Source organism: Dipodomys spectabilis, unplaced genomic scaffold (assembly GCF_019054845.1).
Source record: "Dipodomys spectabilis isolate Male_0828 unplaced genomic scaffold, ASM1905484v1 ptg000054l, whole genome shotgun sequence".
NCBI classification, from domain to species: domain Eukaryota; kingdom Metazoa; phylum Chordata; class Mammalia; order Rodentia; family Heteromyidae; genus Dipodomys; species Dipodomys spectabilis.
In genome coordinates, this window is record NW_024870731.1 from 8,086,522 (window position 1) to 8,158,610 (window position 72,089).

The 72,089-nt window shown below is 40.6% G+C and overlaps 1 long non-coding RNA gene across 4 annotated transcripts; it reads left to right on the plus strand.

The window, feature by feature from the left end:
• Positions 1-12,390: 12,390 nt before the first annotated feature.
• On the plus strand, positions 12,391-52,566 carry LOC122107946. Of its 4 annotated transcripts, XR_006147441.1 has the most exons (5): positions 12,391-12,517; positions 18,620-18,911; positions 41,139-41,191; positions 43,189-43,316; positions 46,923-47,015. It is a non-coding gene; the product is annotated as an uncharacterized LOC122107946 (long non-coding RNA). The 4 variants fall into 4 exon arrangements; XR_006147443.1 differs by lacking the exon at positions 18,620-18,911; XR_006147442.1 differs by lacking the exons at positions 12,391-12,517; positions 46,923-47,015 and adding an exon at positions 52,406-52,566 and having other exon boundaries at positions 18,073-18,911.
• The last annotated feature ends 19,523 nt before the right edge of the window (positions 52,567-72,089 follow it).

A 72,089-nucleotide genomic window follows, 5' to 3' on the forward strand; every position in this document is an offset into this window, starting at 1 on the left:
CTACCCTGACATTGTAAAGCTGTTTTTGACATGACATTTTGTACTTCACATTGTTGCAACAGGTCCACCTGAATCCTTAAACGACTTGTTTGTCCCCATCTCCTCCACATGTTGTACTGACATCAAATATAGTGAAAGCGGGGGGTTACACTGTTGGGGAGGGACATACAAAGCAACAAAGAAATAATCTTATAAATGCGTTAGAAACACATGCATGAAAGAAACAAAAACATTAAAATACATATTTAAGGGTTCGTTTTCCTAACATCACATTATCTGACCTTTTCCGCTTGACTCATACCTATACTAGATGTTGCAAATAAGGGAAACCATGGGACCTATGTTTCTTTGGGCCTGGCTTACTTCACTTAATATAATTTTTTCCAAGCCTTTCCATTTCCTAACAAATGGGGAAATGTCATTCTTTCTGATGTAGGCATAGAATTCCATTGTGTATATATACCACATTTTCTTGATCCATTCATCTACTGAGGGGCATCTGGGTTGGTTCCATATCTTAGCTATGGTAAATAATGCTGCAATAAACATAGTTGTGCTGGTAGCTTTAGTGTGGTCTTTTTTGTAAACATTAGGGTAAATGCCCAAAAGTGGGATTGCTGGGTCATCGGGGAGTTCTATGTGAAGTCTTTTGAGGAACCTCCATACTGCTTTCCAAAGTGGTTGAACAAGTTTACATTCCCACCAACAATGAAGTAAGGTTCCTTTCTGTCCACATCCCCTCCAGCATCTGTTGTTAGAGTTCTTGATTTTTGCTGTTCTAACTGGAGTGAGGTGATATCTCAATGTTGTTTTGATTTGCATTTCTTTTATGGCTAGGGATGTTGAACATTTCTTCATGTGTCTATTGGCCATCCTTCTTTCTTCTTCAGAGAAGTTTCTCTTTAAGTCTTTCGCCCACTTACTTATTGGGCAGTTGTTTCTTTGAGGATTTGTTGTTGGGGGGTTTAATTTTTTGAGTTCCAAGTATATTTTAGATATGAGACCCTTGTCCGTTGTATGGCTAGTAAAGATCTTCTCCCAATCCGTGGGCTTTCTATTGATCTTGCTAGCTATGTCATTTGCCCTGCAGAAGCTCTGCAACCTTATGCAATCCCATTTGTCCAACCTTTCTTTGATTTGTTGTGTTTCTGGGTCTCTATTCAGAAGATTTCGGCCTGAGCCAAGGAGACCTAGGGTTTCTCCTATTCCATCCTGTAATGTTTTCAGAGTGTCTGCTTTGAGTTCAAGGTCTTTGATCCATTTGGAGTTGATTCTGGTGCAGGGTGATATATAAGGATCTAGCTTTAGTTTTCTACATGTAGTTAACCAATTTTGCCAGCACCATTTACTGAAGAGGCTGTCTTTCTTCCATTCTATTGTTTTAGCGCCCTTATCGAAGATTAGATGGGTATAGGTCTGTAGGTTCATTTCTGGGTTTTCAATTGTATTCCATTGGTCCTGAGGTCTGTTCTTATGCCAATACCAAGCTGTTTTGATTACTATAGCTTTATACTAGAGTTTGAAATTTGGTATTGATATTCCTCCAGCAGTGTTCTTTTTGTTGAGAAGCGGTTTTGCTATTCGGGGTCTTTTATTGTTCCATATGAATTTTTGGATTGCCTCTTCTATTTCCTTGAAGAATGAGGGTGGAATTTTGATAGGTATTGCGTTGAATTTGTAGATAGCCTTGGGAAGTATTGCCATTTTCACGATGTTAATCTTTCCAATCCAGGAGCATGGGAGGTTTTGCCATTTTTTAAGTTCTGTGTTGATTTCCTTTTTCAAGGTTTTAAAGTTTTCATCATAGAGGTCCTTCGCTTCTTTAGTTAAGTTAATTCCTAGGTATTTTATTTTTTGTGGGGCTATTACAAATGGAGTTGTTTTCCTAATTTCAGCCACACTTTTCTCATTGTTGGCATACAGAAAAGTCATTGATTTTGGGGGGTTAATTTTATAACCTGCTACTTTGCCAAAGTTTTGAATCAGCTTGAGTAATTTGGGAGTGGAGTCTATGGGATTCTTTAAATACAAGATCATGTCATCTGCAAAGAGGGAGAGTTTTATTTCTTCTTTCCCTATTATATCCCCTTTATGTCTGCATCTTGTCTTATTGCTGTAGCTAGGCATTCTAATACTAGATTGAAGAGAAGTGGAGAGAGTGGGCATCCTTGTCTTGTTCCTGAGTTAAGAGCAAATGGCTTTAGTTTTTCACCATTGAGTATAATGCTGGCTGTAGGTTTGTCATATACAGCCTTTATTGTATTGAGGAATGTTCCATGGATTCCTAATTTTTCCAAAACCTTCATCATAAAGGGGTGTTGGATCTTGTCGAATGCTTTTTCTGCGTCTATTGAGATAACCATGTGGTTCTTATTCTTGCTCCTGTTGATGTGATGAATAATATTAATTGATTTGCGTATATTGAACCAGCTTTGCATCCCTGAAATGAATCCTGTTTGATCGTGGTGTATGATTTTTTGGATGAATTGTTGAAGTCGATTGGCCAAAATTTTGTTGAGAAGTTTTGCATCAATGTTCATCAAAGAAATGGGTCGATAGTTCTCTTTCTTTGATGAGTCCCTGCCTGGTTTTGGGATGAGGGTTATGATGGCTTCATAGAATGTGTTCGGTAGTGAGCTTTCTCTTTCAATTTCATTGAAGAGTTGGAGGAGAATTGGTGTGATCTGTGCTTTGAAGGCCTTGTAAAATTCCGCTGTAAAACCATCTGCTCCTGGACTTTTCTTAGCTGGGAGGTCTCTTATTGCTGTTTCTATTTCAATGCTTAATATGGGCCTTTTAAGATAGTTTAACTCATCTTGGTTTAGTTTTGGCATGTCAATATTTGCTAGGAAGTGGTCCATTTCTGTCAAGTTCTCAAACTTGTTAGCATAAAGTTTTGAGAAGTATTCCCTTATAATGTTCTGAATCTTGGTTATTTCCGTGGTGATGTTTCCATTCTCATCTCTGAGTTTATTAATTTGGGTGTGTTCTCTTCTTTTTCTGATAAGATTTGCTAAGGGTCTGTCAATTTTGTTAAGTTTTTCGAAGAACCAACTCTTTGTTTTGTTGATTCTTTCTATAGTTTTTTTGGATTCTAATTCATTTAATTCTGATTTAATTTTGATTATTTCTTTCCGTCTACTGGATTGGGGTTTATCTTGCCACTCTTTTTCAAGGAGGTTTAGATGTGTCATTAAATTGTTAGATTCAGATCTCTCCAATTTGTTGATGTAGGAGCTCAGAGCTATAAACTTGCCTCTGAGTACTGCCTTTGCTGTGTCCCAGAGGAGCTGGTAATTTGTGTGTTCATTTTTGTTGAATAGCATGAACATTTGAATTTCCTTTCTAATCTCTTCCATGACCCACTCATGATTAAGCAGTGTGTTGTTCAGCCTCCATGTGATACCGGACTTTCTTTGGTGGCTTTTGGTGTTGAGTTCTAATTTTATTCCCTTGTGGTCAGAGAGAATGCAAGGTATAACTTCAATGTTTCTGAATTTAGACAAGTTTGCTTTGTGGCCTAAAATGTGGTCTATTTTAGAAAAGGTTCCATGTGCTGCTGAGAAAAACGTGTATTCTGATGCTGCTGGGTGAAATGTTCGGTAGATGTCTGTTAAGTCTAGTTGATCGATGCAGCTGTTTAGATCTGCGGTTTCTCTGTTGAGTTTTGGCCGAGTTGATCTATCTAGTGGGGAGAGTGGTGTGTTAAAATCCCCAACAATTAATGTCTTTGCATCTATATGGGATTTGAGGGATAGTAGTGTTCCTTGGATAAATTTGGGTGCTCCATTGTTTGGCGAATAGATATTTAGAATTGTAATATCCTCCTGAAGGAGATATCCTTTAATTAGTATGTAGTGACCTTCTTTATCTCTTCTCACGAATTTTAATTTGAAGTCTATTTTATCTGATATTAGGATTGCAACTCCCGCCTGTTTATGGGGGCCGTTTGCTTGGTAGATTTTGTTCCAGCCTTTAACATTGAAAATGTGTTTGTTTTTACGGGCAAGATGTGACTCCTGCAGGCAGCAGATAGAAGGGTCTTGTTTTTTAATCCAACTAGACAGTCTATGTCGCTTAATTGGAGAGTTCGGTCCGTTAACGTTAAGAGATAGGACTGAGAGGTATTTGGGAGTTCCTGCCATGTTATCCATCTTCTTGGGGGCTGCGAGAACTGGGTTCTTCCTATGGTTCTTGGATTCTCAGTTTGGGTGCAGTTTCTTGGCCTTTATTGCGGTCTTGTTGGTTTTCTATGTGTAGGACATCTTTAAGAATCATTTGTAGGGCTGGTTTGGTGGAGATGTATTGTTTCAATTTTTCTTTGCTATGGAAGGTTTTTATTTGGCCTTCAGTTATGAAGGAGAGTTTAGCTGGATACAGTATTCTTGGTTGATAGTTGTTTGTTTTTAGGGCATGGCATACATCATTCCAGGCTCTTCTTGCTTTGATTGTCTCTGCTGAGAAATCTGAGGTGATTCTAATTGGTTTCCCTTTATAGGTGATTACCCTTTTCTCCTTGACAGCTTTAAGGATCTTTTCCTTGTTCTGAGTTGATCCTGTGTGGATTATAATGTGACGGTGGGATGTCCTATTCTGGTCTGGTCTATTTGGGGTTCTAAAGGCTTCTTGTATCTGAACAGGCCTATCTTTTTGCATGTTTGGCAAGTTCTCTGCTAGGATCCTGTTAAACAAATTTCCTAGACCATTAACTTCTGTTTCTAGGTGCTCCTCTACACCCATTATCCTTAGATTAGGCCTTCTGATGGTGTCTTCCAGGTGTTGGATAGATCTATCATATTTCTTGGACTTGTCTTGGATGGTTGTATGTTCTTTTTCTATAATATCTAGGCTGTCTTCAATCCCTGAGATTCGATCTTCTGCATGGTCTAACCTGCTGTCAAGACTCTCTACTTTGTTTTTTATCTCTTTTCCTTCTAATTGGTTAGCTTTGATGGCTTCAAGTTCTTTGTTGAAGCTCTGTTTTAGGTCTTATATGACTTTCTTTACTTCCTTAATTTGGTGTTCAGTGTTTGTTCTCAAATCACTTAGTTGATTGGTTATGGTTTCTTTGGACTCCCATTCCTTCTGTTGGGTTCCATTCAGCATTCCCTTTGTGGTCTCCCTGACTTCCTTCAGCTCTTTGTTAATGGATTCCATGAATGCCTTTAGTGATCTTTGTGTGTTCTCTACCTGGTCTCTAAATTCCTGTATTACTCTTTGATTAGCTTCCTCCCGTTCATGGGATTCCTGCAGTTTTCTTTCCTCCCGTTCGTGGGATTCCTGCAGTTCTGCCTGCTCACGCCATTCCTCCCTTTCTCTTTGAGTAATCTCAAGTTGTTCATGCAAATCCTGTATCAGTTTTTGAGTAGCTTCCTCACGCTTATGATATTCCTGTATAAACTTCTGGGATGCCTCCTCTCTCTCCCATCACGCTCATACAGAGTCCTTTGTAAGTTGTCAAACTTCTCATTTATCATGTTTGCCAGTAATGTTTGTAGAGCTATTTGGGAACTCTCCTCTGGATTATTCATTATCTGCTCTGACCCCTGATTATCAAGATTGGGAATTGAGATACCCGAATTTGCCATTTTTCTTGTGTTTTTCCGGCTTACTCTGCCCATTTGAGATGAAGATAGCACCCGTTTTGTGCTAGAACACCATCTTAAGGCAACCATCATCCTACGTTTGCATTTGTACAGTCAATAGTCTACAGCTACAATATAGTTCAACAGATACATCTATTCAACATCAAACAACTATATGTTAATGGACTTCGAACTGCAGAGAAGAATTTGGAAAACCAGAAATTATTAGGGTTAGGGAGAGATGTGGGTAAAAAATAGGGATAGATTGGTGTGGGGAGGCACAGGGAGAATTAACTATGTCCTAATCACAATGCAGGAAATAGGTTGGGTAGGATGCAAGTAGAGAGATAGAGGAAAAGAAGAAAGGGAAAGGGGAATGAAAAGAGACCAGAAAAAAAAATAGAAACGTAAAAATTAATGTTATTATAGAGAATAAAAGACCATCTATTTAGAGAGGAATGTGAATATATTGAGAGAAAGGGAGGGACATAGAGGAGATGTGAAAAACTTAAAAAAATGCTTAAATATTATATAGGTATAAAGAGGTAGTACCGCTATTAAGGAATTTAAGTCTCAGAGGTTTTGAATTGAGGAATAAATTTGTGGATTAAGTGTGTACACAATGGGGGATAGGGTCTACTAGTTAACTATGGGTTTATCTGAGGATGTGCAGGACAAGAGTTAAGTCACATAAAGAAGAACAAAAGAGAGGAAAAGGTGAAACAGATAGGAAAGGGAGAAGAAAAGATCAGAAGTTCAGTAGAGCTAGACAAAAAACAAAAAGATAATTAAGAAAGAAAGAAAAAGAGAAAGAAGACAAGAAAAGAAAGGAAAACGCACATTCACATATTCCTAAAATAAAAATTATAAGAGGAAAAAAAAAGTTACTGGAAAACAATTATTTTTTCAAAAGAGGCAAAAATTAAAAATTAATAAAAGTTTTAGAAAAGGAAAAAAATATTTTTATATATATAAGGTACCAAAAAAAAAAAAAGAAGAAGGAAAAAAAAAAAAGTTCTTTGGTTTTTTTTTTTTGGGGGAGGGATGGGAAGAATCCTGTATCTCCCTTTTGTCTGTAACCAGCCTCTTGTTGGAATCTCTGGTCAGCTTGAGGTCCTGTGGCTTGATTGGTTTCTTAAGTCAGTTTGTTGGAACAGGCAGAAAAATGCTCTGCTTTACCCAAGATTTTGAGATCCCCCTCCCAGGTTAGTTTAATGGGAGGGTGATCTGTTTTGAGAATCACAAAAGAGGGGGATGCAGTGAGGAGGCTAGGTTCTGGGTAGAGTTGAGGCCTTTCAACAAACAGTAGCTTTTCCCTGGGGCTATTTTGTGAAAAAACTCACAGAGCCCAGCCTGGAGCCATTCTCAGGGTTTCTGTTTTTCAATTGATTGTGGTGGCTGCTAGAGGGAGGGGCAGCCTCTGGCTCTGGTTACCCGGTGAGGAGAGCCACTCCAATGGCTGGCGCCTGAGCTGGGTGACTTTTCCCTGGATGGAACTGAGTCTGTGAGGTCACTTCGCCGTTAAGTTCTTGTGACCTGCTAAATGACTCATTTTATTCCAAGGCCTGAGCTGGAGCTAGCAGCTCCTCCGAGCTTTGTCGGTATCCAAGATGGAGATCACCGGGTGCTGTGGGGGAGGGGTGGCCTTCCCTCCTCTGCTCCCTGAGAAGGAGTGAGGAAGTCGGGCTTCTACTCACGCCGAGTCTTGGATCCTGGGTTGTCTCTGGTCTGCAAACTGCAGGATGAAGATGTCCGCTCCTTGTCGGTTCTTGCTAGTGTTGAGTAGAATCCGCTCATCTGCTGCGTCTGGCTCCTTCCTCCCGGACTCGCTGTGTCTCAGGTATGACCGCAGCGGCAGTCGCCACCGCGACCCTGCCGCCGCCGCGGCGGTTGCTGGCAAGCGCTCAGATGTGTCTCCTTGCCTTGGCTTCCCCTCTCTTGACTACCTCTCTGTCCTGTGATGGCACACTTGGTATGATTCTCTGGCTTAGGACTGTTCACTGGAACTCTAAAACTGCTTTCTATTTGAGAGCTTGTTCAGATTCCAGCTTCTCCTCTGCCATCTTCCCGGAACTCTCGAGTATGTTCTTCTAAATTCCTGTTTAGAAACTCTCAGCAAAGGGGCTCAAAATAAAGACCATCTGGCGAGCCCAGCAAACTAGGGTGAAATGTCCACCAATCACGAGCCTGTAACTATGTGGACTCCCCCCAGGGAAGCCTCCCCCTAGAGAGCCAACTAGTTTTCAACACGTGTTACAAAACTTCCCACACAGAGCTGAGCCAATCCTGGGGAGCCTGGGGTCTTATGCTAATCCTGTGTTTTTTTGTCTTTAAAAAATGCCTGTAACCGCTGCTCCAGGCTTCCAGTCGGCCTTGGACAGGGAGCCCGTTTGCGCAAACGCCCAATAAAATCCTCTTGCTTGTTGCATCTGCTGGTTTGGAGTCTTGGTTCTTGGGGTGCCCTCCCGTTGAAGAAAGCATCCCAGTGAGTCTGGGGTCTTTCACAGTGCTGCTCTTCTTCAGCATTCCAAACATTCTGGGTGACCACAGGGTGCCAACAGCCTATCTGAAAACAGGCTTTATGAAAAAGATAATTGTCTGTCTTCCCCTTCTCTCAGAGTTCTACTGTATGGTAAACCTGAACTAACAGGATGTTTCTTGCAGGGAGTATAATTCAATTCTTTCATAATGCCTGTTTAAAAGGTGCCCAATGAGAACAGAAGCTGCATAAACAAATAGCAGGGCTCTATCAGCATGATATATTCTGTTGAAACCTAGCCCCTCCCCCCCAAATGTCTTTCTCAAACTGGAAAAAAAAACAGTTGTGATTCTACCTTCTCATATAGCTGGAAGTAACAAAGTTAGAAGAAACCTTCAAAAACCATTCTCATTTGCCAATTCTAGGGAGAAAAAAAAAATGTAGCCTCTGAATTAAAAGCCAGAAATAAGAAATGTAGGAAAGGAGTATATTTATGATGACAGATTGATGGACGAGAACAGGAAATATAAGAAAGGTGAGCTATTTGTCTTGGAGACTAAGTTTGAGTCATAGGGAAAAGGAGCTGAAACCATCAAATAAAAATCTGTGTCTGTAGCATGGAATTATGGTAAGCTGTTTAGAAGTTCACAGGTCTGCACAGTCAATATTGAATATCAGCTCTGCTACTTAGCATCTGTGTGATAGTGGGCAAGCAATTCAGTCCCTCTGCACCTCAATGCTCTCATCTGTACAATGGGGATTGATTTAATAGAATACATCTACACAATGCTTATGATCTTGCAAAGTGCCCTAGAACTTAACCTCGCACAATTGAAACAAATTAGCAGGACACAAGTGGCACACCCCTGTAACTTTAGCTACTCGGGAGGATGAGATCTGAGGATTGTGGTTCAAGGCCAGCCCTGGCAGGAAAGTCTGTAAGACTCTTATCTCCAATTAAGCACCAAAAAACTGGAAGTAGAGCTGTGGCTCATGTGGCAGGGCATTAGCCTTGAGCAAAAAAGCTCAGGGACAAAGCCCAAGCCCTGAGTTCAAGCCCCAGGACTCACTCTCTCTCAGTTTCTCCCCCCACTCTCAACACCTCCCATCCAGAACACATTAAGCAAGTACTAATCATTATTGAAGAAATTAGAATTATGGCCAGGTGCTGGTGGCTCATACCTGTAATTCTAGCTACTCAGGAAGCTGAGATTTGAGGACTGCACTTCAAAACCAGCCCAGACAACAAAGTCCACCGGAAAACCAGAAGTGGTGCTGTGGCTCAAAGTGGTATAGCATCTGCCTTGAACAAAAAGAATTCAAGGACAGCACCCAGGCCCTGAGCTCAAGCTCCCAACCACCACCACCACCAACAATAACAACAACAAAAAGAAATTAGAATTACACTTCATTTTGTCATCAACTAAAATAAGTTGATTTTATTCACTTATCTAGTATTTATTGTATATCTATCAGCCAACAAGATCCTTTTTCTCAAGGTGCTTACATGTTGTGTGTTGCGGGGATGGGGAGAATGGAGAAAGAAGGAAAAGGGAAATGATACTGAACTAAACACATAAAAGTTGTATTAGGTGATATTCATGAGGCAAATAAAGCAAAGGAGGGGAATAGGAAGTTCTGGGGGGAGTGGTATGAGGGAAGAACATTCCGAGACAAGAAATCAAAGTCTTGAGGCTGAGGAATGCTTAATGTGTTCCATTACAGTGAGGTCAATATGGCTGGAGGGAGAGAAGGATGAGGTAAAATTGTATATTGTGAAGCCAGAGGGGACCAGGTTGAGGTGTCTGGTTGGGTCCTGGAAATAAGTTTGGCTGTTGATCTAGGATGCAAAGCCACTAGACATTTTGAGATAGGGAAAGACACAACCTCTGTTTTAAAAATTCATTCAGACCACTGTATGTGTGTGGTGGTAGTAGGGGGAAGTAGAAAGATCAGGTAGGATGCTATTATTAAGACACCATGATCGCTTGTACTGGAATTTAAGCAGTGGGGAAGAAGGGGACTGGGAAGAACTAGACACTTTCAGGAGATAGTTTTTGACAGCACAGTGAACAGAATTGGTTGATGAATTGGATGTTGAGTGTCCTGCTGAGAAGGATCAGGGAAAGGGAAGTTCTGTAAGAATGATTTTTTTCTCCTTTATTCAATAGTATATCCCAAAACTCAGTAAATAAATAAGTGTCTGGTAATGAACAGATTCCTTGAATAAATGTAAAGGGTATCTCTGATTTGTATTATTCTTTTTGTGAACTTAGTAAATAGTGGTTAAAATATTTACAGACAAATGAAGTACTGTTGCAACCACAGTTCGAGCAAAGCAGTAAAATTTCTCCTGATAGAAGCTGATATTACTGCATCCTTGTTCCCAACTGACTAAAAAATCAACCGGAGACTGCCTGTAACGGAGGAGTACTTTGTTATAAAACATTTATTGTGAACAAACACAAACCAACAGTATATGGGAGAATATATACAATAATACTTTGGAGAAAAGCCTAAGAAATGAGAGGCTGGAGTCGTAGTTTAGTGGAAGAATGAATATGTTTGCTTACTTAGCCCTGAATTCAATCTAGAAAGGTTGCAAAACACATGGAAGGTTCCAACATTTTTGTATTCTTGAAACACCATCAGTAAAATGAGAATAGTGATATGCAGAGAATGAGTGAGGAAAGACTAATTATGCACACATTTAAGGCAGTTTATGAAATGCTCTATTTGGTCATATCCTCAATATTTAGAAGTATGACACATTCTATGCCTTATTTTTCTACTACCGTATCTACTAATACACTACACCAGGTGATAGACATAGGTGGCAATATACCTGATCAACCTAGAATACAACTACTTCTAATGCTCCAATATATAGACTTTAAGGGTAAAGAGGACCTGTTGACACGAGTTATACCTAGAAGTGACCCACAATACTGTTCCATTTTCCCTCAGTGATGATTTATAGAGGCTAAACACCAATACTTGCTTTTGGCAATTTTCTGGTAGAAAATTGGAACAGATGTTCAGTTCTAAAAATCCGTATGGTTCTTGCTCCAGTCTTCTGGGTGGGAGTCTTGCTACACTGAATTTCTTGAGTTCCTGCAGGACATGGTGGGCTTGGGACCCCTGGCAGGCTGGTTTTCCTCACCTGATTATGTATCCAACTAGATTATGTCCAAGTGACTTAGATTATTCTAGGTCTGTCCCTCTCCTTGGGATGGGTGTTGGGGGTGGTGGTGGTGTCGATCTTCAGTCATGTCTGGTCAGGACAATCTTCTCACAGAGCTCTGCAGAGCAGAAGTTTAGGAACAGTGATCACACTCAAGTGGGCAAACAGGTGCGAGTGAGGGAAATTTCATGGAATTGAGAAAGCATACTTTTTTTTTTTTTTTTTTAAATACTGGCTATTTAGGGGAGGGTACAGGAGAACTTAAGGCTCCTTCAGGCCATCCGCAGTCCAGCTAGGGTTCCCAACCCCTTCAACTGGGCCCGGTACCCTGACTCCCCATCCCTCTGGACACCCCAAGATCGCAAGGCTCAGAGGCCTGGGCATTCTGGTTCAGAGCACATCCAAAAAGCAGGGCCACCTGGGTGGCTGCAGAGTCGGGGTGGGGTCAGGCTTAACCTGGGCCAACTCTTGCCCAGGCCCAGGTGAAGTTTCCCTTCCTCTGGGGCCCGTGGGCACCACGCGGGTGGGAGTCGGGTTTGAGGTGTGGGCCGGGACTTCTGAGGCGAGTTGAAGTCCGGGGTGGGGGGGGGTGCCGTGGATTGGGGGCACAAGGCCTCCCCACCCCCCCAATCCATTCACCATTCTTGGGCCATCTCCCACCCCCTAGCCTTCCATGTGTCCCTTTAATGCGCGCGCCCGTCAAGGTTCCCGCGTCCCCTCCCCTCCAGCCGCCCCGTCAGCCTCGACTCCCCCCCCAACCCCCCCACCTCTCACCTTCCCTGTCGCTCCTTCCCGGCTTGACGCCCCTCACCCCCCATGCTCCTCGGCCCGGCCAGAGCGCGGGACTCAGCTGTCACTTTACTTTTCAGTCCGTCCCCTCCCCCTCCCTCCCTCCCCACCGCTTCCCCTCCCCACCGCTTCCCCTCCCCCTTCCCCCCACCCCCCGCAGCCCCGCGGGGCAGCCGCTCGTGCGCGCGCCCGCCCCCGCCCGCCCCCGCCCCCTCGCGGCCCCGCGCCGGGGGAGGAGGGGCCAAGGGGCGGGAGGGGGGAGCGCGCGGCGCCGCACGGCCAACGTGGGGCTCGCGCTCTCGCGGTCTCTCCCGGGCGGGCGGGCACGCGCGCACGCGTACGGGCGGGCGTGCGCACGGGCGGCCGGGCGGCGTTGGCTCCCGGCGGTGGTGGCTTCACTTTCCAGGACTGAGGGGCGGCCAGAGCCGCAGCCGCGGGCAGCAGCCTCGAGAGCCGGAGCTGGAAAGGCCGGGGGCGGCGGTGAGTCCGGGGCGGGCGCGAGCGCGGCGGGGGAACAGGCGTGGCCGGGCGGTCGGGTGCGTGGTGCGTGGGTCCGGCTCCCGGTGACTCGACGGTGTTGCGGGGGACACCCGGTCCCCGGGGGGGCACCCTCCCCGCCCCCTCCCCCGCGTCCTCGGGCTTCGGCTGGCGCCCGCGACCTGCGCCTACACCCCTCCCTCAGGTACGGGCGCGGGCGCGCCGGTGTCCCCGCCGCTCCGCGGGCGGGCGGGCTCCCCTCCCCCGCCCCGCCCCCTCCCCCCACTCCGCGGGGCTCGGCTCGCCCGGCTCGCGCCCTACTTCTCGCCCGCGCTGCCCCGCGCCCCCTCCGGAGAGCCGCCTGCCCCGATTCTCGCCCTTTCCACCCCTCCCCCTCCTCCCCATCCTCACCCCCCTCCCCAGCCGCGTCCCTCCCGGCCCTTCTTACCCCCCCCCCCCCCACACCCGGCGGTTCTCGGTTCCCCATCCTCCGCCACCCTCCCGGCCCCTTCCCTCCTCCAGCCCCATCCTGGAACTAAGCCTTTGCAAAAAAAAAAAAGAAAAAGGAAAAAGTACCGGCTGCGTGTCTGGGTGGAAAGTGCTGGCTCGAGCCCGGCCGTCCCCGGCGTGCACCGCCGCCGCGCCCCGGGTCCCTCCCGCCCGGCCCCGGCCCGTCCCGCCCCGCCGGCCCTCGGGAGCCCCGTCGGGAGGAGACCTGGGCGGAGACCTGGGCGGGGGGCGTCTTTCTCGGAGCCCTCGAGGGGGACGTGTGTTGTCTTCTTGGTCTTTTGTGAGGATGCCCGGTGCTGGTCACAGTTGGGATCCCGAGCCCGTTTTTTTTTTTCCTCTGGTTTTTTCTCTGCAGCCCCCACTGGCCTGATTTGAAACTAGATTCCCCCCCCCCCCCCCATCTCCCCTTCTCCTTTCTTCCCCGCCCCCCCTCTTCTCCCACTTGTCATGTTTGCATTCTCTTGCCCTTGATTACTTTTAATGAAGATAAAGCATGGTCTCTTGTGGGGCTCCCTATTACCACCACCCCCCCCACTAACCAGAAATGCCCCATCCATCTTCCCTAAAGGAAATTAAGGCCCCTTTAGGAAGACATCATCCTGTGCTTTCTAGCTGTTAGACACCTTTGCAATGTTTTTTTTTAAAGATCCATCGCTTTTTTTTTTTAATTGTGTGTTCTTGAGCGTCTCCTCAGATATTTTTAAAAGTGCAGAAAGAAATCCAAGGGCTCACCCTCTCACCATCTCAGTGTTCCCCCAGATTTTAAGCGCTTCTGAGTTTTTAATCCCTGAGTATTTGAACAGTACAGGTCTGAAGACGTGATCATGGGTCTGGATACTGGGAATCTTAAGTATTTGTCCTTATTCAGAACAATTTGGATGCTCCTTGTGCTTTGGGGTTTCATGTGTCCACAGATGAGGAAGATGGAGTGTTTTCATATATAACAACCTTGTTCTGTCTCCCCTAGGATGCAGTATATTTTCCCCAAAATCAGGTGTTGTGTTAAAGGTTTCCTGTATAAATATCCTTAAGTTAACTGCTGGGTATTACTAGGTGTTGTGCATATAATATAAATCATTTTATTTTACATTTTAGAAAAGTTTGGAAATGGGAATAGGAAGACTTGCAAGACATAGGTGACAGAATTAAATGTTTTCTTTCAGTAAAAGTGCATATAAACGGTTGTTTTGTGGTTTCTAAGCTGCAAGACCTGATTATAAAGCTTACTTTTATATAGTGTGGGCTTATGGAGGGAATATCGTTGTTTTTGTGTTGTTGACAGTATTTGTAGCCAGACCACTTCGTCTGTATGGAAGGTGTGCCTTTCATTCATATATGTAGCTAATTTCTAAGGACTGTAGTTTCAACAGAGAAGTAATCAAGCTTAGGCAATTTATGAGTTGAAGATGTAAGTTTACAATATGTAAACTCTTTAAAATATAACATACATTATGAAAATCTACTGCTTAATGTTTCAGTGAGTATGAGTTAAAAATTTTATCGATCTATTTACCTTATCTTTGAAACTGCCATAGGAGAGTAATTATAATCCTGGAGTTTGTCTTCCTTCTAGATTTCATAATTGGATCAGACAAGCTTTTTGGGAATCAATTTTAAAATACTAATTCAGAAAATGATAAAAAATTTTAATGTAGGAGGTTTTACTTTAAAGAATTTGTAATTTAAAGAAACAAGGTACCACATTTAAAAGTGGAATGTTTTTCATTAAAAAATTGAAATATATTTGGACTTTTAAAGCCAGACATGAAGCATACTGATATAAATGTCAGTATTCTATTAAGTGACTTTAGTGCTCATAAAAGATGTCATAGCTGTGGAGACTGATGGTCTCCATTTACAGAATAGGTAGAGACAGTAGTCAAATTTTCTATCACTGTGTTTCAGAGCAGTTTGTGCAGACTTATTTTTCTTTGGCATGATGGAAGAAAGCTCTCGGTTGAGAGTGGTAATCTGTGGTGTCTAAAGGCATTTAGTATTTTCTTCTGGTGATTCTATGACATACTAATACATCAAAGATTATTGTACCATATTTACAAAGCAGCATTTTGAATTTATCATTTTTGAAAAAGACAAGTACCAATCACTCAATGGCCAAGTTTTATTTTAAAAAGAATGCAGCCAGAAGCCAGTGGCTCATGCCTGTAATCCTACTCAGGAGACTATGATTTTAGGATTGCAACCTGAAGCTAGTCAGAACAAGAAACTCTATAAGACTCTTATCTTCAATTAACCAGCAAAAAGCTAGAAGTGGAGCTGTCTCAAGTGGTAGAGTACTAATCTCAAGCAAAAAAAAGCAGAGAAATAGTACCCAGGCCCTGAGTTCAAGTGCTAAAAAATATATACATATGTGTGTGTATAAGTACAAAATAAGTGCATTAAAAAATTCTCTTAAAAGAGCATTACAAATGTAGGAGAGAATGTAGAAATGACCAATACTGGTCATACAAATACTGATTATTCTAGAAAGGAAATTTACAATAAAAAGGACATGGTCTTTAGATGGATGATTGTCAAAAATAAGTGTAACAACACATCTGGTAAGGATAAGCCCTCGAGAAACATGTAGAAAAGTTGGGTAATACCTACCAATATTGCAAGTGAATCTCCCATGTGATCTAAGCATTGAACTTGTAGAGGTACTCAAGGTAGTATACACCAAGAAAGCATCTTGTTATCTGTGTTTTTGTTGGCCCACACATTCCCACATGCAATAGGAGAAATAGTAAGTGATTAGGAAGCTGTAGCTTTCAATATGTGGAAGTTGTAAGGAACTCATTAACTATGTTGAGATACAAAGAGATCAAAACAAAATGCAGAATAACTATGGTTGGACAGTAGACTGTGAAACTGTCACACCAGCATAGTGAGAAGTAAAGTAGGTGCTGAGGATAGTGCTCCTCCACCACTCAGACACCAGCAGGTAGCAGACAGAAAAGCAGGACAGCAGGCATCTCCTGAAGACAGTTTGACACAATACAAAATCATCTTGCCAAGAACATGAAACCTGGATGTGGTTATGTGTTTGAACGAAACCGAGGGACATCAAATCCCAGACTATGGGAAAGTACAGAAGGGATGGCATGATTCCCAGAGAAAGAGCTAGAAAATAACTGAGAGAAGGCACGTAATTTCAAAGATGCTTAAATGATATACCAACCAATTTCAAATATTGGGCCTTAAATAGATCCTGAATTTAGCAAACTGTACAGTACTTGTTAATAAACAGAGGAAAGTAAAATTGGATTGTTATAACAGGAAATCATATTTTAATTCTGATTGCAGTAAATACAGCATTGTTATATAGGGGTCTTTGTTGTGGTGTGTGTGTGTGTGTGTGTGTGTGTGTGTGTGTGTGTGTGTGTGTGTTGTGTCAGTTGTGGGGCCTGAACTCTGGGCCTGGGCGCTGTCCCTCAGCTCCTCAGCTCAAGGCTAGTGCTCTACCACTTGGGCCACAGCACCACTTCCACCCTTTTTTGCTTATCTGGTGCAGAGGAATTGAACCCAGGGCCTCATGCATGCAAGGCAAGCACTCTACTACTGAGCCACCTTCCCAGCTCTCTGTAGGTTTTTTATTTGCTTTCTTTTTGCAGTGCTGGAGCTTCATATGTGCTATATAAGTGCTCTACCACTAAGTTCAGTTCTAAAGTGTTTTTAAAAGTCTTTGTCATTTCTTGGAATACATTTCAAAGGAACTTTTTCATTTCAAGTGAACTCCAAGATATGGAAACAAGAGTTTTTATTTTGTTGTTTTCTGTTTGTTTTTTAATGTATTGTGTGAAGTTCTTTATTCACTTTTTTTTCCTTTGATTTATCCTCTGTCTCTGAGCCTCTTTGTGCTCTACTCCTTACGCCACAGTGCCACTTTCAGTTTTTGAGTGGTTAATTGGAGATAACAGTCTCACAGGGAGATTTCTGCCTGACCTGACTTTGAACCATGATCCTCAGATCTCAGCCTCCTGAGTAGCTTCACTGAGGTTTTTGATGTTGTTGTTTGTTTCTTGTTTTTTTTGTGCTAGTACTAGGGCTTCTAGACACTGTCCTTTACCTTTTATACTCAAAGCTGGAGCTCTAGCACTTAAGTCACAGTTCCACTTCCAACTTTTTGGTAGTTAATTGGAAATAAGAGTCTCACAGACTTTCCTTCCAAAGTTAGCATCAAACTGCAATCCTCAGATTTCAGCCTCCTTAGTAACTAGGATTACAGGGATGAGCCACTGATGCTTGCCTCTCAACCTTCTTGTATCCAGCCATTAGCAAAGTGGATCGCACCAATCCAAGGCTTCAAGTACTTGTCTCTTGAGTTGCTAAATAAACTGAAAGATACTTACAGCTCATATCAAAACAGCATGTATCGGCACAGCATGGTATTTACAATAGCAGCAGGAAACCTGGATTCATAAGTAGGGAGTGTTTATGATTATTAGAGTTCCAGGACAAAACATGGAATTCAACACCAACTTTATACTACCAAGCAGAGTCAACATGTAATAGATTGCCTTCTAGCAATAGAGTAATGGCTATATTGAACTTAGTGTCTCTTCCTGCCAGGCAAGTGTTCTACCAATTGACCGATGGACTAGTAGACCTTTTTATTATCGTCTGTTTTTCAAATGAAGTCAAACATTTTTCCCAGGTAGTCTCAAACTGTGATGATCTTGTCTCTGCCTCTAAAGTAGTTGGGATTGCTGGTATAAGCACCATATCCATGTCCCTAAAAGATGTCTTGAATGCAGATTAATACCCTAAGGGTTCCCTAACTAAGAAGTAACTGATTTTGCTCAGAAAGCCAATGCTGGAACTTGAGTGAGTGAGGGCATCTGTCCAAGTACTCAAGACATGCCCACATGTAAGGGATATTTGACTGCCAGTATCTTTCTGCCATGGCTTTGTTTTCTAGTATTCTGTGATAGATTAGTGACATAGAGCACAGCAGGTTCAAAGCAAAGAAAGAATGAGTACAAGGGCATCTTAGATGATACTCTTAGAATTATTTATGTGATCCTGTTAATTGCTTTTAACCAGAACCCTGTGACCCTGTCAGGGAATGCCTACAGACGCCCATACTCCAAGACTTTTCACTGGAAATGTGGAATTGTCACCAACTTACTTTGGCTTTTCAACCTTAAATGCCACTTTAGAAATCATCTGTCTGAGGCACCCCAGTGGGTGAGACAATGAATCACCGTGCACACAGTCCCAGTTCTCATCCCTTTCCTGGAATCCAGGGGGCACTCTGTATACTCAACTTTACTCATCATCCCCCTTCCTTAAACATGGAAAAGTTCACATTCTGTTAAAGAAATAAATCTGAGAGGAAAAATGAAAGAATTTTTCATGACTTCCTCGAGCTCCTTTATTTTGTTAATGATATTTTCTACCCAAGAAGGTGTTGTTCTCTTGGGTCTTAAGGAATGCATGCTGTCTAATACCACGAAGGAGGAAGAAGACACCAGTGTTAAATTGGCCCACTTGAGAAACTTCGTCATCAACATAGACAAGTCTCGTTAGGCTAACTCAGTGGTTTTTCATCACAATCCTGTTCTTTTGGACCCACAGTCAAACCTCTTTTCTCAGACCTTGAAATCCTCCAGGGCCTCTCTGCAGGAGAGAAGTCAGAGGTTCTCTGAGAAAGATGCAAGAGAAACAAACGCCGTGACTCTAAAGTGAAGACTCTGTTTCCATGGCCTGCCCCAGTGTAGACCGGAGGCATGACAGACTGAGTGACAGAACAGATCGCAGGAATGCATTCCATTATCTTCGGAATCACAGACCCATAAAACATCTGGCTTCCGGGTGCATCACCAACATGTGGGCCAGCAACTCAAATCTGCTTCGTTCTGACGGAAAAGACAGTATGCTTTTATGTGTAAGTTAGAGGGAGGGGAATTTCAAGGAGTTTTTCTTATTTTCTAACGTGTCCTTTCTACGTTCTTATCATTCAGTTTCTTTCATTTACCAAATGAGATGCTTTCTTGTACAAAATGAGATTCGTTATTTATTTATCTAATGATTTGTTTAGGTGCTGGCATGAAAAAAATAACTTTTAAATGTCTTTTGTTAATTGGTATTTAATATTATTGTTATGGATTGATTGATTTGCCATTGAGCTAGCTCATGTCTGTGATTCTGTAATTCTAGTCAACTTGTGCGGAGAAGATAGGAAGACGACAGTTCAAAACCAGTCTCAACAAACATGCTGGGCATGCTAATTGAGCCACATAGTCCTACATAATTTAAGTGGTGGAACTAGAAAGATTGAAATTCAAGGCTGGTCTAAGATAAAAGCATGAGACCTGATCTAACATACAAACTAAAGTATAAAAGACTTGAGGTGTGGCTCAAAGGATAAGAGTGCTTGCCTAGACAGCAGGTGGTCCTGAGTTCAAATCCTGGTACTGCCAAGAGAAAAAGAAGCGAATGAAAGTCCAAAAAGTAGATATTAAATACCTCATAATACTCAAGTCTTGAAAGTTAAAGATCAATGTATGTTCCCTTTGAAACCTGTAGTGGAGAATCCTGGCAAGGGTTAGTCAGGGAGTTTTGAAACCTGATTGCTTAGAGGGATGGCATGTTAATAGAATAACTGAGACACAACAGGGTCTCCCTAACCCATATGCTCCACAGCTGTGCAAAGAGCCCAGGTGTGACCTTCCAAGGTCAGCATTCCCTTGTCCCATGTGTATAGAGACTTGGCAAGGCATAACCCAAGTTAATAGGCATGAACCCAGTTTTCCTGGACTGACCACTATGGCCACAGATAAGAGTTTGAGGATCTCAGGACCTCCAGTACAACACTTCTTCTTGAGCCTACTCTCCTAGAAGGTGCTATAATAAACCTGCTCCTGATTCAGTAGCTTTGTGCCACCTTTGAAGTCTTTCATGAAGAAGAGCTGTGTGGCCCTCCAGAACTGGTGGCCTGAATTTGGTGACACTTCCTTGCCTGTTTCAGCGTTCTGACATATTGTCAGCCATCTTTGCCTGCCCTTGGTCTCTGGTTGGTATCATTCCACTCTATCATCTTTTTTGTTGTTGTTGTAAGTTGTGGGGCTTATACTCAGGGCCTGGTCACTGTCCCTGGGCTTTTTCACTCATGGCTACCTCACTACCACTTTGGGCCACAGCCCCATTTCTGGTTTTCTGGTGGTTAATTATAAGAGTCTCACAGACTTTCCTGCCAGGGCTGGCTTTGAATCATTAACTTCAGATCTCAGCCTCCTGAGTAGCTAGGATCACTCCACCATCTTCACTGCCTATTCTAGGGGCTTGAACTCTGGTTCTGGGTTCGGTCCATGAGACCAATTTGTGCTCAAGACTAGCACTTGAGCCACAACACTACTTCTGGCTTTTTCTGAGTAGTTTATTAGAGACAAGAGTCACATGGACTTTCCTGCCTGGGCTGGCTTTGAATTGTGGACCTCAGATCTCAGCCTCCTAAGTAACTGGATTACAGGCATGAGCCACTACACAGGACTTGTCTCTGTCCTAATTTCTCCTTTTTATAAGCATACCAGTCTTATTGGGTTAGAACTCAAACTAATGACCTCTTTGCTACTAGATCAATTCTGTAAGACTAATACTTAGTATTGAGAGTTCACTATGATGTTCTAGGGGTTAGGAATTTCAAGTTTCCTTTTGAGAGGCACAATTGAACTCAAAAAAAAAAAAAAAGGAATGGGTTGCAAAATCTGGGAGCCATTGTGAAATTTTATTCACACACCAATTTTCAGGTGACTTGTTCAAAGAAGAAAAATACAAAATTCCTTGTCTAAATGGCAAAAAAAAAAAAAAAGAAAGATCCATGAACCATTTTGACCATTTCTTCCTTGCCTCTCTTGCCAATATGGTCAATTTTAGTCTCAAAGAATTTTGTGATCTCTACAGGTTTGGGGAGAAGGAAGAGGCTCAAATAATTGATATTGTTCGAGATAAGGAGAATACATGAAAACGAATCATGTACCACTTAAGGACAGACTTTTATTAACTAGTCTGAAGAGAAGCATAGATCTTTTGAAATGTCACAAGATGGACATTGTAAAGTTTATAGAAAAATTAAACAATGGCATACAGTTGTGAGCTATATAAACACTTAATCTGGATTTTGTTGTTTGCTTAAACCACAAAAGAAATCAATTTTAAGCTAAATGTTTTGATCTGTGTAAATTTCCAGCTTCTTTGTATATTTGTTTCTTTATTTAGATCACTACTTAATGTTCTAAGAAAGTATAATGATGTGTAAAATGGCACTTTTATTCAAATTAATCCTGTGTGGATAATCTGTGGGATCTCTTCTAACATAGAAATTCCAAATAACATACATTTAAGACATTCACAATCAAACCCTTGTTCAGTTTTATGATTTTAACCAATATGTAAATTCATCTGCATGGATATATATATTCATTTGCACACACATGTGTATATAGACATATGCACATTATTTATGTATTGATATATAGACAAGTATTTTTCCTGCACCGCCTTACAGAACGTATTTCAGATCTTATTATCTGGCATCATTTAATTCCTGTTACTTACAATATTGGGTTTCTCCTTTTATGAAGTCTTCAAATTCAGAAATTTCTATCTCTCCTTCTCCCAGAGGAAATCCATCTACTCTTCATCGTAAGCAGTGACATGGGCTCAGACCACAAAGGAATGTTATTAGGAGCCAGGTGTCAGTGGCTCATACCTGTAATCTTAGCTACGAGATCTGAGGATCATGGTTCAAAGCCAGCCCATGCAAGAAAAGTCTGTGAGACTCTTATCTTTAATGAACCAATAGAAAACAGGAAGTGGTGCTGTGGCTCAAGTGCTAGAGCACTCGCCTTGAGCTGAAGCGTACAGGGACAGTGCCCAAGCTGAGTTCAAGCCCACAACCAACAACAAAAAAAAGGAATGTTATTAGGACAAACACTGCTTTCCTGAGTGAAATCAGCCCTCCATCTCTGGATTACATTTTTTCCACTACTATCTTCCCTAGGCACTTTGTTCCAGTAACACAGACTTGATATGGAATGCCTGGTATAACCCAGAGTGGTTACTCTTCTCTACATTTTATTAAAGCTCCTTTCTTTCTCTCATGTTTACTTGCATATTACGTATAAAGTGCTTACCCATCCCTTCTAATGGAATTTTTTTTTCCAAAGGGACCTCTGTAGTCTGAGTTAGGGTAAACACTTTTCTTTCAAGCCCTTCCAGTGCCCTGTGGATTCTAGCACCATAGCATCTACCACTGAAATAATAATTTGATTTTCAAACAGTCTGATAATATTTCTCCCTTCCTCAAATTGAAAAAGGGTAGTGAGTTGTACTTTCTTTTTTTTTTTTTTTTTGAATAAGCACCTGCCCACCAAAAATGCTCCATAAGGTTTACCATTGAAGAGAGAACTTAGAGGCATAAAAGTAACCACTCTAGCTGTTTGTCAATCATTATAAGGAGAAGAAGCTGGTCTAGAAAATGGTTCTTGGTTGAAGCCATGTTGTATAACTTTGTAAAGAATCAACGCATTAAAAGCCAGGTGCTGGTGGCTCATGCCTGTAATCCTAGCTACTCAGGAGGCTGAGATCTGAGGATCATGGTTCAAAGCCAGCCAGGGCAGGAAAGTCCATGAGACTCTTATCTCCAATAAAGCACTAGAAAACCAGAAGTAGTGCTATGGCTCAAGTGGTAGAGAACTTGCCTTGAGCTGAAGAGCGCAAGCACAGCACCTAAGCCCAGAGTTCAAGCCCCATGACCAACAACAACAACAAAAAAAAGAAGAATCAACGCATTTGTTGGGAGCCTTAATGGCCATATGCCATAAATACACTGTTCCAGAAGTAAAATTAGGGGCTAAAAGGATGGTTCATGAGGTAGAGCACTTGCCTAGCAAGTCTAAGGCCCAGTTTTGAAACTCTATTACTACACAAACTGGAAAAAAAAAGAATTATGCTACTAATGGAACCTTAAAAGCACTTAATATGCATTAACTCAATTATTTTCAACCCTGACTGTACACAAGAGTGACCTGGGAGTGTTCTGAAAGTACAGGGCCAGGTCCCCAAACAAGGCAAAATCACTGCAGTGCTTACGTGGCTTCTGGGGGAGAGAAAGAGCCCTAGGAAACCCCCTGTAAGAGAATCCATTCATCTGGTTGACATGTTTTCACTGATGTTCCACAGAAGCTAAAATGTTTTCCATGTATGTACAATACAGCCAATAATCCACCAAAAGAGGCAGGGCTTTGCTCATTGTTCAGAAAGACATTGAGGCCCAAGCAGGATAATGGATTTTCTCCTGACATCTATGACACCAGGAAACTCCCAGATTTAAATTCAGGTTGATTAAAATCAGTGTTTCTTCCAGCACCTCCCACTGCCCCTGAGACCCATGTCATAGGTAACTGAACTTCTGACCTCACTCCACTACTGGGTCTGAATTTGGTTGCCTCTCGGGTTAACAAACCACAGGAGATGTGTGTGTGTGTGTGTGTGTGTGTGTGTGTGTGTGTGTGTGTGTGTGTGTCCAATAGAACAGAAGGCAAATAACAATAAGGGAAATACAAGCAGACAAAACTCAGCTACACAGAGTAGAAGAAAAGCCTCTCCAGCAACTAACTGGCTTTCATTATACCATCTGCTACTTCTTGCACCCAAAGAATAGCCAGCCTCTTTCACTTCTATTTTCTTCCTGTTCTACCTGTTTCTCTTAACCAGCCTGACAAGCATGGTAATAGATATTGTGAGTCTACTCCTAAGATTAAACTATACTACCACAAGAAAAAAAGAAAGAAAAAAGAGAACGAAGGCAGGCAGGAAGTCAGATAGGTAGGCAAGCAGGAAAGAAAGAGGAATGAAAAAAAAAAGGGCATTGGTAGCCTAAACCTGTAACCTTAGCTACTAAGGAGACTGAGATTTGTAACATCTCAGTTCAAAGCCAGCCCAAACAAAAAAGTCCATGAGGATAATTAACCAGGCAAAAACGAGGCTGGAGGCATGGCTCAAGTACTAGAACAATAACCACCCAAGCAAGCCCAACCAAAATGAGAAGCCCTGAGTCCAAATCCCAGTTCTAGTTTAAAAAATAAAAAAGGAAAAAGAAGAATTTAACAGGTAAATATCATCTGTTGTCACACTGTCTTCTACATAAACATTCAAAATTTCATTAATTTGCATAAAATACTCATACACATGTTTCAGTTTTAGTCTGGATTTTATTCACTTAAGCCAACATCTCAAATTCCCTACTTAAAGATATACATTTTTTACTTTATTTTATCCTTCAATTACTTACAAATAAGCTAAACTACACTCACACTTTGAAATGTTCACAATTTTCTAAATAAAATAGCCTCTAACTGCACTCATCTTTCTAGATATTGTTTGTGAGTGACTGGAGAATTTGACAGATTTCTATGTTCTTAATACCATAAAGAAAATGTCTTCTTTTCTTGCACCAAATGGCCTCAAGCTTTTTCAGTTTCTTGCTTAGGTAGCACTCCACCAACTTAAATCATACCTTTGGCTTCTAAATACAACCCTCTAGATCTCAGCCTCCTAAGTAGCTAAGATTATAAGCATATGCCAATGGCCCTGGCCAAAAGATTTTGTTTTATTCAGTTCTGAGTAAACTGCTTATATTTTCTTGTTATCCAGTGATACTAAATTGTCTTATTTTTTGACTCATGATTATGCAAGCCACTGTTTTTCTATTGCTTCCTTTTCCACTAATTTGCCTATAATGTATCTTCATCTTAATATAAAACATTTTTTTTTCTTTTAAATCAGTCTCCATACTTTCTGCCCTACGTGTCTCAGGTTCTTTGCTCTCACCTCTCATGCCCCATGTAGTTCCTGACTGCAGACTTCTTCCTCCAGCTGGCCCCATGCTTTTCTCTGTATTTCCTTTTTGAATCCTCACATCCTCCTTCTGCCTTCCAGAATATTGAAAACTTTCATCTGTTATCAACGCAAACACCTCTAGCCTTTTCCAGCTATGGTCATTCCTTAAATTTATTTCAGTGAAAATCTTGGGAGCAAAGTCTTTATACACAGATAATCTTTATGTTATTCTGAAGTGAAGCATGATTTATTCTTGTGTGTTTGAAATAATAAATCTAACAAAAAAGTAACCTTGGCTCCAAAGGATGTACACTAGTCCAAAATACCTTTGAATGTGATCTCCATAAATTAAGGTTTGTAGGTAATTATTGTTGTCTACATTGGACCAGACTAACTATTCCATTGAAATAATGGGCCTTCTAAATTGTATTTCAACATGAAGAGCATGATTTATTTAGGAGCATGGTGCTTCCGCTGGAATCTTCTGGGAATTGTTGATGAGAATTCTTTTCCTTTGCCTGGAATATGTGATTCCTCCCACCATAAAACCAGACAGTTAAAATTATGTTTTCCTCCTTCTTCTGTTGCAGAACTGACTTTGCACTTTAAGTCAACTTTCCAAACTAGCTCTCTAGATCTTGCTAGATAATGGTATTATTTTGTAAAGGATTCTTAGCTTTAAAAGCTGCACACATAAAAAAGACAAACACCCTAAAGAAAATGTGCTGGTGCTGAAGACTTCTAATTAGCTGCCAAAGAGATCTGGCTGCCTGCCATTCATGGGGTGAGGATGGTAACTTGAGACAGAAATATAATGGATCAAGTGTCAGTTAAGCAGATCTCAGACATTCAATTGGAATAGACCATATTCTGCAGACCACAGCTTGCAATAGTTTAAGTCAGAAAGAATAAAGTTAATGCAAAGTTAAGACAGATATGCCGTGGGTCGGCTAAATATGGAAAAGGGAGGACAAATTACACTGGAGGTATGGGATTAGCCTAGGCAAACAACAACTTGATGGATGGACAAAAATCATGAGGTAGGAAGTCATGCCGTGGCTCAAAGGATAGAACACTCGCTTTGAGCTAAAGAGCTCAGGGACAGTGCCCCGGCCCAGAGTTCAAGGCCCACAAGTGACAAAAAAAAATTCATGAGGTACTGTAGTGATTAATTATAATAATGTCAAAATAATAACAATAAGGTCAATGGACTATTACTCAGTCATAAAGAAAACTGCAATGATGTCTTGAAGAAAATTACTGGAATTAGAGAACATCACATGAAGTAAAATAATTCACAGTGAAAGATAAATATTTGCATCTTCTTTCTCATAGGCAGCATCTAGATCTAAATAAAATGAATTACATGAGTAGACAATGGAGATAATTTGAGAGTGAAAAACTGTGGGAAGAGGGGATGGAAGAACACGACACAGTGGAAAGCACGTGATCAGAACACTTTATATGAATAGTGAAAATAGAATAGTGACATCTGTTAAAATTGCATAATTCAGTCAAGAGTAGGGAGGGTTAAGAAAGAGCAATAGATGGGGTGAATTTAATGAAACACCATTATGTCCATGTATGGAAATAACACAATGAAACCATTAATATACATTAATTGGAAAAAGAAATCACTCTGCACAGTACTAGAAGGATGAAATCAGTTCAGAGTAATATGCTTGGAACAAAGCCAGGCTTGTACAGGATGCATTGCACTTTCAGAGACCACCATTGAGATCTATACAAGTGCAAAAACAAGCACCCTCCCCCCGATTACAGTATTTTCATGATGTATCTCCAGTGCTGATATCAGGATGATATATAGAACCATTAAAAACATCCTGTGTTCATCATGGACATATTGCCTAATAAGATAAAGAACTGAAAACAATGAATTGAAGATCACCTGGGAAGGTCAAGCATTTTAGAAAGGTTTTAAGTAAGAGGCTGAATGTGTCTCCTTTTTAAGAGAATGGCTTCAGCCAGCATTGACATGGTGGAACACATCTGTGAGATCAACTACTTGGGCAGGCAAAGAGGCAGGAGGATTTAGAGCTCAAGATTTGCCTGGGGAAAAAAAAGGTAACTGACATCATCGAAAAAACAAAAACAAGCTGGGCGCCAATGGCTCACGCCTGTAATCCTAGCTACTTAGGAGGCTGAAATCTGAGGATCATGGTTCAAAACCAGCCCAGGCAGGAAAGTCTGTGAGACTCTTATCTTCAATAAAGCACTAGAAAATTGGAAATGGCACTGTGGATCAAGCGGTAGAGAGCTCACCTTGAGCTAAAGAGCATAGGGACAGTGCCCAAGCCCAGAGTTCAAGCCCCATGACCGACCAAAAAAAAAAAAAAAAAAATGACGAAAAACCCAGCTATAATCCTATTTGGAAGACAGAGATCATGAGACAAAAGGTCATAAGACTCCATTGCAACCAGTTGCTGGGTGGATAGGTACACACCTGTCATCCCAGCTGTGTGGGGAAACAAATAATAGTATCATGTGCAGGCTGTCCAGGGTATAACGTTAGACCCTATATCAAGAATAATCCATGAAAATGGACTGAAGGCATGGATCAGGTAACAGAGAGCTAGCCATAGCCTTTAGAGATTTTCCCATTGGATTTGGGGTAGGAAGGGTGGATTAGGGTGGTACTAAGGTTTGAATTCATGACCTTGTGCTTGCTAGGAGACAGCACTCTAGCACTTGAGCCACAGCCCCACAATCCAACCAGTAGAAGTTGATAAATGACAAGAGACATGTAGAGGTTTCAGGAGACAGGTTTTGAGTCATTCTTATCTGAAGTGCAACAGGTGAAGAGTGTCTTCTCAGCTAGGTGGCTGTATGTGGAACAATAATGTTGATCAGTTCATGAATAAAGAGAAGAGACAAATGTCTTATAGCCATGGGACAAGAAAAGAATAAGTTCATATCAGGTATAGGGATGGTATACTAACTTGTATGTGGTATCAGCTGGTTTCGTGAGGTAAGAAAGAGGTAAGGACTCAGAAATAAGGCTCAGGTAATGAGTTTAAAATATAGAACATCACCCCATTTGTTAGGAAATGGAAAGACTTGGAAAAAATTATATTAAGTGAAGTAAGCCAAGCCCAAAGAAACATAGGTCCCATGATTTCCCTTATTTGCAATATCTAGTATATGTATGAGTCAAGCAGAAAAGGCCAGATAAGGTGATGTTAGGAAAATGAACCACCCTAAGATATGTATTTTAAATGTTTTTTTCTTTCGTGCATTTGTTTCTAACGCAATTATAAGATTATTTCATTGTTGCTTTGTTTGTCCCTCCCCCACAGTATAACCCATGCTTTCACTGTATTTGATGTCAGTATAATTTGTGTAGGGGAAGGGGAAAAACAAGTCATTTAAATAAGGATACAGGTGGACCTGTTGCAACAATGAGAAGTACAAGTTATCATGTCAAAAACGAGCTTTACAACTTGCGGGGGGGGGGGGGATTGGGTGGGGGGGAGGGAGGATGGGAAGGGATGGGAAGGGTAAACAAAGGAGGAGGCTACAATGCTTGATAAGAAACTTACTATCTTCCCCGTGTAATTGTAACCCCTCTGTACAGTATTTTCACAATAAAAAAGAGAAAAAAATAAAAATAAATAAAATATAGAACATCATATACTTAAATTTTCAAGATGTCATTGAAGACAGCATAGTATACTTATTTTTTTAGTGAAAATAGAGAAGGAAACAAATGTTCCTGCGTTAGCACTGTTGTCTCTGAAAGGGCAGGTGGGAAAGAAGTAACAAGGGCATACACGAAGTTAGAGCTGGGGGAAAAGTAGGAGAGAATGGGATTTTAGCCCCTAACAGGCCAAGGCTTTAGAAGAGAGGGATTGCCACACAAGATAATGTCTGTGCATCATTTGAAGCTGTGGCTGAAAGTAAATTCTCTTCTCTGTATGCTCAGTCTTAACATCTGTTTGATTGTAGAGCCTACGTCCTAAGATGGCAGGCACTGGGAAGAGATGCAAAAATCAAGTCCCTGGCCTCTGAGTGTGCATTGTATTGAGGAAGGCGGAGACATGTAATTACTACACAACATGACATTAGAACAAGGGCTGTAAAGCAGGTGCATCATTAGAATCACAAGGGGAGGACTAATAAGTGTTGTGGGGGATGGGCAGGTTAGGGAAGGCTTATTAGTGGGAGAAGAGTTGTAAGTGAAGGGTACAGGGTTTTACTTCTTAAGTCTTCTCAATCATTCCAATGAGATTCTTCTCGTGAGATTTTTATCTCACAGCTGAATGGACCTTTCTGATGCAATGCAATGACTGACTTCTTTTGAAAATCTTACCTGTATTCAAAAAGATCATGATAGTTTAACATTTAGTTTTTAGAATGTATAGTGCCTTTGGTCGAAGATCAGAGCTTTCTCATTTGTATTGGAGTGTCGCGACCGCCTCGACCCGCAAGGATGACGCGACAACAGGTTGTTCTTTCAGGCGGTTTATTCAGGACCTTTTACAACATCTTCTCTCTGGCTTCTTCTGCCCGCTTCTTCCCGCTTCTCCTTCCCTCTGCCCCCGAGCTCCAGTTATAAGCCTCCTGGATGGCCAATCCCGAAGCGCCACGTGGCATATACCGATAGGGCTGCAAACAGGGAAGCAAACTAGGAGCCAAGTCATAGCCATATAAGCAGTTGTTTTTTACAGAGAGCACTAGTCACCGGGAAGACGGAAGGCGGGAGCCAGCGCCATCTTTGGTCACGGCCGCGCCATGTGGCCGCGCCATTTTTGCGGCCGCGCCATTTTTGCGACCAAGCCATTTTTGCGACCGCGCCATTTTTGCGGCCGCGCCATTTTTACGGCTGCGCCGTCTTTGGTCGTGGCTCCCGCAGCTCTCCACACTTTTAGAATTAAAATCATGATGAAGCCAAGCTCCTATGACTCATCTCTCTAATCCCAGGTATCAGGAGGCTGAGAGCTGAGGATCTTGATTCAAAGCCTGCCTTGGAAAGAAAGACCTTGAGACTCTTATGTCTAATTAATCACCCAAAAGAGTCTGGACTAGCTAGCCTTGAGCAAAAATAAGGCACAGAGACCAGACTCTTAAGTCCAAACCCCATAACCAGTCTACATTTATGACATACACATAAACACACACACACAGAGAAGGAGAAGGAGCAGGAGGAGGAGGAGGAGGAGAGCGAGGAGCAGGAGGAGGAGGAAAAGAAAAGGAGAAATAACATGATGAATGGAGTGACCATGATCAAGATGGGATTGTATTCATAAACTGCTTTGTAAACCTAAAGTTAATTTTGAAAATTAAAAATAAATACTTAAAAATTAAAAGATATATCCATAGTATCACTGTATTGACTAATTTTCACTAGCATTTGTAACAAACTACTATACGTTTAGTGGCTTAGCAACACAAACACTAACGTAATTACCTTTGACACAATAATGATTTTATTTATTGCATTAGTTAATGAGCGTGGGATTGGGTACTGAGCATGTGGCCAGGCTAGAGATTGGGTAGTCTCCTGTTATACCTATGTGGAGTTTGCAGATCATACACAGAACCTGTGCTACATAGTGTCTTCCTTAAAACAGATATGGGTTAAAGAAATATAAAATTAGATGGCCTTCATCTTCTCCTGAAGGTAAAAAAAATACAGTCTGTGGACTGTAGAACTGATTGAAAAATGAGAGATCCAAGTATGTGGAGATTTTTGAATGTGGAACCCTTATGTGGAAATTATGGTCCATTTGCTAAACAAAATACAAACAAAAGGCCTGAAGGTTTGTTTAGATGCAAGAGTCTTAACCAGCATGCATAAGATAGTAAATCCTCAGGTTCAATCCCTTCCTGTAACACACACAAACATAATAAGCACACACAGGAAAGAGAAAGAAAGAGACACAGAGAAAGAGAGACAGAGGGACAGTATATCAGTAGAATGAATGTTAATGGTATGACAGTGCAAATGCAATGAGCTATAGCGTGTGGATCTTACTCTCTAAGGAGACTGTTTTTCTTTGGTAAGTTTCCAGTTTTGTTTTGTTTTTTAATTTAATTTTATTTTATATGAGAACATACTGTACAGAGGGGTTACAATTACATGGGCAGGATAATGCATACATTTCTTACCAAGCATTGCAGCCTCCTTTGTTTACCCTTCACCTCCCTTCCCAGCCTCCTCCCTCCAAGTTTCCAGTTTTTAAAGAGCCAAATTTAAAATTTTCCACATCATTTCAAATACATTATGTACATATTGATATACATATCACATCCTTCATAAGGCACTAGAAGAAAATCTGTTTTTGTATCTTTGATAGTTAATGGAGGCTATATAAATTTCTTGGTGTTTAACAATTTCCTCTTGTCAGTGTATCCTCTCTTAGTTCTATACTCAAACTCCTCTGTCTCTTTTGTAGTGGCTCACGCTTGTAATCTTAGCCTGTAATCCTCAGGAGGCTGAGATCTGAGGATCATGGCTCAAAGCTAGGAAGGACAGGAAAGCCTGTGAGATTCTTATCTCCAATAAACCACTCAGAAAACCACAAGAGGCTCCGTGGCTCAAGTGGTAGATTGAAGTTACCTTGAGCTGAAGAGCTGAGGGACAGAGCCCAGGCCCAGAGTTCAAGCCCCAAAATCAACCCCCCCAAAAATAAATAAAAATCTTCCTCTCCTATGTTACAAGATTACCTGTGATTAGAATTTGGTTCCAACCAGAAGTCTTAACATTTTCCAATTCTGGGGATTAGGGAATTAAAGCTCACTCTTCACTCTATTTAGATCACTCTCTACACTACTTATCATATTTTGTGCCTGTGTCTATAGCATGTTATAGGAATATAAATCACTTGTTCAAAAATATAAACACTGAATGGACAAAACCATGGAGACATCAAAGACAATGAGTAAAGGAAGATATAGAAGAAGAAAAGCTAAAAACCATACCTGAAATAAAGAAAATTTTAGAGCACACAAAGAATAAATATTAAAGAAATTGACATAAGAACCCTCATAACCAAGTGAAATGAAGAATGAAACAAAATCAGGTGCAGGCATCCCACGCCTGTAATCCCAGCTACTCAGGAAGCTGAGATCTGGAGGATTATGGCTTGAATCAAGCCCAGGAAAGCAGCCCTTGAGACACTGTCTCAAAAATAATCAACAGCAAGAGAGATAAAACCACTTGTGTCCATATCTTGGGGTTAATTTCGCTTAGCATCATCTTATATGATCATATGTACATAGCTTTTGACCATTTCTACTTGTTTTTAATGTACTTATAGTGTATTATGTGATTTTTTTTTGTTTATTTTGTATGTTGTTGGTATAACCTCTGTTTTCATTGTATGTGATTCCAGTGCCTTACGTTCTTCTAATTTGGGGAGGGGAAGGGAAATAACAAAATGCTGAAATAAGGAGACAGGTTGACCCACTGTAATAAAGAGATGTACAAGATACAATGTTGAAAACAACTTTACAACTTGGTGAGGGAGGGAGGAGTTGGTGAGGTGGAGAGGGAAAGGATGGTAGGGGAAAAACAAAGGAGGGGGTAACAATGCTCGATAGGAAATGTACACATTACCTTACTCATGTAACTGTAACCCCTCTGTACAGTATTTTTACAATAAAATATATATTAAAATAATAATAGAAAGCAGAGCTGGAAGTAAGACTCAAGTGGTAGAGGTCCATGGTGGTCACACCTATAATCCTAGCTACTCAGGAAACAGAGATCAGATTATTGCAGTTCAAAGCCAGCCCAGGCAGAAAAATACTTGAAACTCTTATATTCACTAAACTACTCAAAAAAACTGGAAGAGGAGTTGTGACTCAAGTGGTAGAGTGCTAGTCTTGAGTAGAAGAAATTCAGGGACAGTGTCCAGTCCCTGAGTTCAAGTCTCAAGAATGACACACACACTCAAAAAAATGTGAGGCCCTGAGTTCTTGGTACTAACACAAACACACACACACACACACACACACACACACAAAGCTACTGAAAACAAGACAATTTTGAAGGAGTAGGCAGGCACTCAAAGAACACCATCCACATTTATCTTCCTGGAGCAATCTACTAGAGGGTAAGCTTTAACCAAGAGATAGCGAGGGAAGCTTTGACAAACAGATTGCATTAGTCAGCCCTTGTTGCTGTAAGGAAATACCTGAGATAAGGCAGAGTAATAAGAGGAAATGTTCTATGTGATTTTTTTTGTTTCCTTTGTATGTTCTTCCCCCTATGGTATATCCCTTGTCATTGTACTTGATTTTTGGTACTCTATATCTTGTATATACATTTGTCTAATTTGGGGAGTAGAAGAGGAATAACAAAATACTGAAACAAGGTCTCAGGATGACCCATTGCAACAAGGATACCCACAGGACAGTATATTGGAAATGAACTTTACAACTTCATGCAGTGGCGGGGGAGGGGTAGTGAGGGAGGTGAGGGAAGGGATAGTGGAAAACAATAAGGGAAGGGGTAACAATGCTGGACAAGAAATGCACTCATTGCCTTACTCACGTAACTGTAACCCCTCTGTACAGCATCTTTACAATAAAATAAAGTTTAAAAAGGAAATGTTTATTTGGGCTTGTGTTTTCAATCAGGTTAATTAACCCTTTTGCTTTGGAGCCTGTGGCTAGTCAAGACATAGCATATTGAGAGTGCATTGTGGAAGAAGCTACTGACCTTATGGTGGCTAGGATACAAAGTGAAGAAGCAATGATCCCAAATCTGTATCTCCAGGAACCTAAGAACTTTCCACTAGGCTGAAGCTCTTAAAGGTTTCCTGGCCTCCAAACAATGCCACAGGCTGGAGACCACACCTTGAACAAATCAGTCTTTGGGGAACACTTATTAAAGTTACCATTCAGATATGGTTTCAATATAAAATTAAATCAAAAGATAGAAGAACAATGTGTATACATTATACATTGTTCTGAAATAAAAAGAATGCAACTATAAATGAGCTAAGGAAAGCAAAATAAACCATAAACGATTGAAACAGTTAAAAATGGCCAATCACATATAAGTCAGTAAGGAAGAAGAGAATAGGTTATTAAAATCACATGAGCAGATATAAACATAAAATCAATCTATAGCAAACATCAAATTTTCATCAATAACCGAAGTATTCCAAGCAAAGAAGACATAACAATACAGAAACACTAAGTATGATGTAATACAAATAGACGTTATGAAATAATACACAGCTCAGACCAAACATGTATCAGTCATACGTGTTGATAGAATATATTATTTGCAGTTGAAAGACAGACATTTTTAAATTGGCTTATAAAGAAACATCTGCTTCTATGTATTCATAAGAGGGTCACTTCTGTCATCCCAGCTACTTGGAAAGCAGAAATAAGAGAATCAAGAGAATCATGGTTTCAGTCCAGCCCAGGCCAAAAATAAATAAATAAATAGCAAAGCTTGTTTCTTAAAGTACACTTGGACATGATAGATTAAACAGGACTAGCCAGGCACTGGTGGCTCATGCCTGTAATCCTAAACATTCAAGGGCCTGAGATCTGGGGATTGCATTTCAAAGCCAGCCCAAACAGGAAAGTGCAGGAGACTCTTATCTCCAATAAACAACCAGAAAACCAACCGAAAGTGGTGCTGTGGCTCAAGTGAATGCTGGCCTTGAGCTGAAGAGCTTAGGAATAGTGGCCAGGCCCAGAATTCAAGCCCTACAACTGACAAGAAACAAAAAAACAGGTCTCAAAAACATTCACATAGAGAGGTTAAAGGAGGAAACACTTAAAAGAGAATCAGAAAGACTCAATAGCTATGAGCATATGATCGTATAAAATGATGTGTATAGAAACTAACTTCAAGAAATGAAAATGAGATTGTTTATTTTACTTTTGTGTTTTGTTTTTCTTTTTCTGTTTTTCCCCTTTTGTCACTTCTTTTGACTTCTGTGCTTTCTGTCTTGTATGTAATTTTATTTGATTTGAGGAATATAACAGGAAACACAGAAATGGTGGCCCAAAGGATGAATTAATTTTACAGTGACACTCCCTAGACACTACCTTGAAAATGAACTATACAACTTGTGGGTAGCAAATTGGGAGGGAAAAAAAAACTGAGGAAAATGAAAGACAAGATGACACTGTTCAAAAAGATAGGTACTCAGCACCTGACTTATATAACTATAACCCCTTTTCCATCATCTTTATGATAATTTTTTAAAAATAGAACAGGCTGGGCATTCTAATAGCACATACCTGTAATATCAGCTATGTGAGAGCTATAGGTAGGAGGATGTAGTTTGAAGTTGGTCCAGGCAAGAAGCATGGCATACCATCTGACAAGTAGGGAAATCCAAACCCATCTATGGAAATGAAAACTTTTTTCGGGGCAGGGAGGCTTGCCACAAGCCATGGTATTCACCTCCTGATAACTGGTCTAAGCATGTACCTGCAACCCCTCCCGACTTTCTTTAGTTTAAATTTGTCTTGGTTGGCTTATCAGCATTGTGATAATTGCTTTTTTCCCTCTTCTATGCCTTTGTCCCTTGTTTTTACCTCTTTTGAATGACTATACTTTATGTATTTCTCCCCATCTCTCTTTCCTTTTGATCATATAGGATTTGAACTCAGAGCCTGGCAAGCACACTACTGCTTATTCTATATACCCTTAACCCTTTCTACTCTAGATTTTCAAATGCCACCTACTTTGTCTTTTGAGTATTGTTAGTGTATACTTGTCTTAGACTTCAGCTCTTGCATTATGTATTTATGCAAAATCCATTTAGCCACGGGGAGCTTTTGAAATTCTCATTACTATTCCATGGGGGGAAATTATAAACTTGTTCCTGTTCAAACAAACTCTGAGAGAGTTGTCTGAGATCCTGTACATTTTAATTATTGAATCTGAACCTAACCATAATGTCTCTCTTCTCCTTTCTAACATCTGGTTGATTCAGACTAAATTGTCCCACAAATTGCTGTATTTCATTAATACTGTTATATCCTATGGCCTGTTTTGTTTTGCTTCTAGTGGTCTTTCTTTCTTTCTTTCTTTCTTTTTTTATATATAAAATAATATTTATTGAAGTGAACTCCAGGAAATGTAAACAAGAGGTTTTTGTCTTTGTTTTAAAAAAAAAGAATAACATACCTGTTGAAAATCTAGTTGTAGGGGCTGGGAAGATGGCTCAGTGGTAGAGCGCTTGTCTTGCATGCCTGAGACCCTGGGTTCAATTCCTCAGCACCACATAAGCAAAAAGAAAAAAGCCGGAAGTGGCGCTGTGGCTCAAGTGGTAGAGCTCTAGCCTTGAGCTGAAGAGCTGAGGGACAGCACCCAGGCCCAGAGTTCAGGCCCTACAACCGGACCCAAAAACAAAACAAAAAAAAAGAAAATCTAGTTGTATGTACACACATTGGGCCAAGCCTCCATCAGGTGGCTCTCTAAAGCATATTCCCTCCAGCTTTAAACACATATATTATAAGGATGATTCCAATGTTCTTTCTTTCTAGTAACCAATGTGTGAGTCTAGATTACTTTGTTTAATTGGATCTTATCATGCTGCTTCATATTTACTTGATTTTTCCCAACTGGTTATTGTTAATCAATGCTATACATTCTTTTTTTATTGTGAAAATACTGTACAGAGGGGTTACAATTACATGGGCAAGATAATGAGTACATTTCTTATCAAGCATTGTAGCCTCCTCCTTTGTTTCCCCTTCCCATCCCTTCCCATCCTCCCCCTGCCCCACCACCCAATCCTCCCCGTTCCCCCTCCCCTTCTTTCTTTCTTTCTTTCTTTCTTCTTTCTTTCTTTCTTTTTTTGTTGGTCGTGAGGCCTGAACTCTGGGCCTGGGTGCTGTCCTTAAGCTCTTCAGCTCAAGGCAAGTGTCCTACCATAATATTATGTCTGGTTTTCTGGTGGTTAATTGGAGATAAGAGTCTCACAGACTTTCCTGTCCTGGCTGGCTTTGAACAGAGATCCCTAGATGTCAGCCTCTTGAGTAGATAGGATTATAGGTGTGAGCCACATGTGTCCAGCTGCTTCTATTGATTTTAAATGAATGTGTGATCAGTTTAGTTACAGCTACATTATCTGATGGTTTAATACCTATAGAATTTCCAACTAGCAAACTATGGATGGTAGAATCTAAAGAAAAATATGGGGTCTCAATGCTGACTAAAAATTGAAAACACTCATAGAAATGATAGAAGTTGAAAGAATCACATTAAAAGGTACAAGCTGTTTGGATTTTACAAGAAGATTTGGAAACAATTTTGCCCAAAGAGTTTATAGGAATTATGAACTCACCTAACTGAATAATTTATTCATGGAAGCATAAAGCAGCAGCAATAGAATGCAGATCTTGGAGTCTTTTTGACTTTGAGGTCTAAGCAATGATAACATGCAATAAGGAAACAAGTGTTTTGTAAATATGAGTTTAATCAACCTGTCTTTATTTCACCTATGGACTAATTTCTGTATGTTGCATTAATGTAGTGCAAATTTAATATGTAATTTGGTAAATATTATGTCATATTTCTAAATCACTTAGATATTTTTAATGAAATTGATTAGAAAACTACTGCTAGCATGACTAAGACATTTTCAAAAGTGAGATTAAATAAATATGATATGAGCATGGCAAAAGTATACATACAACTAGACCAGAGAGGTAAATGACAAAACTGATCATAGTATACATAATACAGGAATGTTCTTGACAATGAACAGGGATTAAAAACACACATGCAAACTGAATCCATTGAGTGAGACGTGTTGTCCTCATGATTGACATGTCGAATTGAAACTCCTTAAAGATAGTAAGTAAATAAATAGTAAGTAAATACAAAGAATGAATCTTAAAATCTTCTGGTAACTTTTAAGAGCAATTTTGAATCAGTTGAGATTTTCATTTGTGCTAACCTGGGGCTTGAACTAAGGGCTTGGACACTGTCTCTGAGCAGTTTTTCTCAAGGCTAGTACTCTACCATGTAAGCCAAAGATTGACTTCTGGCTATTTTCCTCAAAACTCAACCTCCTAAGTTGCTAGGATGACAAGCCTTTGTCAAAGGCACCTGGCCGAAGAATTTTTTTTAATCAAATAGTGAACTTTGATATAAAAAAATATGGTAACTTCTGCACCTTGGGCATTCCTCATAATTGAGCACACATTATTGTATTATTCTCCTAATTCCTGCATACAATGAAGTCAAGATACATTTCTGGAACTAGATGTTATGGATAATATGTCTTGATGGTGAAAACTAAAGAAGAATTTTAGAAATATATTTGTTGGTTTCCATATAGTGTTTATTGATAGATATATAGATTCTGAGAGATTTTACCAAAGACTATGCTCACTCAATTTATAAAACAATGAAGATAAACAATGGTTAAAACACTAAACCTAAACAAAACAGATATCCTTAGCTCTTAAATACTTTGATTTGAAAAATAGTCTTTGAAATCATTTTCTTGATTTTTATGAAGATTATCAGTGAAACTCATTAAATGCAAAACACATTTCGTTCATATATTTTCCAAATGCTATCTAGACTGCTTATCAATTTTATATTCCATCAAGAGGCTAACTGTAAATTTTAGCATGCTCAAGTCTATGAATTGCTACTGACCAAAGGAAATGAAAGGATCTTACCTGTCACATGCTCTGTAAACTTATGTATAATCTTGCTTAAAAAGAAATGTTACTTGCTTCCTTCAATATTGAAAATTTTGCAATGAATATGTATCACTTATTGATTTCCTCAAAGCATTTCAAGTCACGTAATGATACTTTCAAATATATTAAAATGTAAGAGAGAATTTCATGTTCCTATATTATGACTCTCATTGATGTCTGTCCTAGGAAAGATGTTAAAATATTTACCTATTATTAAATATTTCAGAACTTAAGGCAAGAAAAATGTTCTGTTCACACACCTTTACTAAAACTAATTTATTTCTTTGATTTCACAAAAAGTTTAAATTTTATCTGTATATTAAACTTACTTTCTCAAACAGATGAAATTCAATTTGGGTCTAAAAGATTAAAAATGTTGGATATTTTAGATCTCAATACTCTACACTATGAATTTATATAAAAGGCCTGATAAGCAAATAACTCATACACTGAAATGAACACATACATTTCAGATTGTAGCCTTCTAGTAGCTTCATAGTCTTATTATTGTTTTAGTTTGGATTCTAAAGTCAACTTGTGATCCAGGGCAAATTTCCTACTAAGGAAGGTTCTAAAGATGTCTACCACTACCAGAGGAAGTTCTCTGTGATACACTATAATTAAAGACAAAGACATCATGCATTTCTACAAATATATTCCAAAATTAAAATCACTCATTTGTATAATACAATTTTAAAATATACAATAAATAATTTTCACTTTAGGAAACTGGTGGATAGCTCAGTGGCAAAAGACACGCTTAAAATTCACAAGGACTTGAACGTCATCTTTGACACCAAACAGACAAAACGATTACCCTTTTTCACTTCTTCAGGGAATAGAAAGAAGGGACTATACTCATGTTTGGAAAATTCTTATGAAGGAGAATTTGTATATTTCACATGCCAGTAATGTGTCAGGATGCAAATCAGAAATCATTTGCTACTTCTGAGCCTCCAAGATGTAATTCTATGAATCTATCAGAAAGAGGGACATTAAAAAATCATATTAAGTGAAGTAAGACAGACCCCAAAGAAACATAGGTTCCATAATGTCCCCCATTTGTAATAATTAGTATATGTCTAGGATAGTTCCAGCAGAGGTTCACCATAGCTCAATAGCTGTATGCATATGAACAGATAAAATGAACTACAAAATATGGAAACAAGAGGTTTGTTTTAAATTGTACTCTGTGAAGTTACTTCTTTTTTTCTTTCATTTTTTCCTTTGGTTTATTCCCTGTTGTCACTGTTTTTTATTTTGTCCCTGTGTCTTGTATATATGTTTATCTGATTTGGGGAAAGAAGGGGGAATAACAAAATGGTGAGACCAAGGACAAAGGTGAACCAATGCAACAGCCATACTCATAAGACACTAGGTTGGAAATGAACTTTACTATTGGAGGGTAGGGGAGCCAGGGAGGGAAAATGGGAGAAAATGAGGCAGGGGTTAACACTGACAAGAAATGTACTCATTTTCTTACTTACATAACTAAACCCTCTGTACCTCATCTTTACAATAAAATAGAATATATATTTTTTAAAGAGAATACGATCAAATTATCAAAGACATGCTGGTGTAGACCAGAAGCCTCATCAGGGGTGAGGTTCAGAGTTTACGGTATCACCCAACCTGATGGTAAAAGAAGTCCTCTCTATAAATAGGCAGAAGCATTACAGTAGCTTTAAAATGACCCATCAGAACACATGAGACCATTCCATAGAAGGGATAGTAGAGGAAAAACAAAGGAGGAGGTAACAATGCTCAACAGGAAATGTACTTATTGCCTTCATCATGTAACTGTAACCCCTCTGTACACTATTTTTACAATAAAAATATAAGTAAAGGAAAACTACAAGGAAGAAAACTTAAGTTACTTAGGTTACAGCCAGCACAGGGTAGAAGATAGATTGTTGTGAAGATGGGAACCACAAATATCGTATTTATAATCATATGATCCTATGGGACTAAGAAGAGGCTTAAACTTGGGCACATTTAAGTGTCTAAAACTATGCAATTAATCAAAATTTTTATACTATTCCGATCCTATATGTAGACATGTTGGTTCTTTTAACCAAATTTCCTTTTACTCATTGGAAAGTTGTATCTTAGCTCTCCTGTTGAAGTCTCCTTGGTATGTGGTTTGATAAGAATGACCCTAGCCAGAGACCAATTGCTCATGTCTATAGTCTTAGCTACTCAGGAATCTCAGATCAAAGCCAGCCTAGACAGGCAAATCTGTAAGACAGTTACCTTCAATTATTAACAGGCAAGAGGCTAGAACTGGAGGTATGGCTCAAGTGGTACTGTGTCAGCCATGAGGGGAAAAAACAAAGAGAGTGTAAGACACTGAATTCAAGCCCCATTACTAGAAAAAAGTATCCTTTTCTAGCCCTAGAGTTGATGTGCCAATCAGAACATTCTATGTCCAGTCCCAACTATTAGATACAGTTTACTTGGCTCTTAGAAGGCAAATACAGGCTTATGGAATGTATTTACTAGAATTGTTAGGCAATGTCAGGCCTCTGTGACCTTCTTGTGAACTACCTGGGTGATTCTGATCAACACCAACATGTCTTTGATAATTTGATATTCTCTTTTTTTTTTACAGTTGAATTGTATTGTCAAGGTGATGTGCAGAGGGGTTACAGTTACAAACATAAGGTAATGAGTACATTTCTTGTTAAACAGTGTTACTCCCTCCCTCGTTTTCTCCCACTTTCCCTCCTCCTAACTCCCCTCCCCGTACAAGCTGTAAGGTTCATTTCTAACATAGTGTCTTGCAAGTATCACTGTTGTGTGGGTTCACCCTTTGTACTTTGTCTCACCATTTTGTCAATCCCCTTCCTTTCCCCAAATCAGAGGCAGTAGGGCAAAGGTAGCACAGTAGGACCGAGCCAAGCAGTAAGGGAAGGAAGTGATGGAATGGAGCAAGAGATGGTGTGGATGAGGTGGTCTCACTCATAGTCAAACCATTGAAAAAAGATGGTGAATACAATTGCTAGACATTTGCCAACACATCTGTTTTGATTTCAACAGTTTAGATTTTACTCCAATGATATATGAAGTAGCCTTCATCTATATCCATGAGTCTTGTAGGACAGTCCTCTTCATCTTCTGATTAATAAAGGTTGTGGCCTGTAGGTTCTTATTTCTTTCAATTTTTTGCTATATTTCTAAGACCTGTGTTTATTTGGTAAGCGCTCTACCACTGAGCCACCTTCCCAGCCCACTTGTGTTTATTTGGTTGTAAGATGATTAAATGTTTCTGGCCATAACGTCTTCAATATGAACTCCTTGGTATGTGTCTTTATCTACTTTGACCTCAAGCTCTATCTAATATTCTAATTCCTTTCCTTTTGTTTGCATTTTCCTATAATAACTTGGAACATCCTTTTTTGTATATTAAATTTGTTGAATCAAATTTTCATGAGACTCTCATAGACAGTGCACAAGACTGAGTTTCAAACTCACCATGGGATAAATGCTTGGAATCTCAGCACTTGGAAAACGTAGGAAATTTATGAGTTTGAGAACAGCCTGGGTTACAGAGCAAGATGGAAGCCACCTTTCACAATATAGAGACAGTACTTTAAAAACAAAAAAAATCCTTGGGGCTGGGAAGGTGGCACAGTGGTAGAGCGCTTGCCTTGCATGTATGAGGTCCTGGGTTTGATTCCTCAGCACCACATAAGCAAAAAGAAAAAAACCGAAAGTGGCGCTGTGGCTCAACTGGTAGAGTGCTAGCCTTGAGCTGAAGAGCTGAGGGACAGCACCCAGGCCCAGAGTTCAGACCCCACAACTGGACCCCCCCAAAAAATCCACCAGAAAATAGTTAAGTTGTGTCATGTGATATAAGCTTGGAATGCATGTGGCTGTGTTTATATATTACATTTTTCTATTTCCAATAACTTCATTATCTTCTTATTGTCTTATTGTTGTTATTTTCTTCTTCTTTCTGATTTTTATTTGATCATGATTTAAGGTCTTTTTGAAATATTGTTGGATTCTGCTTGTTAACATTCCATTGAATATTTTTGCATGAATAATCAGACTCTGTGTCTATATATACATATATATAAATATGTACATATATTATATATTATATTACTACCCCAAAATAATTAGAAAGCATTCCTTTCCTTCAACTTACCAGATGAGACTGTGAGACCTTTTTTTTTTTTTTACCATCAGGTAGAAATCTCCAATGAAACTATTTAAATTTGGAGGCTCCTGAAACTTATAACAAATTTAATTTCCTGAAGCGCTCTAGGGTGTTGTACATTATCTAGTTGATATTGTATGAGTTTTAATAGAGTTTGTTTATTGATAAATCTGTTCATTTTTTTCAAATTTATGAGTGTCAGGTTCATAATATTTTTATATTCTTTTTATATAGTCTACCATGATACTGCTTCATTTAATGCTATTAATTTATGTTCCTCTTACATTTTATCAATATTGTTAAAGTTTTCTCTACATTTGTTATTAAAAGTTAGGGAGTTGACTAGACATACTAACAATTAAATGTGTCTTACTCTATCTCTATTTCTTTTTCAGTTATATTGGTCAATTGTTACAAAGGGGCTGTAAGAAAGGCTTGGAACTTGCTTTGAACCTACCAGTGTATCAAATAGTCATACTTTTTTTTTTTATTTTAGTACCCAAATAAGAATAGGAGAGTGAGTAGTGACCCCTTGAGACTGTTGAAGTTATTCATTGTCCTCAGAATCATGGATACATCAAGCAGTGCAAGAAGGTGAACCAACATTCCACATCTCTTCACCAAGTAAGTATGTGCAGTTAGGTAGACAAGGAAATAATGTACTTGTTAAATTACTGGATCTTTTATGGATTTTGTTCATTATAAATAAGTTTAGTATTCATTTTGAGTACAACATAAAATATATTTTATAGGTTAGTAATCCTAGCTCTTCAGGAGGCTGAGATCTGAGGATCTTGGTTCAAAGCCAGCCCAGACAGGAAAATCCATCAGACTCTGATCTTCAATTAACCACCAAAAGCCAGAGGTAGAACTATAGCTAAGAGGGTGGATGCTAACTTTGACCAATAAAGCTCAAAGAGAGTGCCCAGACCCTGAATTCATACTCCAGGAACAACACAAATGTGTATACACACATATATACACATACATATGCACATATGTATGTGATTATATAGGTATATGTGTGTATTCTATTACATGAATGTTTTTCCAATGAAAATATAGGGTTTTTTGTTGTTGGTGGTGGTGGTCGTGGGGCCTGAACTCTGGGCCTAGGCGCTGTCCCACAGCTCTTCAGCTCAAAGCTATCAGCTCTTCAGCTCAAGGCTAGCACCCTACCACTTGAGCCACAGCACCACTTGCATCCTTTTCTGCTTATGTGTTGCTGAGGAATCGAACTCAGTGCCTCATGCACATGAGACAAGCATTCTACCACTAAGCCAACTTCCCAGCCCCCAAATACAGTTTTTATTGTGTAAACTCTATATATTCTCTAAGTAATTTAAATGTGTGGCAATTTCAAGGTAGCTGGCCTAATTAAAGACTTGTAGTTCTGCTAATTGCCCATGATATCATCTACTTAAAAGACATTAAAGTCTCTACTAGACAATAGCAGCATAAGAAATATTAATACAAAAAATCAGCAACTTCCTGTATACTAATAACAAACTTGCCATAAAGGAATTGCATTTATAAAAGACTCAAAATTAAAATGAAATACCCAGGGACAAACCTGAATGGGGAAAGGGAAATGAAACATTTCTACAATGAAAATTATAAGAAGTTACTAGAAGATGAAACTGCCTACCATATTTGTGGGTTGTCAAAATTAATATTTTGAAAAATGGATATATTACAGAAAGCAATCTACAGGTTCAAGGTAATCCTCCTCAAAACTTTAGTGATGTTTTCGCAGAACTAGATAAAATAATCTTAGAATTCAAAGAGGTACAAGCCGATGTAAGCTAAAAGAAAAACACTAGTGATATTGTAACACCTGACTTTATACTACATAGTCTCCCAGCAAAACAGCATGGTACAAGAACAAAAACAGACACATATACCAGTGAAAAATCATAGAAAATACAGAAACAAACCATTGCAAACCAGGCAGACACACATGATTCCTGACAAAAGTTGCAAAAACATAGGCTGGAGAAAAGACAGGCTACTAAATAAATGTGCTAGGACAATTGGATATCTACCAGACTGAAACTTGATCCTACTAGAGTAAAATATAAGAAAGATCTGTGAACCCTCTAGCCTCTTAGTATTGACACTTTATTCATATAGAGCAATTTGTTCACATTTTAAGAGTTTTGCCCAATACAGGTGGCCGATACATGTAATTGTCACTACACAGTAGACAAAGAGTTGGATGATAACAGTGTACAAGTTAAAGGCTAAGGGCCTGAGTTCAAGGCCCAAGTACTAGGGAAAAATAAGTTAAAGGGCTTTTTATTTTCATATAAAGTCATTAAGTAATGTCTATTTTTTCTATTCGTTTTAGAGATTGTAGCTGTAAAATCTGTCTACAATTCTGCATGATGTGAAAAATGAAAGTAATTATGATTACTAATGATGATTTAATTGTATAGTTAAATGTTTATTTCTAAATTTTTCATGCAAATAAGTGCATAATTAGGAAAACAAGTTACTTGGCCAGTTAATCAGGTTTCGTTTTAGTCTTGTTGTTTGGGCTAAAATGTACTCCAGGATGTCATCTGTGATTTGGAATATTAAAAAAAATGCTTAAGGGTGAGCCTTTGGAAAGCAATGTCCCTACATTGCCAAGCATGGAGTGGGATGTGTTTGATGGAAAGAAAAGCTTGGAAAACCTGAAACATGAGAAGAAATCAGAAGGAGAGACGATTTGAGGCGTAGAAGCTGTGTGTTCAGAGTGGCTAGCCAATTGAATACAAGTACTCTCCAGACCTGGGCTTGAAGAGTCTCTATATGATCGTCCATTCTGTTTGTCTGTCATATTGCTGGTTGAGCCATTTTCAGAGAAAAGCATCATAATCAGATGGCAATCCTGTGTACTGTCAGAGAGGAGGCAAGCCACCTCTCCATACACATGCTGAAATCATGAAAAAAAAAAAAGGTTAACCACTGAGATATGGGCATTTATCAGTGACAATATAAGCTCTACTCAAAAACCTATAGAGCAAGATCACTCTCACTCTAAAAAACTATGATAAAACTATGTTGTTACATATACCAGAATTCCCTGGTGTTTTCAGTTTCCGTGGACGTACTTTTGTGAAGCCAGATTGGTATCTGGCTGCAATAAAACAAATAGAATAAATTAAATTTGTAAGAAAAGATAGCTAGATAGGTAGGCAGGTAAGGCACTAGGCACTGTTTTATGAGTAATATTCACATTACAAAATGCTTAGCATAATGCAAGAAGTAAAATCAAGTCTTAGGAGGCTGAGGATATAATCATAATGCAAATACATGATGAAGTAAGTCATACATTAAAAAGAAATTTCAATCGAGAAGCTATGAAGTTCACATTACATATGACTATAACACAATGCACTAAACAAACATACTGAAAATCTAGAGGTCTCTGAAAGAAAAGGGTATTTTATAAAATAGTAGTTAATTTAAAATTCAGACCTGAGAGTTTGAAGAATGCAAGTGAAGTTAAAAGATAATGAATTGTACCACATATAATTTTATTAGCTAAGGTCAGTAAAACTAGTAAACATACATGACTTATATAAGAGGGTTCCTGGGAAAGAGTAAAGGAAGGTCTGACATTGCTCAGGAAGAAATGTCCTCATTACCTGGCTTATGAAATGGTAATTCCTCTGTACATCACCTTAGTGATAATTAAAATTAAAAATAAAACAGAAAGTAGAAATATTCATAAACAAAAACACTATTACATGCATTATGGGCCAACATTTTCTTAAAATGAAAATAGCCCATGCATTGCTTAAGGGAATCTGGAATGAAATCTGAGGTCGGTGTGTTCTTTTCATGTTATAAGGCATTGTTTACATGACTAGCAAACATCCCACTTACTTAGAATGAGGAGGAGGAAGCAGACAGGAGTGTTTATGCATTAGGCTCCCACCCCAGCCATACAAGGAGCCTCTTTCTACTTCACCTGGAAGTTCAGCTGGTGGAGGTACTGTTAGCTCTTCCACTCACCCAGGCCCCCTCAAGCTGGTGAGCCTTCTCTTGGTGCCCACCCACCCTAAGATGTGAACAGATGCCCAAATTCATGGCCTCCTTACAGCCCAAATCTCAGGAAGTAAAGAGAAGCCAGGCAGACTTAATGCCTCTTATTTTCAATGACAAAAGTTACTAAATAGAATTTAATATAGAGGTAGTGTCAATTGTTTTTTGGACAGCTTCTTTTTTTTTCCTTCCCAGATTGTCCCCACCCAGCACTATCTTCTCAGAATATCCTCTGTGCCTCTATTTCTTTACAACGGAATAAAAGTGGATGCCTTATATTTTCATAGATATTAGAGGATGCTATATACATGCAAATCAAACAAAGCAGTTAATCCAAGTAAGTTCAGCTGAGGTAAACGCTACACACTATTTGGCTTAACGAAAGGCAACTAAGATTAAAGTAAGCCTTCAACTCGTTTAAATCTCTCCCCTAAGCAAATACTTTGCTGATTGCAGTATTCTCAGGGTATTTGATAAAACATTGCTCCATCCATAGAAAAGCAGACATTTGTGAAAGTAATTGCCAGAGATTTTATAGTAATTCATAATCACTATCTGGAACCTTAATGTAAACTTACATGCACATTTTTGGTGAGCTGTGTAATCTTATATTCCAAAATGGGGGGAAAAAAGCCGCCTTTTCAATATCTGAGAATGGGTCCACTAACTGGAAACAAATAAATCTTACTGCAAATACATGGACTTTTTATATTATAAACAAACTATAAATATTACTACAAAGGCATGGAATTTTTATATTAAAAATCAAACAAAGGAATTTTCCTATCTTATCTGCTTCTCTTTCTGACTGACTTTCGCATACACATAGTAACAGGGACATTCTCTCTCTCTCTCTCTCTCTCTCTCTCTCTCTATCTCACACACACACACACACACACACACACACACACAGTACCTCAAACTCCCAATTAAGTGTGTTTTATCCTCTGGAACATTAATATTAGCTTCAGAAAAAGTATAGTCAACCCTTCTCCAAACAGAGTAGGTCTACATTTGTACTTTTTAAACTAGCTGCTAGAAGCTGCATCCCAAGCTTAATAAATTTATATTTCATTTTCAAATCATAGTCTCTAAAATCCCTTTGTATAAGACTCACATAGTTATTTACAGCTTCTGGTAAATGAAACACACACACACACACACACACACACACACAACAATTTCTCTTTAATAGAAAGACAACCCCAACAGATGTATATAGCATATTAAAATTTGTCATAGAAATGCAGTGCATGAGAAAATGAACCAGTGCCCATGCTTACCACACATTACACGGCCTACTCTCTGGCTTCACAGTGGGATGAGACAGAGAAATACAAGTAAGTTCATGAAGCAGTCATGTGACCTTCTTACCCGCCAAGCAGTCTGGTCCAAAATAAGAAGCTATAAATTTCTTCCTCATTAAATACTTAGACATCTTCACAGAGAGATTTAATAGACAAGTCCTCTAAACCTTGTGTTTAAAAGTTAACCAGAGCTATCTCTCTAGAGTCCTCAGAACACATTTTCTGTCCAATATTTAACCACCTGTAAAACCAAAATTTTAATTTACAGAGAGGCAATTACAACTCATCTCCCAGTGTTTGGTTTGTATGTTCTTGCTTTTTGGTTACATTCTTATGCATTCTGCTAAACGTCCAAGGCCACACATGCCAGTTTTTAGAGATAGTTCTAGTTTCTAATAAGGCATATAAAATATAGTCAATTTGAAGTACATTTCTTCCCCAACTTGGTGAATAATGTGTTGGAATGTTTTCTTCAGAGCTTAGATTGAAGGGAACTTTCTTTCTCATATTTTTACAAGTTCTCCACCTCTATTCCTGCCTCTCTATCTCCAAGAAGACCACCGCCTCTCGTCACCTAGCCAGAGTAGATATCACAAGGCAAACATTTATAGTCCAGGAAATGCCCAGGAAAAAATGTGTTAATCAGAAGTCTAACCTCCAATTATCACTAGGACAAAAGCCCAAATTTTCAAACAATTCTTCCAAGAAGGGATTTGTTCTTCATTTTTGTAGGTACTCCTAACTCATAGCTATATGCTTTTCATTGCAAACTATTTCTTTCCTGTGAGAAATACACCTGTATGAGTATTGCAGCATTGTTGTCATTAATTGCTTTACCACCCATTTTCTTCTCAGAGATGTCAGTGAGATCTGGGTCTGGGAACAGCCACAAATCCCTCAATATTTTTAAGCCTTGCCTGCAGGCTGATGGCAGTCTCTTAAGCTGCCCCTGATTCATTCTCCATCACTCACCAGAATACAGAGGGCTGCTGTGACCACTACAAAAGGATGGTCTTCTCCTGCAGAGATTGATCTCAGCTAGCCAAGATTTTACTTTCATTTCTAATAGCAGAGTTTAGAGTCTTATTTTTCCCCTCAATCGCAACAACCCTGTAAGTCGTATCTTTACACCCTTCTGTAGATCACTCTGATCCATCCTAATATAAAAATGCATTATTAATATCTACCTTTAATGTATTCGTTTGCTCAACAGTTTGGGAAACAAACAAAAAGATCTTCATCTGGCTTATATATACCCTCTACTATTGCTTGTTTCTTCCATCTTGCCTAGTCCTCCATATACCCACTTTGCTGTAGCTATATTGTATTTGTGCTAATACTAGGACTTGAACGAAGGTTCTAATACTCTCTCTTGGCTTTTTTCCCCTTAAAGCTATTGCTCTACCACTTGTGTCACACTTTTAAGCATGTTTTGTGTTTGTTGGTTGGCTTACTTTTTTTTTTTTTTTTAATTTTATTTTATTTTATTTGAGAACATACGGTACAGAGGGGTTACAATTACATGGGCAGGATAATGCATACATTTCTTACCAAGCATTGCAACCTCCTCCTTTGTTTACCCTTCACCTCCCTTCCCAGCCTCCCCCCTCCCTCCCACCCAATCATACCCCCCCACCACCCCTCCCCACCGACATTGTAAAGCTGGTTTTGACATGACATTTTGTACTTCTCATTGTTGCAACAGGTCCACCTGAATCCTTAAACGACTTGTTTGTCCCCATCTCCTCCACATGTTATACTGACATCAAATATAGTGAAAGCGGGGGTTACACTGTGGGGGAGGGACATACAAAGCAACCAAGAAATAATCTTATAAATGCGTTAGAAACACATGCATGAAAGAAACAAAAACATTAAAATACATATTTGAGGTTTCGTTTTCCTAACATCACATTATCTGACTTTTTCTGCTTGACTCATACCTATACTAGATATTGCAAATAAGGGAAACCATGGGACCTATGTTTCTTTGGGCCTGGCTTACTTCACCTAATATAATTTTTTCCAAGCCTTTCCATTTCCTAACAAATGGGGAAATGTCATTCTTTCTGATGGAGGCATAGAATTCCATTGTGTATATATACCACATCTTCTTGATCCATTCATCTACTGAGGGGCATCTGGGTTGGTTCCATGTCTTAGCTATGGTAAATAATGCTGCAATAAACATAGTTGTGCTGGTAGCTTTAGTGTGGCCTTGTTTGTGATCATTTGGGTAAATGCCCAAAAGTGGGATTGCTGGGTCATTGGGGAGCTCTATGTGGAGTCTTTTGAGGAACCTCCATACTGCTTTCCAAAGTGGTTGAACAAGTTTATATTCCCACCAACAATGAAGTAAGGTTCCTTTCTGTCCACATCCCCTCCAGGATCTGTTGTTGTTAGAGTTCTTGATTTTTGCTGTTCTAATTTTGTTTTTTTTTGCTGGCTAACTGAAGAGTCTCACAAACTTTTCTGCTGGGCTAGCTTTGAATCTTGATACTCAGATCTCAGCTTTTGGAATAGCTAGGGCTGTGGATGTGAGCCTCCAGCACCTGGCTTCTTATTCCTTTATGTAGTTCCACTAAATAAAATGAGGAAGATCTTTGTCCCATTAATGTAGAAAGTTGCTTCAGGGAAGCACTGTGGTTTCACTCAGGTAAATGTCACTCTGAGCTCTTCCATAATCTGCCCTAAGTTTAAATCCACGCTGGCTGTCCCTAGCTGCACTGCACATACCTTGTACACAATGATTTTGCTTTTCTGAGGAGGAGGCTATAAGGACATTGCATCTACCCCTTTTTCAAATCTTTTAATTCAAAGGAAATTTGAGAGGAGAAGGGGTACTAAGAGTGAAGTACCTTTTTCAGCTATAATGATAGATGATGTGTGAAAATATGTCACAAAAAGAATAAAAGAATAGAATTTGGTTCATGTTTGCTTCTTCTACAGATGCTCATATCTCCTCTCTGTGTCTGTGTCTGTCTATCTGTCTCTCTCTCTCTCTCTATGTCTCTGTCTCTCTGTCTCTCTCTCTCTCCCTCTGTCCTGGGGTTGGAACTAGCTTTGTGTTTGCTAGGCAGGTGCTCAACCACTTGAGCTATGCTCTCAGACCTGTTCAATTATTTTTTAGATATAGGCTCATACTTTCTTCCTGAGTCAGCCCTGAAACACCATACTTCCACCTTCACCTCCCAGATAGCTAGGATTAGAGACAAGAATAATCCTGACAGACTGGTTCATTAAGATAGTATTCTGCTGTTTTTGCACAGATTAACTTCAAACCAAAATTCTCTCATTTCTGCCTCTAGGCACTTCTGATTACAAGCATGCTCCATAGCACACTTATTTCCTCTTTTAATGACATTGTAGTCAGAGAAGTTTGATTAATTTACAACAGTTTGAAGTATTAATTTCTTTATAGTAGTGTAGTATGGCTACTTAAATACACAAAGAATTAGTCATTTGGAATTGAAGATATCTAAACAGGATGGGTAAGAAGACTTGAAGAGAAAGATGTAAGTTAAGAATTGTTTTGTGCTCTAGAGGTTTAATGCTGGTTCTAAAACAATCATCCATTCCCTTCAAAGTACTGCACCAAACAGGTGCATTAAGAAAGTGAGAAGATGAAGAATACTAGCTATGAATGCCTCATGTTGAACTTAACGTTGGTAAAATTCAAGTCTTGTTAGATCAATGAAAACACTGTACCTCCACTTTCCTCGCTGCATGATATTAAGGCACTTAGGCAAATATCTCTTTCAGAGTATAACTTCAGTGCATAATTTGGAAAGGAAATCCATCATCTAGTTCTTTTCTACTTTCTCTGGATTTTTTTTGGCATTTTCAAGCATAATGCTTTACCTAAAAACCCTTCAACACACATATTATAAGATTTCAGGAATTAAGGCCATATTCTGAGACTTCTACCTATTAAAAACAATCAAGCTTAAGTAACCAATTTAGGTAGCCTCAGAATAGGTAGCTACTGGGTTCGAGAATTCTCACTAGTATTGTTCTAGAGGATTCTGAAGAGTGACAGTGGGTGTTTTCTGCCACCATTATCCCCACCATTCTGTGGAAATGTCAGGCAGAAAATCGACTAAAGAGACCCAATATAAAGTTAGAAACTTGCCCAAAACTCTAAAGTATTATTTCTGATGCATTATTCTTAAGCTACAAATACATTTGTCTAAGACTCTGAAGTATTAGTATCAAAAGGAATGACATAAATTGGTGACACATAAGTATATCTTAAAATGGAGGTCAAATTAAGGATGACATGTACTCAAAATGGTTTATATGTTTCATCTTTTTGGGAAAGAGGGGGAAAATGTGGTTCTGCTAGCACTTAGAGGAATTACTTGTTCTCAGGTCACAGATCAGCCAACAACCAGAATCAAAGCCTGAAAACTCTTCCATCAGACACAAGCGCTCTGCAGGGTTGACTATGGAGGGAAGGAAAGTGTGGGACAAGCCAGGTGGCAGTGGATCTTGCCTTTCATCCTAGCTGCTCAGGAAAATTACAGTTCCAAGCTAGCCTACACAGACAAGTCTACAAGTGTCTACTTCCAATTCACCATCTAAAAGCGAGACTTGGGGAATGGTTCAAGTAGTAGAGAGCCAGCCAGGAGCTGAGAGAGTGTTAGTTGAAACCGTGGCATCACAAGATGGATGCAAAATCTGCTTGTGGAACCAGTTTCTCCATGGCTATTTCTATCCCTCACACATCATGGAACCATACATAGAGCAGAGTTTGAGAAAGTTCACCATCACATTTCAAATCAATGGGGTGACTAGAAACTGACAAAAGACGAGACACACCAGTGCCGTATGCTATTTGATTCTTTCTAATAAAAAGTGAGAACCGTCTATCAACTCTGTAAAATTTAAAGACAATGTGGGATGCATGTTGTTGCTTTCTAATTTGAAAAAGATGAAGGTACATTTTAACTTGCCTGACATATGCATATAACGCACAGAATACCCTTGCCCCAATTCTCCTAGGTTCTGACTTTTCCTTTCTGGATTTTCTTAACCACTAGTTGGTTTGACAAGTTCAAACCCATGGACTACTGGTACTATAAAATTCTATCCATCAAAATCTCCTAACGCAGCTCTGATATTCTCACTAAAAAATCATGAGAGCAAATAAACAGCTCATTTCTCTTCAAGCAAAGTGGCAACTGTGTGTACTTAAGGTGGAAATAGTTCTCTGTTAATTAACCTGTTAGGTGAAATATTCCGATTCTCAAAAACTCCCAGAGGATGAAGTACAGAGAAGCACTTCTTAGCCCTTAAGCTAAACCATCAAAGTAGATTATATGAGAATCCTTTTGTCTTATTCAACACAGTCTGTAGCACACAGGATAATGTACTACTTACAATGCTTCAATTGTGACACAGTGGAAAAATGACTTCTTTCCGAGAACATTTTCAGCCTTTGGAATGTCTTTGGTCTCTCAGAAAGTCAAAGGAAATCTACTATTGTTTGCTTGCCTGAGTTTATGCCCATTGTGTTTAAACAGAATAAGCTCATTTTCAAATTTCTTTCCATAGAATGCAAAACACTAGCTGAGCTAAATCATTGTGCTAATCTTAAAGAGAACTTTGGTGATTGCAGCAGAACTGGCTAGTGTTGTTATTATATTAAAACATGTTCACCATAACAGGTCTAAGTGTTTTAAACTTGTCTCATGGTGATCTCTTCAATGAAGTCTGAAGCTACATAATCACTTACAGCTTTTTTTCCCCCTGTATTTGTTGAGTGTGGCTCTGTCCTTGAGCTTTTCTCCTCAAGGCTAGTGATCTACCACTTGAGTGACAGCTCCACTTCCAGATTTGTGTGGCTAACTGGAGTTAAAAGTCTTAGGGAATTTCCTGCCTGGGTTCGTTTTGAACAGTGATCCTGCTAGTATTCAAAGCATGACCCACTGGCTCCTGGCATCTTATAGCTCTTAAAAAGAACCATTGTCTCCTTCCTTCCTTCCTTCTTTCCTTCCATTCTTCCTTCCTTCCTTTCTTCCTTCCTTCCTCCATTCCTCCATTTTCTCCTCCTCCTTTCCTTTTGGCTGAACATTCTTGTCCTGTTCCCCCTTTTTCTCCTCTTGCTCCCTTCTCCTACTCCCAGAATGCTATCATATCATGTAGAGGAACAGCACAGAGTCACCTTTTCTGTGCTAATTAATTTTGAATATTCACAATTACTAGACAAAACCAGTAGGAAAGAAAAGCAAAATAGTCACTTGCCTTGATATCCCTCCCTCTATCTGCCTATCTGCCTTCTGTGTAGTCTCCCTGATCCTTCTCCTGGAGCTCCTGGAAGAAGTACTCTGGGTTTGTGTTGACTGAGTAACTGACATGGGCAGGTGCATTAAGTTAGATTTTGTGGTTTTACCTCCAGCCCAACAGGTAATACAGAGAACAGGGTGTGGAATCGTGATATTGAACTAGGCCTCATGAACATTGTCCAAAAGTATTCTTTGAAATCATTTTAAAGATTCACTGTTGTCATTATCTGTGTGTCAATATGAGAAAAAATGAAGAACAGAAGGGACACATTGAGGATCTGGGAGAAAATTATTATGGAACAGGGCATTTTTTAATGATTCCCTTCCAAAGATCTTTAAGTATAGTCTATCCTAAGCCCATTCTTTATTTCTTTTATTCCTTTTTGCTGCTGCTTCTTGTTCTTCTTTTTCTTTTCTTCTTCTTGTTTCTATAGTTAACGAATTCTCTCTCTCTCTCTCTCTCTCTCTCTCTCTCTCTCTCTCTCTCTCTCTCTCCCTCACCATTCTAGTATTGCGATTCAGCTCAAGTCTCACATTTCCTAGGCAAGTACCATTTGAACAATGCCTCTAGCACATTCTTGGCTTGGGTGTGTGTGTGTGTGTGTGTGAGTGTACGCACGCATGTGTGTGTAAATTTTCACGTTCTCCCTTTATTCCTTAATTACCTCTCACCCTAACACCACTGAACCTCCTGGTAGTTATTTTGATTAACAGTTTGTTGGTTTGGATTAATTTTGGGAGTGTCTGATTTTATGACCAGCCTGGATTGTTATTCTCCTGTATTTCCTTTTGTCACTAGGCTGAAAAGCAAGTGCCATTGTGCCCAGCCAGAGTGCTTTCTCTGTAGTTTGGGATAACAGGCTTACACCACCTCACCCATTCATTGTTGAGATGGGAGTATTATGTATTTCTATGCTCAGGCTGGCTTTGAATTACAGTCCCTTAATATCTGTTTCCCAAGTGGCTAGTATTATACTTTATGGATCCCTGACTGAATTTTAAAGCCTACTTGCACCTTTAATTTTGTATAGTTACTAATTTTAAAGTACAGAACTCAGGGTCTTCAATGGATTTAGCATTCAGTACCCGTTACTAGACACTGGAGAGTCCTGGATTCTGTGTAGCTCTTTACATTGTCACTTAATGATGTCTTCTACAGGGAACTGAGCCTGATGCCTCAAGACACAGGGACTGAGAGCCTGAGGTATTTCAGATGCTCACAAATCCCTGCCATCAGGAAGGCTTACTGGATTCCACCCATAAAGTAGTACTTTATGGAACTCGGAGGAAAGGAACTAGACCTACTCAGGATCCCACGATTTTTTCAACTCCCTGACTCCACAAAAGCAAGCAGAAAACTCAGAGCCAGTAACAGCTTTCTCCTTGGGGGTCCAAAATCCCAAAATGTTTGGTAAACACCTCTATCTTTATGTTGACTCATTTTTTTTTTGTTTGAATGACAAGAAACGTTTGTTTACTTACAAACGAAGATATCTACATACTTATACTCCCAGCCCAAAGCTGATGTTCAAACCTCAATAGCTCTCTCCTATTGCATCCATGTTTCCTTATTCACTAACTTCCCTTGTAAAACCTGCATTATTTTGTTGGAATTATTTAAAATTGTATCATTTTTGTTTTATTTTATTATACCTGGTAAAAACCATACTACACAGCAATTGAGAGGATGGAATACTTTATCATTCACAAATATTTCCTTTCTAAATATAAGTCTATCCTCTGGTTTGATTCAAGGAATGCAGATTTGAGATGGTATAACTTACAATTTTTTTATGCATGTACTGGTATTGGGAAATGCAAATGTTTTTAAGTTCTGAAACTAATGTCATTTAAAATTGTGAAAACAGGGCTGAGAAGGTGGCTCAGTGGTAGAGTGCTTGCCTTGCACAGCTGAGGCCCTGGGTTTTATTCCTCAGCACCACATAAACTGAAAAAGCCAGAAGTGGAGCTCTGGCTCAAGTAGCAGAGAGCTAGCCTTGAGCTAAAGAGCTAAGGGACAGTGCCAGGCCCAGAGTTCAGGCCCCACAACAACCAAAACTAAATAAAACTAAATAAAAAATGTGAAGACAGAATAGGGAGCACTATGAGGAATTCCTACAAATGGGGTACAGGAGGCTCCTGGTGGTAATCTTACCTGTTCCAGAAAGAAAGATGCAGAAGATCATACTTCAAGGCCCACCCAGACAGATAAGTTAAGACATTCTAACTCCAATTAAACATCAAAAAGCTGGACTGGAGACATGGCTCAAGTGGTAGACCACCGGCCAATCAATCAAGCAAGGATGAAGACCCCTGAATTCAAACCTTTGTACTTACTTCAAGTTACTTCGTCTCCCATTGTGGGTGATACTGCAAGCATAACGTGGTTCAGTGAGGAATTAGGATCACCAGAGCCTGCTAGGCTGGAGTTTTTGTGCCAGTTTTCACAAGTGTGGCAGGGTGAAAACACTATGTGAGTCACTACAGCAGGCCTGCTGGGGAGTAATGGCAGGGTTCACTGCAGGCACAGGTGATGTTGTGGCCACATGTCCTGACTGCATGATGTTGTCACGAGGACATCGTAGTGCCACCAAATGAGGCCAGACAGACAACCAAACAGGTTTGGGGCATATCCAGTGATATTCATGGATATCATAGCTCTGGGGAACCAATTCCCTTGCACCTCCTAAAAAATTGGATTTAAGGGGAGTCAGGAATCCTCATACTTCTGTTGAATGTTGACTTTTACATTTAATCTAAAGCTCTTTCTATGGCTATTTGCATTCTCTGCAAACTGTTTATTTAAATAGACCCTTTATTATACTTCTGATTCACACCCAAACCTATGGAACCCATCAACAAAAGAAAAGATGGACAAATCATTTAATTTTGATGAATTCATTTTAAATTGTATTTATTAATAAAGATGGGGGCTTTATTTGAAATAAGGAAAGATAGTGGTAGTGCAATGAATAATGCAATAAGTACCACTTGTGAGGAAACAGCTTTTCATCTTTCAGGATCTAGGACTTCTGAAACATGGTCCAGCTCTTTGCTGAGTCAAGCTAGTTTTCAAGCAAGAGAAGATGACTAATGAGTCTCCACTGGAACATCCTACTAAAGCAATCAAGCTGTAGGTAGAGAAGACTTGTGTTAAGAGAAAGTAAAATAAACTTTCAGTCTTATTAGAAAGCTTGACCTGTCTCTTGAGTCCTGTTACAGAGTTTGATCTTCTACATTTAAAATTTCTGCCTTTGGCAGCCTGTAGGTGCTTCAGAGTTGGAAAGTGAGCGTTTGGTGGATTTTTTAAATCTCAAGTGTCCTGTATTTGATGAGTCACCGTTTGCCATTGTGGCAGAGGTTGCAGGAATGGCTTGGTTCAGGGATGAATTAGGGTCACGAGAGCCGGTTTGTCTGGAGATTTTCTTGCCAGTTTTCTTCCGTCTGGTAGTATTCAGAACACTGTGTGAGTCGTTACCAGAGGTGTGCTGGGGAGTAATGGCAGGGTTCACTGCAGGCACAGGCATGGACATGGCCATATGTCCTGTTTGCATGTTGGTGTCATTAGGTGGTTGCATTGTAGGCACACTTAGGTCAATAATTGGTGCTTGCAAAGGTACTAGTTGGCTCAGAGACAAACTGTCAGGTTGTCCATTGAAGACCCCGACTGTCGGGTTTGGAAGGGCACCAGCACTAGATGGATAGCCAGTGTGTGGGCCTGGCCCCGGCATGTGCTGGGATTGTATAAATTGACTGTGGGAGTCTTGGATGCTGGAAATAATGCCACCGTGTGGCACATGGGCATGAGCAGAATGGTACTGGTTCACTACAGAGAGGTTTGTCAAGACGGTTGGAGATGGAAAGATCGAAGCCTCTGACGGATGCGTTATATCCATCATGTTATCGTCATCGTCCATGGACGGTTTTAGTGGTGGGGAAGAGCCACTTCTGTGAACAATGACAACTGCTTGGTCCATGTTGGGAAGGACCGGAGGAGCAGAAGTTATCGGAATAGAGGGATTGTACATTTGATGTACAACAGGGATCACATTGACGGAGTCATTAGGTGGTTGCATTGTAGGCACAGTTAGGTCAACAACTGGTGCTTGTAAGGGGACTGGTTGGCTCAGAGAGAAATTATTGTCAGGTTGCCCACTGAAAACCCCAAGAGTGGGGTGTGGAAGGGCACCAGCACTAGATGCATGGCCAGTATTTGGACTTGGCCCCTGCATGTGCTGGGATTGCATAAACTGATTGTAGGAGTCCTGATTGCTAGAAATAGTGTCACTCTGTAGCACATGAGCAGGAGCAGGATGGGCCTGGTTCACTACAGAGAGGTTGTTTGTCAAGATGGGAGGAGATGGAAAGATCGAAGCCTCTGATGGATGCGTTATATCCATCATGTTATCGTCATCGTCCATGGATGGTTTTAGTGGTGGGGAAGTGCCACTTCTGTGAACAATGACAACTGCTTGGTCCATGTTGGGAAGGACTGGAGGAGCAGAAGATATCGGAATAGAGGGATTGTACATTTGATGTACAACAGGGATCACATTGACAGAGTCATTAGGTGGTTGCATTGTAGGCACAGTTAGGTCAACAACTGGTGCTTGTAAGGGGAGTGGCTGGCTCAGAGAGAAATTGTCGGATTGCCCACTGAAAACCCCTAGTGTGGGGTCTGGAAGGGCACTAGCACTAGGTGGATAGCCAGTATTTGTTGCAGGAGTGGCCTGGTTCAGGAATGAATTAGTGTCACGAGTGCCTGTGCGTCTGGAGATTTTCTTGCCCGGAGTTTTCTGTCTGGCAGTGTTGCAAACCCCAGAAGAGTCACTACAAGAGGTGTGCTGGGGAGTGATATCAACGTTCACTGCGGGCACAGGCATTGGCGTGGCCATATGTCCTGCTTGCAGGTTGGTGTCACTAGTCACAGTTAGGTCAATAATTGGTGCTTGCAAAGGTACTGGTTGGCTAAGAGACAAATTGTCAGGTTGTCCATTGAAGACCCCGACGGTGGGGTGTGGAAGGGCCCCAGCACTAGATGCATGGCCAGTGTGTGGGCTTGGCCCCGGCATGTGCTGAGACGGTATAAACTGATAGTGGTAGTTCTGCATGCTAGAAATAACGTCACTGTGTGGCACATAGGCAGAAGCGGGATGGGCCTGGTTCACAGCAGAGAGGTGGTGTGTCAAGATGGGAGGAGATGGAAAGATGGAAGCCTCTGAAGGATGTGTTATATCCTTCATATGATGATTGTCCATGGATAATTTCATTGGTGGGGAAGAGACATTTCCATGCATAAGGACAGCTGCTTGGTCCATGTTGGGATGGACCAGAGGAGCAGAAGATATTGGAAGAGAAGGATTGTGCACTTGATGCACAAGAGGGATCACATTGACAGAGTCATTAGGTGGTTGCATTGTAGGCACGGTTAGGTCAATAACTGGTGTTTGTAAGGGCAGTGGTTGGCTCCGAGAGAAATTGTCGGATTGCCCACTGAAAACTCCAAGTGTGGGGTCTGGAAGGGCACTAGCACTAGGTGGATAGCCAGTATTTGTTGCAGGAGTGGCCTGGTTCAGGGATGAATTAGTGTCATGAGAGCCTGTGCGTCTGGAGATTTTCTTGCCAGGAGTTTTCTGTCTGGCAGTGTTGCAAACACCGTAAGAATCACTACAAGAGGTGTGCTGGGGTGTATTATCAGCATTCACTGCAGGCACAGGCATGGACATGGCCATATGTCCTGTTTGTATGTTGGTGTCATTAGGTGGTTGCATTGTAGGCACAGATAAGTCAATAATTGGTGTTTGCAATGGTACTGGTTGGCTCTGAGACAAACTGTCAGATTGTCCATTGAAGACCCCAGTGGTGGGGTATGGAAGGGCACCAGCACTAGATGCATGGCCAGTGTGTGGCCTTGGCCCCGGCATGTGCTGGGATTGTATAAACTGATTGTAGGAGTTTTGTTGGTTAGAAATAATGTCACTGTGTGGCACATGGGCAGGAGCAGGATGGGCCTGGTTCACTACAGAGAGGTTGTTTGTCAAGATCGGAGGAGATGGAAACATAAATGCCTCTGAAGGAGGTGTTGTATCCATCATGTTATCGTCGTCCATGGATAATTTCATTGGTGGGGAAGAGCCACTTCCGTGAGTAAGGACAACTGCTTGGTCCATGTTGGGAAGGACCGGAGGAGCAGAAGATAGCGGAAGAGAAGGATTGTGCATCTGCTGCACAAGGGGGATCACATTGACGGAGTCATTAGGTGGTGGCATTGTAGGCGTGGTTAGGTCAATAACTGGTGTTTGTAAGGGGACTGGTTGGCTGAGAGAGTAATTATTATCAGGTAGTCCACTGAAAACCCCAAGTGTGGGGTGTGGAAGGGCACTAGCACTAGATGCATGGCCAGTATTTGGGCTGGGTCCCTGCATGTGCTGAGACTGTATAAATCGATTGTGGGGGTCTTGCTTGCTGGAAATAGAGTCACTGTGTGACATTGTGTGCTGTGGTTGCACAACAGAGATGGCATTGGTGGAATAGTGATCATTTTGAGGGACCAAGGTTTGGGAAGAACAGGACCCCCTGGTAGGAGGTAGGTTGGTGGGGGCTGGCCCCATCCCAAGTTGCCCCTGGTACAGACTGCAGGGGATTTGGGGAACTGGATAGGTATAGGGTGTTGCAGGGGCAGTGGGGTCTGGGCCCACGGTGACATGGCCCTGAGGCAGACTGCAGAGCGCCTGGGGTACTGGTGGGCTGGTGGGCACTGGCCCATTCGGCAAGTGTCCTGGTTGCAGGCCACAGGGGGCCTGAGGTATTGGTTGTGGGGGAGGTATAGGTGGGCCGCTGGGTACGGGCCCATTCATAAAGTTTCCCTGTTGCAGGCTATTGGGAGCCTGCGGCAATGCACAGGAGTCAGTGGTGGAGACTTGGGGAGATGAGTAAATGACGGCTGCAGATGGTGGTGTGGTATCCATCTGAACAATATCGTCATCTGTGGCCGGCTGCAGGCTCACATGACAGGATAGGCTGGGGGCGGCTGCAGCCATATCAGTGGTGGTAGTGTTCATGGGAAGTGGGACTACAGGGAGGGTGGGGAAGGGAAGAGGACGGGAATCAGGAGAAGCAGCAGTGTTAGATTCCTTTGTGCAGGGGAGAATGGAATGATCAGGAAGAGGAAGTTTGGAGGAGAGAGAAGTGGTAGGGGTTGCAGCTCTCATTAAAGGGACATGGTTTCCATTTTTATCATTTAGAACCCCCAGTTGAGAGGCTGGGGTACCAAAAGGAAGAGAGTCTGCAGGAGGAGCCAAAGAGGAAATGAGGATTTTAGGTGCCAGACCCTCGTTAGATTTTGATGAGGATGCTGGCACAATGTTGGCCCCAGCAGCCTGCTCTTCCACATTAGCGGTGCTGAGAAGAGCTGGGATGTTTAAAGTGCAGGCAGGCAGGGTCACGAAGACATAAGTCTCTACAACAGGTGGAGGAACAGAAGAGGCAGTGTTGATGTCACTGCCATCTGTCACTTCTGTTCTCCCTGAGCATTTTGTCTTACAGATTTTACTATGAGTAGACTGAGTGGTGTTACAAATGTCCACCTCTTTCTGCATGTCCATGCATGGAAGTTTAGGAGGACCCCACTGTACGGGCACTGGCACAATCTCTGGCAAAGGCAGAGCTGATGGCAATGCTGCTTTCCTTTTGGATGCTCTGTGAGCTGCCAGATTTGGGGTAGCAGGGCTTGCTGGTGGTCTAGCTGTGGGTGTTTCAACTGCCACCCCCTTCACTGACTCCAGGGAGTCCTGTGGTGGACGAGCTTTGGGCTTTACACCCACTGCCCCCTTGGCTGACTCCTGAGAGTCTGGTAGATGAGCTCTGGGCTTTTCACTGTCCACCATCTTCGCTGACGCTTGGGAGTCTTGTGTTGGATAAGCTTTGAGCTTTTTACCCACTACCCCCTTCGCTGACACCTGGGAGTCTGGTGGTGGACGAGCTTTGGGCTTTTCATTGTCTACCCCCTTCGCTGACTGCTGGGAGTCTGGTGGTGGACTTGCGGTGGGCTTTTTGCCCTCCACCACCTTACCTGACTCCTGGGAACGTGAGCTGTTCGGGGGTTGGTTTTCACCCAGATTGTCCGCGGTGGTGTTTTGCGAGCTGGGAATGTCACGGCCATGAGATTGGGTACCTAGAGGAGACACAAGCACCTTTTCGTTCCTTTCCACACTGGGAAGAGTTCCCTGCTAGGGAGTAAGGCAGCATCCATTGAGAGTAAGTCTCTCCTGACGGTCACAGGACGGCATGGTGCCGTTGCTCCGTTGCTAGGTCGTCCCCTCCCACTGGCCTGTCCCTGATGGTCTCCCTGAAGTTTGAACTCACCCTCTTGGCCTTCGAACTCGTCGCTGTTGGAGTCGGGAAGAGGGACGTCCCACGGCATGCTGGGCACCACAAGATGATTGCGCGGTCTGGGTGTTGCAATTCGGGCTGTGGACTCGAGCTGACCCGAAGGGGTGCTTGGGCTGCTGGGGGTTTCCAACCCCGAGTCTCCAGCTGGCAGCGGAGGCGCAGGTCTTTTTGGCGATCGCTCTGGAGACGCCGGAGGGCCCTGCCCCGGGGTGGTGTCCGAGGCCTCCGGCTCAGGGCACCTCCTCTTGGGGGCCCTGGGTGGACCGGCTGGTGGCGGCGCCGGCCTGGGACCCGTCCTGACCTTCCTACAGATGGGACAGCGTGCAGGCTCGGGTCCTGCGCTGCGACCCCACCTCGGGAAGGTGAGGCCGCGCAGCTCATCATACAATTTACTGAGAACGTTTGCCATGACGGGCAAATATGTGCGAATTATCAGCTATGAGAGGGAGAAGGGGCGGCAGCGATCCTTCTCCTCGGGTCGCTGAGGACACACTGCCCAGCCTGGCCTCTGTGACATCACCTGCGCATTCCACAGACCAAGTGCGCCGCACGCGGAGGGCGCGCGGCAGGCTCCAGGTCCCGTTTGAACCCCACATTCTTCTGATGGTCACGCAGATGCTAGTGGCCCAGGCAGCCCCTGGACCCAGCATGAATGGGAGAAGCTCTCCATTCATCCACCTTCTTGCAATCCTAGTATCTGAGTTACTGTCTATTTCCATAGTCCATCCAGGACCCTCTTCCACATTTCTTATCTACGGTGAGCACAAGCACTGGTCCACAGGCATCATCTCCTCACATCAGGCTCCAGGGCACCAACTGTCAGCACAGCTTCATGCCCCTCTCTCTTGGACTTGAGTCTTGCACACTAAATGCATTTCGTGTAGGTGGAGGAATTCAACGGTGTCGTGGACTTCCTGTGGGCTTTTTGCCCCCCACCACCTTACATGATCCCTGGGAGTTTGATCAGTCTGGGAGTTGGTTTTCACCCAACCTGTCCTTGGCACAGCTTTGGGAGCTGGGGATCTCACAGGGTAACTACAGGAGACACCAGTATCTTTCAACATTGGGAAGATTTCCCTGCTGGGAAGTAGGGGAGCATCCACTGCAAGTGAAGGCTCTCCTCATGGATAGATTGTATACGATCTCTTTGGATGTGTGCTAAAGAAATTCAGCAGCCTGTTATTCCATATAAATACCAAGCTAGTTTTCTGGTCTTTATGGAAGGTGTGGGCAAATCACACAACTCATTGGTTTGCTAGCAAAGAATGGAACCTAATTTGCACTTTATGAGACACCAGTTGGGTGTACTGTTCAAGAACATTAGGGTCAAGTTAATATAAGTTTAGATTTCCTTATGCCCAAGACCAGAGTTCTCTTACTGGAGGTATGGACAAGAGATATATACATAGGATGATTGAAAGAGTTATAAATTTCACCAAGATAAGTAAAATTGGAAAACACATACCCATGGGTTTGTCTTAGTTGTATCTTGTTGGTTTGACTCCCTACATTGCAGTAATTGTCTCTCTTATAAAGAATTATTTGTGCCACCATTATGCAGAGATCTCAAATACATGAGTGACAGAAGGCTAATGAAGTATATATATGTATATACACATACATATTTTTATATGCATTGTCTTGAAAATAACATGTACACAAAATACATATCTGTCTGTCTGTCTGTCTGTCTGTCTATCTATCTATCTGTCTATCTATCTATCTATCTATCTATCTGTGCTGTTTTGTGTTTGAGTCAGGGTATCACCAGGACTCTAATTCATCATTCTCCTGCTTCAGATTCCCATGTGTCAGTATGCCCAATTTACTGTTTTAATTTAAAAATCTATTTAAGAGAACATTTACATATTGCACATAATGACAACTGTTTTTCATAACAACCATGAATTTAGCTTCAGGAATGTACGAATCTCATAGGTTTGAGAATTCCCACCAGAACGCACTAATATTTTTCTAATTGGTGACCTGGTGTGTGTTTTCTGCCCACATCATCCCCACTGTTCTAATCAACTGTCACAGTCTAAAAAATAAGGAAACATAATATAAAATTACAGATAATTTTGTCCAAAACTCTGAAATATTATTTCATAGAATGAGTATCAAAAGGCATGACTTAAAATAAATTGACGACATGGAATTATATCTAAAAATGAAAGTCAAATTAGGAATGATATGTACTGAAGTGGTTTATATCTTTCATCTTTTTGGAAAAGAAAGAAGTGGTGTGCTAGAATTTGGAGAAGTTACTTGTTCTCAGGTCGCAGACAGCCAACAACCAGAGTCAAAGTCTGAAAACTCTTCTTTCAGATGCAAGTGCCCTGCAGGGTTAACTATGGATGGAAGGAAAATACAGGACAACCACGAAGTACAGGCTCTCACTTGTCATCCTAGCTACTCAGGAGAGTATCCATCCTTCACAGAAAGGTCTACAAGTGTCTACCTCCAATTCACCAGCTAAAAGCCAGACTTGGGGAGTGGTTCAAGTGGTAGAGGATCAGTCACGGACTGAGAAAGAATGATAGATGAAACCCTGGCACTATAAGGAAGATGTAAAGTCTGTTTGTTGTTCTACAGTTCTGCAACCTTCAGTCACCATGGGACCATACAAAGAACAGGGTTTGAAAGGGTTTATAATCACGTTTCAAATCATTGGGGTGACTAGAAACTGACAGTAGACGACTAGAGACAACAGTTTCGTATACTATTTAATTCTTACCAATAAAAAGTGAGAACAGTCCATCAACTCCCTGAATTTCAGAGACAATGGTAGGATGTTAATTCTAAGTTGGAAAAAGATGAAGACACACTGTAACTTTCCTGAGATAATATGTAAAACTGATAGACTTACTTTTAAAAGCCCCAATTCTCCCAAGTTCTGACTTGGAACTCCTTTCTGGGTTTTCTTACCACTACTTGGCTGGATATTATTTTCATCGACATGCACAAAGCTAGAGACTGCTGATACTATGGAACTTCCTTTCATCAAAAGCCCCTAAAGCAGCTCTGATATTCTCACTAAATTAATCAGAGCAAGTAACTCATTTCTCTTCAAGGACAATGACAGCAAGCAAGGTATACATAGGATACAAATAGTTTCCTGTTAATTAAACTCATACATGAAATCTTCAGATTTTCACTATGATTAAACAGAGTAAATACTTTTTAAATTTATTCACATAGAAAACAAAATGCTAGCTGAATTGAAACATTGTGCTAATCTTAGAGAGAATTTCAGTGATCACAGGAGAACTAGCTAGTGTATTAAATCGAAATGTTCAACCTAGTGGGCCTGAGTATTTTAACCTCGTCTCATGGTGTTCCCTTCCGTGAAGTCTGAAGCTCAATTGCTTCCTATTGCATTTAACAGGGCCTTTCCTTCCTTCCTCCCTTCCTTTCTTCCTTCCCTCCTTCCTTCCTTCCTTTCTTCCTTTCCTTCTCTTCCCTTCCTTTTCTCTTCCTCTTCTACTTCTTCCTCTTCCTTCTGACTTCCTTTCTTTCCCCTCTCTTGCTTCTCCAACTTCCCTTTTCCTCTCCCTCTCCTCCTCTCTCTTTTTCTCCCCTTCCTTTCCTCCTTCTTTCCCCACTTTCATTTTGGGTCTGAGATCAAAGAACCCATGCTATATTAATATTTATTGACTTTACAAACAATGCTAGACAATTCAAAGTGTTAAAGAATAAAGTTAAAAGCAGGACAAGAAACAGTCTTCAAAAACTCAATACTAAGAGCTAGAAACAGCAAAGAGCTGCTGTTGTTACAAGGTGGAGTAGAGAACAGGAGCAAACAATGTACTATGGTATTCACAAAAGCAATGAGATTAACTTTAGGAAGTATCATCCATGGCATATCAGCATCCTGAATAACATGGATTATAGGTATGAGCCACCAGTGCCTGGTTGTATCCTTTTATATAGAGTTGCGATGATCAGGGTAGCTGCTCTTGCCTGTGGATTTAGAACTAAAATTCTTATTTTCCTTATTTCTATCAAGTACACAGCAGGAGATTTTATACATTATGTGGACATTTCTGTCCTCCTTGCTCCATTTTTTCCTCTTCTTTTTCTGACCAGTAGCTTGAAGAAGGATCTGATATGTCTAAGTAATTTTCTATTTTCTTTTCTTTAGATAGAGTGATAGTGACTGGGCCGGTTCTGAGGCTTGGACCTCAAGATTGTTTCTCCTTTGGCTTTCCTAAAGGGATCTGTAATCGTTTTGATCCTGTACTAAAACAAACAAGTGTATTTTAAACCTGATGCTCAGCCTTGGCAGACATATTTGTTTCCTGTCTCTCTCACATGACACATTTTCTCTTGACTCAAAGGCTTTGCACATCCTTCCTGTGTTGACTGATAAAAGTCCTTTTTTAATTCCTTCTTCTCAGTTCTTGACATAAATGTTATCTCCTCAGACATATCAGCTGCTGGTGAACCAACCCTTCCTCCACACTCCCTCATCTTCTCCTATTAAATATTCTGCTTTTAAATAGAATAGTATTTAGGGTTTTTTTGGGGGGGGTCCAGTCATGGGTCTTTGAACTCTGGGCCTGGACGCTGTCCCTCAGCTCTTCAGCTCAAGGCTAGCACTCTACTACTTGGGCCACAGCACCACTTCTGGCTTTTTTTTTCCCTGCTTATGTGGTGATGAGGAATCAAACCCAGGGCCTCATGCATGTAAGGCAAGCTCTCTACCACGGAGCCACCTTCCCAGCCCTAGAATAGTATTTAGTACAAAGTTAGTACTTAAGCACATCACATTCAAAATGTTGGAAATGGTATGCCACCTATATTTAACTACTATTTCTTTTTTGCCACAGATGTTTGCTACTATGCACAAATGCAAGTGTAATACCTGGGAGAGAGCCTGGTTGGTGCCAGGCAGTAACAATTTAAACTAAACCCTCTTCTTTCTAGCTATTACCCACCTGTGCAATCAGCCCAACCTACTTTCTTTGCTTCCCATTGCCAAGGCTTAGATGGGAAAACCCAGGGAGAGCCTGAATACCACAATGCAACAGCCTAAAAGATACACAGAACAAGACACTATCAGGGACTAGGAGGCAAAGATGGTGTGGATGCTGCCCTGTCTCCCTAGAAACCTGGGAAGTGCTTCAAATCCTGAGGATCTGAGCGTGCCCAAGAAAGAAATGTTTGATAAATAAACTGATCTCATTCTGTCCTTTCATCTGGGAAACTCATCCAAGGTCAAGCATAGTGTTACAGATAGCTCTGGGTCATGTCATCCAACACAAAAATAACTCTTTTACCACGTCAGGCACTTACAGTTCATGCTACCTTTTCTGTGAAAGATCTTCCACTTTATTTCTGAGGTTAGAAATATATTTCATTTATTTTAAATCCAGAGAGAAAAAAACTGAACATCCACTTTGCACACATTAGAACATATAGACTATTTTTCTAATCAGAACCCTTTCACAAGTCTTGCCATTTTCCAAATCCAAAATCATTTTGTACTGCTTGAAAGCCAGCTCTAGCATTGCTAGCAGAATTATACATGAGGGATACATTTCTCATGCTGATGACTGCATTCTTCTTGACCCATTTTCTTAGACTTATTTTGTGTTTTAATTATGACCAAGATGTATTTGGCTCATTTGATGAGGGTCCCTTTCTCTATCTGTTGATATTGAAAAAACAGCTTGTTACCTTGTGTGGCTGAATTCCTGACATGTTATTTACTTTTTAATCTATTTCACAGAATAAGAAAAACTACTACCAAGATAGGTAGTGTTCAAAAGGAAACATTACAGAAATGTGGGTTGGAGGGAAACAGTAATTGTTCAGTTTCATTTAGTTCAGTTCTTGAATTTAAGTTTGCTTTAGAAAATGTGATTAGACTACAAATTTTACACTATAGTATTCATGCATTCTATAACAATATGTAAGAAGGCCAAACCTGACACAGTTAACTTCTATTTACAATATTCAGGTAAATACATATAAAATAATAGAATATCTTCATTAATGAATATCTAATAAGGCTTTATTCAGGGTATTAGGTATTCATAGTATATGTTTTTTAAATTTCATTGTTGTAAACCACAGGCTTCTCTATTTTTAAAAAAATCTGGTTGCTATTTATATAGATTTCTTTCATTTTTTAAAAAAGTCATAACATTCTATTCTTTATGGTTAAACAGTACCTCAATGTATTTACAAAAGATAAATGATTTATCCATTTATGTGCTGTTGGTCAACAAGGCAGAATCTGCATTCTCTACTGTGAACTGTGCTACTCCGAACACAGGTGTGTAAGTATCTCTAATGTATGCTGACTTACACCCCTTTATGGCCAGGAGTGGCAGAGCAGGATCAGATAGTGGTTTTGTTTTTCATTTTCTAAGGGACTTCAACACTGATTTCCATTGTGGTTATAGTAACTGATATTCCCAATAGTGCTGAATGGTGTTTCATTCACACATATTCTTACCAACATTTCTTTCTTTCTTTTTTTTTTTTTTTGTTGGTTGTAGGGCTTGAACTCTGGGCTTGGGTGTTGTCCCTGCACTCTTCAGCTCAAGGTGAGCGCTCTACCACATGAGCCACAGCGCCACTTCCGGTTTTCCAGTGGTTTTTATTGGAGATAAGAGTCTTATGGCCTTTCCTGCCGGGCTGGCTTTGAACCAAGATTCTCAGATCTCAGCCTCCTGAGTAGCTAGGATTATAGGCGTGAGCCACTGGCACCCAGCTACCAGCATTTATTATAGTATTACTTAGCTAGGAAGGACAGAATTTTTGTTGTTTATAAGAAAGTGGATGAAACTGGCAATCATCATTTTAAACATAGTAAGTCAGACTCAGGAAGAATGGTCTCTGTCATATATAGGAAAAATTCTATAAATAAACAAATAACTAGACACTATGTTGAAAATAATACAACTTGTGGGAAAGGGTAGGGAGAAAAAAAACTGGGAGAAAAGAGGGAAGAAGTGACATTGTTCAAAGAGAAATGTACTTATTTCCTAACTTATGTAACCATAACCCCTCTGTACATTACCTTTACAATAACAATAAAAAATAAACAAAGATACATACAAGGAAGATTATTTGCTATTTGATGGAGAACTGTCTATCAAAAAAACTACAGAAGGCAATGGAGCTAAAGGCGAATCAAAAGGAAGTCACAGAACTCAGATATGTTCAAATACACTTATATAAAATGTCATGTCTCTTTTTGATCATCCATAGAAAATAATAAATGCAAACCTCCACATACATAACACAGATGAAAGGCAGGTAAAAGCCTTACTTATTAGTCCTGTGGCAGTACTGGGTGTTGAACTCTAGGCCTTCCTTTCCCTTAGCTTTTTCAGTCAAGGCTGGCACTCTACCTCTTGAGCTGCTGGTCCATTTCCAGTCTTTTTCCTAGTAAATTGGAGAGAAGCATCTCATAGACTTTACATCCTGGGCTCACTTTTCAGCCTCCTGAGCAGCTAGAATTATAGGCATGATCCATTGGCACCTGACTATTACATTTTAGGGCAATGAAAGTTGTAGTTTAAAGCATGTACTATGAACACACTCAGAGAAATCTGTTCCTTTATCTTGCCTTTTATAGCTTAGTGGAAGGTCATTCCCATGTCATCTTTTAGAAAAGTAATTCATATGTATCTCTGTGCATTCTGCATGTGCTGCAAATCAACAGTAACAAGCATGCTGTTTTCTCACTACTTTCTAGTCATATGGATTAACAGCTAAAGCTCTTTATTTGTCTGTTTGTTTTTAGATGGGCTCTCACTCTTTAGGCTAGGCTGATCTTCCTCAACCTCTCATGTGTTGGGATTATAAGCCTGTGCTTAAAATGAGCTCTCTAATCACAATTCTGAACTCTAGTATTAGATGTTTTTGTTCCTGAGTGGCTAGTAAAATAAATCCAAGATTTTTAACATGCTGGATAGGAGTTCCATATTGAGCCATACCCCAACATTTATTAGATTTTGAGAGAGATTCTCAGCATATTGCTCAGGCTGACTTTCAAATTGTGGTTTTTCTGTCTCTGTTTCTAGGATTCTGGGATTATAGGCATGAACCATCATGCTAGACTTTGTTTATTTGTTTGTTTGTATAGAGCCTTGTTCTTATTAGGTAGTCACTCAGCCTCTTGAATCATGCCCTCAACCTTTTATTGTATTGGTTATTTTCAAAGTATGATCTTGTTTTATGCCCAAGCTAGCCATGGATTCAATCCTGTGTGTCCTTTTGTTGAGGGAGATGGTAGATAAGTACTGATGGTGTCCAGCCATTGCGTTTCCTCTGTACCTGAGATACAAGGATGTGCCACCACATATGATCATGTTGTTAGACTTTTAAAATATTGAAATTTGTGCTGGGTGTGAATGGCTCTTGCCTTCAGTATTAGCTACTCAGGTGGCTGAGACCTAAGGATTGTGGTGCAAAGCCAGCCAAGGGAAGGAAAGTCCATGAGACTTTTATCTCCAATTAAGCACCGAAAAGCCAGAAGTGAAGTTGGGGGTCAAGTGGTAGAGTGCTGCTAGCCTTGAGCAATAAAGCTCAGGGACAGTGCCCAGGCCCTGAGTTCAAGTGCCAGGATTGGCACAGAAAACGGGAAGAGAGTCATTTGAAGAGATAGTCCTTTGAAACAATTATCCTTCAAATGAACAACATATATTTATTATTTATCTGATAACTCTAAAAGATAGACCCAACCCTGTTGAGCAGAAATTTTACTATTTGAACTCAGGGCCTTGGAGTTGCTAGGCAAGCCCTTTATCACTTGGTCCATGCCTTTAGTTCCATTCTGTTAGGTTATTTTTTTTTTTATCCAGTTTGATTCTCATGTTCTTTGCCTGGTCCAGCCTGAGGCTCCAACCCTCCAATCTATGTCTCCCATGCACCTGAGATTATATTGCCATTCCTGTCTAGTTTATTGAGATGGATGTCTTGACATCTTAGTGTGCAGCTAGCCTCAAACCACGACTATCCTTTCAATAGCTAGTAGCTCCAAGGAGCTGAAATTACAGGCATGAGCCACTTCATTCAGCTTTTCCTTCTTACGGTACAAAGTAATACATGTATTTGCTTGAATCCTGTCCTCGGGGCACTTAGGCTCAGGTGGTGGCGTGTGTGCCTACTTGAGTGTGATAAGAGACTTATATGCCCTTTTATTTTCTTTTCTAATAGGCAAAGTTACGCGTTTTAAATAGGAAATAGCTGTGCTTTCCAGAAACCAGCATCCAAACTGAAATTGAATTCATTTATTTATTTATTTCCTCTTCTCCTTCACGTTTGCCAGGACCTGATTACTCCCACGTCAGAGTGATTCCAGGATGCTCTCCTCCCTGCCAATGGTGGGAGACATGGTGAGGATATGTGGAGGCTCC